At 46.4% G+C, this 72089-nt stretch overlaps 1 protein-coding gene across 1 annotated transcript; it reads right to left on the reverse strand.

Annotated features, from left to right (window-relative positions):
• Positions 1-4425: 4425 nt before the first annotated feature.
• On the reverse strand, positions 4426-43490 carry LOC128299795 (potassium voltage-gated channel subfamily KQT member 4-like). Its single transcript, XM_053035878.1, has 8 exons — positions 42364-43490; positions 32927-33144; positions 19173-19348; positions 18760-19011; positions 18432-18680; positions 8382-8784; positions 5177-5318; positions 4426-5008 (listed from the first exon to the last, which is right to left on the reverse strand). The coding sequence occupies exons 1-8, from the start codon at positions 43488-43490 to the stop codon at positions 4426-4428; spliced, it is 3150 nt and encodes a 1049-aa protein (XP_052891838.1).
• Positions 43491-72089: the final 28599 nt, after the last annotated feature.

Raw genomic sequence — 72089 nt, forward strand, 5'->3', positions numbered from 1 at the left:
GGACCCTTCAGCGTCATTATCAGCATTTATGCAAGAGTGTTTATCTAAAAGTTTTCTTCATTAGGTGTTCAGTTTGTGTGTGTGTGTTCACCATCACACACTCTGAGTTGATATTTATATATATATTTATTTACAGGAGGCGTTTGTTCGAATTGGTCTTTTGTATTTGTGGGACGCGAAAACGAAAGATACTTTTCTTTTTACTACTCTTCTACTATGTGCTGGTCGCAAATGCGAGAGAATTATTGTTTTTAAAAGGATATATACACTATCGCCTTGCCACAGCTGCCCACCCTTGCGGTGGAGTTGTTTAGAGCTTAGTGTTTACTTTACTTTCTATTATCGCTATGGCAGAATGGCTACTAATGCAGTGAAACGCCGTTCATTCGTTATCCGGGGGTACCACTTAACCGGGTGTCGGATTATCCGTGCTGCTCGAAAACGAAAGTAGTGAAGGTAACTTCCGTTGACGGCCAATTAATGCTTGAAGTGATCAGAACTATTACGCACTCTACACGTGAGTTTCTTATTCATTTAATATAATTTTAACGATTTTATATTACTTTAGAAACCAAATTGAAAGAAATCAGAATCTAATCTCTTAGTACAGGCAACGATCATTTGGCCAGCTTTTGAAGTCAGACTGTGAGTTGAATTGCGCTGACCCAAAATGCATTAGTCTATAAAATTGTTATTTAAAAAATATATATATTACTCAAAAATGGCTTGAAGATATTGTTATATTAACTTATGCCTCATATATGGCATATGCCCAGTGACGATTTTTCCTTACATTTATTGTTAAATTTATTTAACTATCCATGCCAATTTATCAAAATGTTCGAATTAATTAACTAAAGACTTTTAATTGCTTAACCGGCTTGTGTCCAGCCCGAATGATGACCGGATAAACGGCATTCCACTGTATTTAGTTTCTCTTCTGCTGCTTTACACTGCACTGAGAAAAACAACCTCACTAAACTACTCGTTTTTCACGTTTTTCTTTAATTCGATCGAGAGAGTTGCGAGAGAGCATTGCTAATATTCATTATCGATTTTGTGTTTCTTTGCGAATACGCACTTTCCCATGGACTGTACAAATGTTGCGCTTGTAATTGTTTTGTTTTGTCTTGTTTTTATGTTGTTGTTTCCTTTATGTGGTGTATGTTTGAGTGTTATGTTGAGTGTACTAAGATACCTCTTATCCGTCCCTTTTTTTGTTTTTCGTCACAATAATCACAGTAAGAACGGTTTAACGGTTTTAATGTACCTTTTTTTTTGTTTGACCCACTATTACTATTACCTTTTTTTTATCTACGCAAAACTTACTTAGGTGCATTATTCGACTTTTGCATTGGTTTAAATCTGTGAGATGCTGTGCAGAATACGCAAGTTGTAATAATAGCTTAAACGTGTTTGTTTTTTTTTTTAAATTATTATGTTTTATATACTTTTATCACTTTCAGTAGTACTCGGGTTTTTTTTTCTCTTTCTTCAATATTTACTGAGTGTTGAGTTGGTTTCTTCTGTTTTTTGTTTTTATCATACAATTATTTGCACAGTTTGCACCTAGCTTATTGCAGCTTACTGTAGAGCGGCTACGAATTGATTTTAACAAACTTCTTAAATCTTTACAATGTGTGTGCTTTTTTCCCTCCCCATTAGATAATCGATAGAACGAGACGAACTGAATGCAAACATTCAAAATGAACTAAAACCGAGACACCAACGCCGTACGGCTATTATGCGATCAGTTTGTTTAAAAGTTATTTACACGATGAAGAGACACATTTCGCTAGTAACTTTAAGTTTTTAAAACCCCTTTTCATGTTTTAGACCAGTTTTGATTATCACGAGTACTAAAACTGTCGGTTTTGTGTTTGTTTACCTTTTTCTTTATCTACTGTATGTGGGTGTAATGTTGCATCCATTTACACCTGTTTGGCATATAAAAAAGTACTACAAAAACAAAAGTATTCCAAGCGGCAAGTGATGGTTCGGGTTGATTAGCGATCTTCAAGATGAAGTTAAGAGGTTCAAAATTATGGTTCAAATGTTTTGCTGTACATATTTACGTTGCTTGATGCTTTTTGTCTGTTTATGTTTCTTTTTTGTCTCTTATGTCTCGGTTCGTGATATCGTATGGTCGTATCTACATCAAACGTTCCATACACCCAAACCATTCAGGGCACGTGCACTCGAAGTTTTGTGCGCATTTTGACGTTAGATTTTCATTGTTTCGCCGGATGTTTTTTTTGCATATGAAGTGTTCAGTTTAGTGTCAGGCATTCAGGTTAAGTCTAGAGTAGTATCGTTGGGCGCGCGTGTGGTCGTGTGATTGTAAGCGAAGCATATTAAATATATCGCGAGATGCGCGCGCGCCGCATGAGTGTTTATGGAAGGAGGATATTTTAAAAGGCACGAAACGGATGTAAAATGTGAGTGAGAAAATAAAAATTACAGCAAGCAAGACATTATTAAGCATCGTTCGCAGCACAGTTGTGCCAAAAAAACAGGTAAATATGAAACAAATCTACAAGAAGAATTAAATTCCTGCCTCACATTTCTACCATGTTGAATGCTGAAGCGTACGCCCAAGGATGACCGCAAGAATATGAAAACTTTTTTGCATATTTCTGTAACAGGTACAAAAACAGATTCCACATTCTAATGGACATCCCTGATCGGAGGTTGTTTTTTGTCTTTGTTGTCGCACCGAATCGGATGGCTTTTAGCTTAATAGAAAACAAAAAAATCACACACATAAATTTTAACGTAATTGTATGCACTTAAAATAACAATCCACTCGTGGTAAGCTGCCGATGTGAAAGCCTTGCAAAATAGAACATTTAAACAAACAAAAAAGAGATCGATAGAGACAAACAAAACAAACAGGAAACAAAACGATGCTGCGGATAGAAACCCCTGCCCGACTTACCACCAAAACTAGTTTCGAGGCATTTGAGTTGCGTTAGTTATTGCTTACTATTCTCGTTTTTCTTCTTCTGCTTCGTTTTTCTTCTTTTGCGGCGTTTGCTTCTGTGTATTTATGCTTAATTTTCACGCGTTTTGTTTGCTACCAACACCTCACTTGCAACAGTGTCACATTTCTTTCCCTTTTCCGGAGTCATTTTTACACACCCATGGGTGCGTGTGTTGGTATACTCCGATGGGATAATTAATGAACAGGCTAACGGCACATATATCGGTACCGGTTCATCATCTAAACAAATGCTACACATGCAAACATTTAAAGAAACAAAAACGGCGCAAAATAAACAGTGCCGAAAACGTTCAGTTCTTAAAGAAAATCGTGGAAAAATAAAGGCAACAGAAGAGAAAATAAAAAAAACACAAATCCATCAAATATGTGATGCATTTTCTCTTTGTCTCTCTCTCTCTCTCTCGCTCTTTCTCTCAAGTAATAAAGGGCTAGTGGTTTCTGGGGTTTCGACCACTACTCACAGCACAGTACCACCATTACACGTTGCCGAGTTGGATACCGCGCTCAAATTTACACAGCTTCCGCCAGCGAAACTCACTATCACAGTCTCATGTCCTCTTAAGATTAGGTTTTTTTTGGTAGGTGGGCGCGACCCACTTGCGGCCCGAAAGAAACAGTTATGCTACAGCGTACGTATGCGTAAGTGTGAGTGTGACATGTATGCGTGTGGGTCGCGTAGATAGGAACGACCCCAGCACGGCCGCTCCTGTACTAAACCGAAACATTTTTAGTACAGCCAATTTTACATCCGTGTTCTTTGCGTCTCTCGCGTTCTTTTCGATGGTTCGTTCTTTGGTTTCTTCTTGTTTCAGTGTCTCACATGAAAGCGCATTCAAGTTTTATGTCTTATATGTTTTAAACTTCACTTTTATAAATATCCTCTCCACTTCCTAGGAGGAGTGTGAGTTTTTCTCCTTTCTTTTAGAGGTTTTTGCGAAAATATATGTGTGTCTGTGTGTGTGTGTGTGTTTTTTTTTCAAAAATGTATAAAACTGTTCGCTTTATTTCGCAGCAGTACGATTGGAAGAGGTGCGTATAGCCATCGGTGCAATATAGTGCAAGGATCAGGATGTCCTTGCTTGCTTTTTTGGGAGGATTTTTTTCCGTTCGTTCACTTTCAGCCAAGCGGTTTTTAGGAGGATCATTTGAAAAGAATCGCCATCAATATTGTGCATTATTTCCGTAAGTAATCGCCTTGGCTAATGTAGCCGTCCCAGCTTCACACACTGTGCCATTGCTGTGGTCCATTAAATTGCCTGCTCCTTATGCGTATTGTTTTGAACACATTTGTTCCCTTTTGTTTTCGTACAGTTCCCAGTACCCTTACTGCGTGCCCGCCACTCTGCCCCCTTCTCATGCTCGCACCCGACCCCAGACTCCAGGAGCTCCAGGAGCGTGAGAGAGCGAGCTTAGATTAAATATTATACATCGTCCTCGAGGCTTTTCATGGCGAGCGAGGGTGAGGAAGCTAGCGACGGGGCAGCCGGCAACTGAAGCGGTGAGATTTGCTGCTGTTGCTGCTGCTGGTGCTGCACGATCGCACCGAGCGTGGCGGGCGAGTGCAGCGGATGGACACCGGCCGGCATCGGCGGTGGCATCGGGTGCGGCTGGTGCAGCGGATGCGCCTGGTACGGTTGCATCGGCGGTAATATCATCTTCTGCTGCATCGTCATCGAGTTGATGGCGTGCGTTAATTGATCCAATTTCTTATCCATCACAGATAGTTGCTGCTCGACGCGGTACAGCCGGGCGCCGACCGTCATCGGTTTGATGTTGCCGACCCGATCAATGCCGGCCAGATAGCTGCCCGGCTTGCCGAGCGTTTGGTCCAGCCGGCGCTGCAGCTCCTTGATGCGCACCATCATGTTCAGGTGGCCCTGCGAGTACTGCTCGATCACGTCCCGCACGTCGTACGGTTTGCGCGCCTGCTGAAACTTACGCCGCGCGACAAAGTATTTGATCTTCCGGATCGCACGTATCGCATTCCGGTGCGCTTCCGTCAGTCTAGCCAGGGACGAGTGGAAAGAGAACGAACGATACATTGCATTAGCTCATTAGCACACACACTCACACGGCTCGGGTCAGTTCGTGCGTGAAAGTGATTCTTTTCTGCCAGCGCTACCGGCGTGTTGATTGTTTCCGTCTTGCATGCGCACGAAGCAAGCTACTTACTGCGTGACACGGGCCGGTTCCGGTTCGTCGTCCGGTTCCGGTTCGGCTTCCACCTCATCGCTCGGTGCTTCCGTGACGGAACTGTTTTGGCTAACGAACACACCCCGGTTCGGATCGTTTCGACGCGTCCGCAGCGGAGTGCCTGAAAGGAAGTAGGGAAATTCGTTTTACTGCTATCGTTTTAATTGCGCGTCACATGAACATTACTGTCAGATAAATTATACTACAGTGAGTAACATAACTATGCGGATATTAAGGGTAGAACATTATGTTACGAGCAGTTATGTTCATTAAAAGCACAAATTTTCTCATTAGAATGAATGTAATCCGCCAAAAAACTACGGTTTCGATAATTAATTGTCATTGATTTAACTTTCAACTTTTATATTACATTTTCATTATTATTTTAAGAACACTAGAAATCGGTTGGGTATTTGGTATCGGCGCCAGTGCCACAAAAAGGACAGACAGACAAAATCCCATTCTAACCGGTTCATTTTAGGTTCGTGGACTTATTATCCAGCTAGATGAAAACTAACTGTTAACTAGTTCTCTAGGCTAAACTGTAATATTCTAGCTTAGATGTTCTATCAAAAAAAACAGAAGACTTGTGTCCATGTAGTTTTGTTCAGGACTGCAACAGATAACTGCAAACCAACTATTTCGTAAAATGTTATCTTGAAATAAAAGCTTCCATTTTCATAATTTTCATTCGAACGGAATGAATACATTTTTGACATCATTTTGACTTACATAAAAAGGCACTTCCACTAGTTTACTACACAGTCACTTTTATTAATAAATTATAATTTGCCCAAATTTACATTATGTATTACTTATTAAACCAAACCACCTGTCCATTTCAACACTGGCTATATGATTTAGTGACTTTGTGAAAACCCCCAAATTGTATGTTCTCTTCTGGCCCTATACAAACACAACGGGAGCAAATACAGGGCAAGCATAGATAAAAACATGTTAGGCTATGAAAATTCCTCACTCTAATAGTTCTAATCACGCTCGTCGTCCGTGTTTGCGTGTCACCGGTACGAATGCAATTTGCGGTCTTGTAAAAAGTGTGCTTGTTTTACAAGCTGCTTTTACGGTGAGAAAAAAAAATGCTCCGTTATTATACGTATGGCTTTTTATATTTACAGTTCTTTGGCATTTTTTGTGATTTTTTTACTTCTTTCTTCTTCGGAGTGTAGTGTTATCATACGGTTGAGTTGCATGATCACGAACGCTAGTGTCAACGAGAGCATCGGCCAGTTGTGGGATGGTTAATAAATGGCTGTTTATTCGAGCATTCGTGCGTATGAGTAATTAGGAAAAAGGATAGTTTTTTTTCGCTCCATTCGCTCCTGAATACAGTGCTATAAGTAGTACCATTTGCAAAGGTAAGTACCATAATTCCTATTCCTATGGGGCATTTTTTATGGGAAAGATGGAAAGTTGAATGTACTCTTGCTTTTTAGTTTTACTATTGCGCAGGAGTTGTATCATTTTTTCGACTCTTTTTTTCCTTTTTTTATTTACGCTCGTTTGTAATACTTACGTGCCCATACGCACGGTCTAATGGAGACGCCCAGTTATTTGTTGTTCCATATACTAATGGAGACGCCCAGTTGTTTGTGAAAAGTGTTTCGTATAGTAATAATAAAACAACCAATCGTTTTTCGATGAAAAGAGTTAACATTGCTAACTAGACACACACACACAACAAAAAACCACCAAGTATCAACCAATTTTTCGCAGCAAGATAGTTCCACGTTTTTCCCCCGTTCGCACAAAAATTCTCTTCACGAACAAAGACATAATTCTGGGTACTGCATTTGTCTTCATTTTCCAATTCGAAAACGATTGTACGAGCAGGACAGAAACGAAACGGTGCCGCTACTAGAAGCACACAGCGTCAGCCACCATTTCCCAATTCGGTGGGACTCGCAATCGAAAATGATTCCCATTTCGGTGTGTACGAAGTTGGTTAGGAACGAAATTGACCAATTAATTAAGTGCTCCCGTGGAAATGGAAGTGGGCTCTGGCATTTTGTCGGCTGCCAGCGGCACAGCGAAAGGCAGGGTTCATCATTCATCGTACGGCTGTTAACACCTTTATTACATATGCTAGCCGAACACGGACGGAACGTTCTAATTTTCTGTTAAGCTCCGATCGTGGAATTTATCGATGATTACTTCCGACACAAAACCTCGCCGAAAGAATGTGCCACAGTGGTATGGCCGATAAATTGTGGGGTTAGCAGAGTAGTGGGAGCGCACGGGGTGGTGGGAAAATATGTTTCCTACCCAACGCATCCATTCCATTTATGCTTGGAGATGCGAAGAGAATTTGGGTCATATTTTGTGCTGTCTGGGTAACAAAAGTGAAAACATTTTACCGACACGATCAAACGGTGAAATGGATGTTTTTGGAACGGGTTGATATCGTTGATATTTATAGGAAATTCTTTTGTTTTGTTTTTTCTCGTGTGTACACCCCCTTCTCGCATGATAGAGGTTTGAATTGTTGTAGCAAGGAATGTTATTGAAAAATATTTTTTAATCAATACATTTCCAGCTAGAATCTAAGGACAGGTTGATGTGATGCAATGTAACCGTTAAAAAAGCGGTCCTGTTATTTATAACCCATTTGTTGATTGTATTGGGGTGAAAATGGTTTGAAAATGTAATCCCACACAGTTAAAACTATTCTAGGGTATTCATGGGAATTATCTTTAAAAGGCAATAAAGGAGAAATAGTTTGGCAAGCAGAAATCAATTCACTGACGCTTAAAGTTACAGTACTGACATTACAAAACTACTTGCAAAAATGACATTTCATGATATATTACAGTGTGTAAAAAAATTATAGGGTTAGGTTTTTTTGTTTAATGGACATGAGCTCAAATGGAAGAGATGAATAATTTTATTTATTTTATATCATTTTGTTAGGTACTGTATTATACACAAAATACAACATTTCATATCAGAACCTTGATAATAGCACGGGTTATCAGTCATTCGTGGTCGCTTAGTTAAAGAATGTTATTTGTAACTTGTTGAAAGAATACTTAAATTTTTAATCTTGTAAAACGTATCGAACATTCAATTCATCTATCTTCTAAGCATTGTCTTTCGCTCTCAAATAAACGGGTGCCCATATAGTTGTGTTACGCACTGTACGACTCAAAATAAAGCCAAAACATACCTGCTGATCGTGGTTCTTCCATGTAGAATACAACGTCACCGTCGGATTCACTTTTCGTCAGATCTCCCGCCGCGCCACCACCGGTAGTCACTCCGCCCGGCGTGTTGGGTGTCCCAAGCTGTCCTCCCTCCTGTGCGCCACCGACGGCCGTTTGAGCAAGTGCCGTCCCCTGGCCACCGCCCGCGCCACCACCACCCCCACTACCACCAGCCGCGGAAGCACAACTCGCACCGGAAGCATTTGCACCGGCCGCCGTCGACGATGCACCAACCGACGCAGGGCCCGCCCCCGGTCCGAGGCCGGCACTGAGCGGTGGTTTCATCTGGGGCGCCTCCATGCGGTTCCGGGATTTGCGCCGTTTCAGCACCGATGCACCGCGTCGCGCCACCTGCACCATTAGGGTCTGAACCCGAATGTTTCGTATAAAGGACAACGAACAACGAACACATTGATACACACCGAGGAGCGCACGCACAACATTCGGTTTTTGGAAGCAAAGCGAGCAGCAGGGGGGGGGGGGGGGATGTGAAGGACGTGCCGGGTGTGTGGAAGGGTAGGTAGGGGTGTAGGGGAGGGGAGGAGAGGATTTTGTAAGAATGGTACGATCTACTACTACTTGGATGTTCGGAATGGGACATTGTGCGTTCAAGCAGATTCATTCCTAGGGTGGAAATGTTATGGTTCTTATGGGTTTTAGTAAGCATTTCAAGGGGGTTTATTTAATGCCTTATCAACTGCAAATCAAATCGCTTTAACTGATCGAACAAATATTTATTTTATAGAGTTAATATAATTCCCTGAAATATACTTATTTTAAGGAACAAAACAGCAATACTCAAATAAGGAAAAGTTTTGTGGCAGCTTTTGATTAATGCAATCGTTTCATCGCTCTTGTCATCGTTTGCTATTTGTCAGCGTTATCAGGTTCTATTCTGCCTAGCAAACCAACTGCTTGTCACAGGAAACAAAATTAACATACGTTCTGACCTTCCACGGAAACAAACTTCTGTACAAACAATTGGATGTGACAGCAGTGGATAGAGAAATATGTGTACTGCTTTGCCAAAGGTCACCTTTTTCGGAAGCATAACAAGCAACCGCCAACCGTTTGTCTTTGGAAATGTTAAGGAAACATTCCAACACTACCAAGAATTGGCAATGGGAATTAATCTTTAATGGTTCCATTTTGCTGCGAGACACGGGAAGGATCTTGGCAGGATAAAAAAAAAGTATATCTATATACACAGAGCACCGTTTGCGTCTTGAGTGTTCCCACATATTGAATTGGATTACAATTGGATTATCTACCCTGGGATGATATACGTCGCACCGCTGCCTTGTTACCTCTGTCCCCCGCGCCCCATGTATCGATTGACTTGTGTGAATGGCACTTGTCTTTTTCGACTTCCGGTTCCGTCAACGACCATCGAAACAAATCAATCAACGGGCCGGTATCGGTAACAATTGATACATCATCACATATCCGATGATAAAGTGCTATCGGTGCGGTGGCAACAGGCAACAACATGGCACGTACGTGAAATGGAAGCATTGTCTTAATCGAGAACGAAAGTTATTAGCTTTTCGACGGTGGCTTTTGCGGGAAAGACATTTGTACTGCGTTATTCTTTTGATTTATCATGTATGGCGTGAAGGTTTCCGGTGCAAAGGCTGTTCTTTTTGGGAGTGTCATGAATTTTTAAACTCTGTAATAAAGGTTTGTATACCACCGAGCGATATATTCACGCTCACGTACATTAGTATTAGGTTCGCGGGTAAGTTATGGTCGTTTTGGAATCTTCCATTTTTATTCAGAGACTCATAACTCTTTAAAGATTCTTTGCGTAATTTAAGCAAATGAATGATTCTCAATCTTTATTATGAAGGCTCTTAAGGTTTTTAATGTTTTATCAGGAAAGCAAGAATACCAGGAAAGCATCTACGGAAGAGGTAGCACCTTGTACAGCAATTTTGGTCGAAAACCGCCGAAAGATATGCAATATTTAAACACTAACTTTCCCGTTGGTCGAGTAAAATTTTGCAGCAATTTTGCTTAAAAACCGCCGAAAGTTATGCAATGTTTAAACACTAACTTTCCCGTTGGTCGTTAAAAATTTCTTCGGAAACTACCAGTTTCCGAATGTATAGTACCAGGAGAGCATGCACGGAAGAGGTAGCTCCTGGTACTGCGCCGTAAGGTATGCAATGTTTACACACTAACTTTGCAACCAACTTTACGCCGTAAAGTATGCAATGTTTATACACTAACTTTCCATACAAACCAGCTGTTTTCAGATTTCGGATACCAGGAGAGCATGTTTTTCAAGAGGTAGCACCTGGTACCAACCGAGCACCCGGATGTTGCACAACACATGTTGCACAACACATGTTGCGCAACATATGTTGCATAGCATCTGACATGCAACATATGTCGCGCAACATATGTTGCGCAACATCTTTCATGCAACATCTTACATGTAACTACCGGGAAGTGCATGATTTGTGCCTGCTCGGCTGGTACCAGGTGTTACCTCTTGAAAAACATGCTCTCCTAGTATTGGAAATGTGAAAACTGCTGGTTTGTATGAAAAGTTAGTTTTTAAACATTGCATACCTTACGGCGCAGTACCAGGAGCTACCTCTTCCGTGCATGCTCTCCTGGTACTTTAAATTCGGAAACTGGTAGTTTTCGAAGAAATTTTTCTCGACCAACGGGAAAGTTAGTGTTTAAACATTGCATACCTTTCGGCGGTTTTTGAGCAAAATTGCTGCAAAATGTGACTCGATCAACGGGAAAGTTAATGTTTAAATATTGCATACCTTTCGGCGGTTTTCGACCAAAATTGCTGTACAAGGTGCTGCCTCTTCCGTGGATGCTTTCCTGATATCGGGAATCTGAAAACAGCTAGTTTTGTATGGAATTTCGTACCAGCCAACGGGAAGTTTGGGCGAGATTAAGCATGCTTTCCGTTTCATCTATCTTCCTTACACTAGCGATCGCTCTCACGGGTTTGATAGTATGCAAAGCAATAGTGATGGGCAAATTTATTCCACCTCTTGAAAAACATGCTCTCCTGGTATCGGAAATCTGAAAACAATTGTGTGCGCGGCAACGGTATAGTGGTTCTTCGCAGTTGTTAAGCTGATTTGGTCATTGGACAAATTTGTCAGCATTTTGTCAACTTTCCCTAGCCTGGCAAAAGACGTAAGTAGTAATCAGTCCTTATTTTGAGTGACTTTTTCAATTAAAATTACCATAAACAGAACAAATCTTAATGAACGTCCATACCTTTAATAAGTACCTTGGTGCAGTACTACCCTTAAATTGTTTTGGCATTGGGGAATGAATAAAACAAATCAATTTTTACAAGCGCCGTGAACAGAACTGACAGAACGAATGTGTCGAACGAGCTACCACAGCAAACGCAACACAACTAGTTGCATGACCGTGCAATGGAAGATATTTGCCCGCTGTTGGATGGTGAAATTTCCACGAAAGCAACATGGTTTTGCACAAACTTTTCTCTTCTTGGAAGCTGAAGCTAGCATTCCAAACGTCCATCCAACCACGGACGGACCAAGTTTCGTAGCGAAATCTCACCCTCAATCGGAACATTAAAGTAAAAAGAAACCTGGGAACGGTACACCCCGCTTGCGGTGTGGAGTGAGAATGGAAAGCCAAGGGATGAAACAACAACCCTACACGCAACAAGTGTCCACTGGTGGCAGAGACAGAAAACACTTTCCCAAAGGGGGGTCCGAACGTCTGAAGTCTTCATACGAAAGAGGGGATGGAAATGTAACGTCAGGGTGGGGAAAACATTCCACGCTAAATAGAGTATTGTAAACGAACAAGCAACACTATTTTCTCTTACTGCATTACATTCTGTGTAGCATGGCAACACCATTGTCTAGTGCGTTGTGTCCTGGCTGGAACACGTTAAGCAACTAGGCCTGAGAAAACTTTCCATGATGTTCCATCGGCTGATACCGGTATGTTGGGGCGAAAAGAAAGAATTAGATGATGTGGATTGATTGTATTGTACAAAACGCATCAGGAGGGAATGAATGAAAGATAGGAAAACTTCCTTTCATGTCTGCTTTTCCACACTTTGCTCCACAACACCTGAGTTTTCCCTTTGTCTGGTCACAATCCTGCCACACACGCTACGGGCGCAAGACGAAAAAGGGCTGTAATAATTCGTCGGCCGGAAAACGGGGGCTAATGTGTCTGTGCGGTGGGGAGCTTTGGGAGGGGGGGGGGGTGAAAAAACTTTTCCCACACCGTTTCATCGTCACCCCCGGCTACCCCCGATCCGTAACGGGCCTGCTCCAGCACCGTCGGCTGCAGGAAAAGTGAGGAGTTTTTTCTTTCAATTTTCCTACCCCACGATCGTCCCCTGCTGTGTATGCTGAACATCCGAACGAATTTGTCTGCCCGTGGTTGTTGTCAGCCGTCGCCGCGGGATTCTCCGGCGGGTGGGAAAATGTGTTTACGCTTTGGGGGACGCCCTATCCCGGGAAAACTCACCCTGCACGCAAACCCACAACCATTCCAGCATTGAATCCTTCTCAATATCACACCGGAAGTTTTCCATCATCATCATCATCATCGCCATCGCCATCACCACCAAAAGGAAAAGAACATCATAAGCCATTTTCGATGCCGCGCGGTTGTTTTGTGTGTTTCCCACCGTTTCCCAGCGGCTTCTTCAGCGCCAGCACGATGTTTTCCTTTGAGTTTTCCTTTTGCGTTTGCTTTTGGCGGAAAAGTAGATGGGAGACAGAGTAGGAGGGGTTGAGTTTCCCAGGTTTTCCCGCGTTTTACTGTACATTTTCCTGCTTTTCAAATTATCAGTTCGGTTCGCTTCGGGCGACCGAAAATGAAGTCAAGATTTTGATTCTTTCGCACAGCCAGGTGTGCGCCCAACCCAAGCCCAGTGCGGCACATTTCAAAGGCAATAAGCATAGAAGCACGAGAATGGCACCAGCGCGAAAAAGGGTAACCAAATTTTGAGCCGCTCACAAATGTGATGAAAACGGCAAACATGTTCCACCGACATGTTCATCACCTGTGGGTGGGTTTTGTTCATTTCCGGAACGATCGGTGGATCTGTTGCTTTCCCGCACGGTGTGAACCGGTTTTCGCTATTGCCTATTTTGCCGTGGACCCTTTTATGAGCTCTATAATATGTGCCAGTTTGTGCGCCTTTCAAGATGGTGTGTTTATGTGCAAATTGAAGTGTAAGGGTAGCGTGAAAACCTCACACCGTGCGTGATTATCATTCGATCAACCCATTCAGATTCAGGGACGCGATTGAAGACGAAACCCATTTTGCAAACCACAAATGTGTTTAAGGGGCTCTGGCAGTGGTGTACAGTGGGTGGAAAAAATATTGGTCTAGGTAAATATTTCCCTCAAGAGACGTAACAGATGTATCATCTTTATCACTCACTGTAATCACCGCAATCTACATGGGCGATATTTGAGGATGTAGTAGTCATGGTCGCATTTTAGCCTCCTTAGGATAAGATACATAAAGCATAAGACAGTAGATTAACGATCTCCTTGGATCAAGAAGGGCAATACAATCTTAGCAACGGGATAGTCACTCTCGATGAGTTGATCGTCTGTCATCGGCATGACGTGGTCAGCAAACTACAAGTGGTCAGATTGTAAGAAAACGAATCAGTTCTACGAATACTACCCAATCATTAATTTTTGGTTCATTTTTCCATAAGAATTCAGCCTAAAAAGTAGCAATACGGCCTGGCCGTTCCAGAGTAAATAAATAAAAAATAAAATAAAAAAAATTCAGCCTCAAAAGTGATACAGATGAATACTTATGTGAAAATTTAAAGATTTATGAGTTTTTCTATTGATGTTCTTCACATTCCCTCAACAATTTGTCAATTCGCTTTGAATAAGAGATGAATATGAATGCTTCCTCTCTGAATCAAATAAGCAACTAGACGAAAACTTATTTTACTCACTGTAAATATGGAAAAGTCTGCTAATACTATTGAATGTATTGCTTTGAATCATTTCACAAGAGTTGCTTCGTTTTCCAGAACATATACAAGGAAATTGGTGTAATTCTTCAATACCACGAATGAAAGACATCTCGTCTCTAGAAGTATGTGATGAAAGAACGGATCAGCATCACATACACCGAGAGTAACTTTCATTGAGGATGATGGGTCTTTGCCATACCATGTCCCATGCTCTAGCTCTTTATTCTTCCAACATCGTCGCCTAATCAAACATAAACATACTGCTGCAAAATGCAGAAGGAACGAAAGGTAACGCAAATCGCAGATGATGATTTGATCCAGTGCTTTTTACGATGCCGCCTCACTGGCGGCATCCATTCAACCGAGACTAGCAACAAGATTATCATCCACTCAGCTACCCTTCTGATCTGATCGTGATGAATGAAACCGAACATGAGTGTTGGCATGTTATCCATGTTGAGGCTACCGGTTGAAATGAGCTTGCGATGGGTAAAAGTAGTGCTCGGCGAGAGCATAAAACACAGCTTCACCTTACCATCAGATTACAGCCGTTTTAAGCTGAGTTTGTACGGTCTAATTTTCATCAAACATTGTTTGTGCCCTGGAAACCGGGGTCGGAAAGATACTACAATGCATTTCGATGGGTACGAAACTACAGAAATAGAGTGAATATTCGTATGTATGTCCCGTAGTTTGGTTGATTCTGTATAAATCCTAACCCCTACAGAGCATTCGTGCAGCCGTTTCCGGGAAACCCGGCGCGGCAGAAATGGGTTGCGATTGTGCTTGAGCGCATAGTTTCGAAATGGCGGGCATTCGCTCGAGGGGAAATACCAAAACCGGGAAATGAATTCGCCCGAAAGCTTGAATAAATCATCAGATTTATATGTGCTTGCCGAGCGAATTGATGCATATTTCGTAGTGATTGTGAAGAGCAACGATGTTCGTCGAAATGGCACAAATTTATGATAAAATGGAGGAAACTATCGTGGATTTGCGTGGATGGTTGTACTGTTTTCAATTGACTGTATAATGCTGCATCCTGAAATGGCGATGAATTATTTCATTCAGTTATTTTTAAACACATCTCAAATGTATTAAGATACCCATCTCGAACGCGATCCCGAATTTACCTCGAAGGATCAATTGGTATGGTAAAAGTAAACATCAATAGGATGCATCAACTTCAATCAAATTAGATTAACGAATTAGAAAAAAAAAAACAACAACCACCGATCGACTTCAGGGAAGTTCACAGAGTTAAGCCCGTGAAAACAAAAGATGCTCAATACCCCGGTAATGTGTGTGAGTGCAAACGCCCGCAAGGTATCGCGTTTCCAAAATGGCTTCATCTAATCATGCTTTCACCATCGAAGCACTTTCGCAAAAGTAAAATCAATCGGTAAAGGAATCGAATGAATAAGAAAACACCAAAATCAATCCATTTTCTTGTTTCGCTTTTGCATCTCTTACTCGCGCTTCGCTTTTTCTTTTCTCATCGATGAAAATATTTTTAAACGAAATCGAAACGCGAACACGCGCAGCAGAGGAAGAAGATTTTCCTTTTCTGCAAACAATGAAACAACCATTATTCTAATTCAATCCTCCAGCACTGAAACCCTCGAGGGACGTGCGCGTAAAACAAAGAAAAATAAGAGCTTTGCAAGTGGAAGGCAGCAACGAAACAAAGGGAAATGCATTCTGCGATGGAAAACCAACCCCCGCTGGCAAAAGGGGTGGAAATCAACATCAACGGATCGGGAAAAGAAGGGGGAGGGCAATTTATGTGTTTCAAACTCGCGTATGCTTTTGTTCCACACTGCACCGTCTATCTCGTTCGCCCATTTGACTGATCCGCATCCCGCTAATGGTATTGCCAGTCGCCGGAACACCGGAAAACCGTTTGCCATGTTTATATCGAATATTGTGATTTGAATAATTCATCACTGCAAGCAAGCGGTGGAATATACTGCGCGAAAATGGAAGGCAACATAGAAAGCGGACAACGAAAACAGAAAACACAACACGATCCCTTTTTACTCGGCACCCGCTCGCAACAGGCGCTGCCAAAAAGCCGAAACAGCGATGGCTTTTCGGCTGCGTAACTGTAAACAAACCCCAGATGTTGGCTGCGTACCCACGGTTGCTGCGTATTTCTTTTTCCCCGCGGCTGTCAGTAGGCGGTGGAACAAAAAAGCGCATGGCAAAAGCGTGGCAATAAAAGCACAGCATCGAAACCACTTCGCAAAGCTGTCAAAATTTAAATTTGATCACAAAACTGTTTTGTTTTCGTTGTGTGCTGCTTGTCTTGTTTTTTTTTTTGTTTCCATTTGGTTTGCCTCTTGCTTTGCCAATTTGCTGCTGATGAAGTGCGCTGTGGGGTGGGGTTGAAGGATGGATCCATCCGTTTGTTTGATTGAGAGTTTGTGTTTGATTGATTGATTGGTTTATGTGTTGCCTTCTGCTTTGCGATTCGCAATGGCAGCCCATTTAACGATACAACCTTTTTTTTTTTTTCTTTTGGACTGCAAAAAGGACATCTGTAACGGAAGGTACCGCATCAAGTCCGAGACGGCAGAATAAGCGGGATTGCAATGGTAAAACAATACAGCTCGCGGTTCGAGCGTCACTTTTCCAGCAACGGAACGCGTCTCTCTCTCACACACTCATTTGCGTAGAATGGATCTTTGATCAGCGTTCTGACTGCGGCAGTCGTGTAATCAGATACGTCAAATGGCGTAACAGCGCTTAGAACGATGGGCGGCGCCACGGACGGGTAATTTATTTGTTCGCGTGGGCGAACGAGGAAAGATTGATTCGAGCAGCGTGGGAATACTCCGTGGCGAAAGCACGAGCCGTGTGCAGTACGATGCACAAGAATGACGCCCCAGGCATTCACCGTTACCGAGCAATGCAAAATAATTGGGTTGCGTTACACGAATCGGCATTGTTAGTCGCAGAAAATAAGCGACTGTACGGCGTCTTGGATTATGTGTACGCTGTGCCAATGGACACCCACTTGAGAGCGCATTAAACGTCAGTAGTGTTAACAGTCTTGTTGTTAAGGGCTTAAACGAATGCAGCTTTAAAGTCGCAAGCATTCGGTTTGCCTTTAATTTAGAATATGTTCAGTTGATTTTATAGCAAAGCATTTGATTAATGGTTAGCGCTCCCCGCAGAGGAACAGGATACAGGGTTTTACAGGCTTTCAGACTACGGCACGGCACGGCAAAAGCAGCCAAAGCACAACTTTCATCCGACAATGTGCACTCAACTACATCCGACTAATTAAACGCAATCAGTACCAACATCGAACACTAACACGAAACATTCAACATACGGAACAACGGGCAAGCATTTGGGGTACATTCCTGTACTACGAAGCCATACAGTGATGGTTGTGCTAGCGATAGAACGAAACACTTATCACATTTACTAGGGATGGTTTTTTTTTAAATCGGGGATAGAAAGGATTTTTTAACGAGTTTTTTTTTTGCTTACAACCAAGATACCTATTGTGAGTGCTCTGATTACTTTTGTGATGTAAGGATCCTTATACGTCACATTAAAAAATTGTGCCCACTAATAAGGTTTGCTGTTGATATTTTAAATGATAAATTAGTAAAATGAATTGCTACCGAAGTAACGATACTTAATCTTGTTCTCCACTCAATAAGAGTGTAAAATAACAATAATGGGTAAAAACTGAACAAAATATCAAAGTTTGAAAAGAAGTCGCAATAAAAGTTAAAAGTAGTTTAATATTTAAAAAAGGAAAAATATATTGAAATAAATTATTAAAACAAACAAGTTAAGTGAAGAATTAATTAATTGACTTGAACAAGAAAATTATAAATTTGAAGTAATTATCAGAAAAAGAATTAAAAAAGGGAACTGAAACACTCCATCACAAAAAAAACCAAACCATGATTGCAGAAATTCAGGCAACGCAAAACCACACAGAACCACCCTAAAGGTATGCAATCGTATATGCAAAAGATGCCAGGAAAGTACCACCAAAACATACAAACGTACACCGCTAAACATCGCACTCACTTTGCCCAACTGCGAGGGAAGGGCTGTGCTGCTGTTGCCGTTGTTGTTGCCGTTGTCGGTCGACTTGACGTAGATCTGCCAGGTGGCGTCACTGTGGAAGCTCTTGTCGGCGGCATAACAGCGCCAGAGGCACTGGATCAGCATGGCGGCGGCCGGTATCTGGCGGTTGAAGTGCTTTTGGCGCTGCTTCTGTTGTACTTTTAAGGCGAATCCGGACCCCAGAATACCCTGCGCAGGAAGAGAGAGAGAGAAAGTGTGTGTTGCGAGGCGAGCGGGCATCGTTGGGTGATCGTTGCGCGTTACTTACGGCCGGCAGTGCGAAGAACGAGATTGCGAACACACTAAAGCAGGAGGCTACGATCTTGCCCATCCAGGTCTGCGGTACCGTGTCACCGTACCCGATCGTCGTGACGGTGATGACGCCCCACCAGAGCGCATCGGCATAGCTGGCAAAGTCCGCCTTGCCGTCCGGTCCGAGCACATCCTTCTCGGCGAGATACACGAAGTACGAGCTGAAGATAAGCCCTAGGAAACCGATGTACAGTGTGGTAATCAGCTCCTGCGGGCAAAGGATTTGTGGAATGTTAGTTCTCTCCGGCTGGGGAGATACATCCGTAATATGCATAACCTCACTCTAGCCCGGCATACAGAATGCGGTACTCCGAATGGTAAGATTTATTTGGATTTCTTGCGTGCGTCTCCTGCGCTCTGTCTGCTTACCTGTCGATGGATAAACACGACCGAACCGAGCAGTCTCCAGGTGCCGCCCTGCCGGTCCACGTGCAGCATGCGAAGAATCTGTAGGAAGCGGATGCCTCGGATGGCACTCGTTGCAAACACCTGACCATTTGAGCCGACGGACAGCACAACCATAGACGCTACGACTACAATAAGATCTGCAAGAAGAACAGCAAAAAAAAGCCCCAATATACCTCCAATGAGTAATGTGTTATTGTGTTAGTGGCCGTAACTGCCAATTCTTGGAGGAATCTAGAAAGAGTGTGTGTGTGTTGTTAAATATGATGAGAAAAAGTTGCCATCAATTCAAACAATTTTTTCGATGTTGATGTAAATCCCTGAAGATATTACCAGCACACTATGGGAACGAACGAACATCACCTAATCGCATAACCGAACTCCGCATCTGATAGATAAAGTTTTGATGAGTTAGAACAAAACCATTCGTCCCAAAAACTAGAAACATTTGGGAACTTTTTATTTTGGGGGGTTTTTGGGTGAAAAGTTACATTCTACACAGTGATGACTTCATGCCTGTTTGGAGCGTCGTCCAAATGTCTCCCGTTTCACGCTAGTAAAAATCCTCCTCTCACTGGTTTTTCCGTACGCATTTACATAAACCTTTGCGAAACTTTCATTGCTCACATCCTGGTGTGCCCGAACCCACAACCCGACTAGCACTTCGAAAGGTGCAAGGTTCTTCCCATCCAGTTCCCGACTCCGATTTCCCCGCGAGAACCGCTCGACAGATGGCGACAGAGGCATCATCTTCGGTAGACACTGACAAATGGATGCTTTCAATTTCCTAGCCAACGGTTGGATGAAGAACACCGCAAGGACAAAGCACCCACCGGAAGCTCACTTCCCGGTGTAGCGCACTGTTTCCCAGCTCCACACGACATCTTCCATCAATTGTACATCTTGCTCAACAATGGACTCGTGCCATCCAGGGATGACAAATGAAGTCGTTCGTAACCGGGAAGCAGTAGCCGTTTGCGTGCGGCGATGAGCTTCACTGTGAACTTTGTTGCTATGAAGGAAAATGAATTTGTTCTATAAATTTGCTGACGCGCCCGTGGTTTCATTTGTTAAATTTATTTAATAACGAAAACGGACATAACGTGTCAATCATTGCACTGATGACGCACATTTGTTTCCGGGGGGTTCCAACCGAGCTTGTTGTAGTGAAATGTTGCAGCAAATTGATCTTATCTTGCTTAAAAAACCCGATCTTTAGTCGAATGGCGTTTAAAACAAATGGAACAAATAAAAGGGGGCTGCGTGGCAGATGACTATTTCTCGCTCAAAACGGCTCGCTCAGAAGAACTCTGCTCGATCTTATCGGGAACCATTACAACGAATATGATGCGTCATCAAAAATGTTATGGCCAAAGTATTCCAAACCCGAAGGGCGTGGGCTGCAGAAGCCGTTGCAGTAAATTTGTCCACCCGCGATAACAGCTTGTGCAGGGTGCAATCGAACGGCATTAGGTGTCCGATCTAAACCCAATCCCCCAACGACGATGCCGTGGGGAAAATGTAATCATCATAAAATTGGTCCCCGGTTTTCCGTTGCGTCCAGGCACCAGTCTCAGACTTTGGCAACAGCTCGGTAAGCGATTTCAATTATCCGCTTTCCAGTGTAATGGTCCCGTGCCCGTGCTGCCCATGCTGGGGACAAGTTTTTGAAAATTGTTTTAAATTAATCGACAAAACCGGGGCTGTGCTACGTGCCCCGGAACGGGTGGGACACTCATTCGACCCGCGCAGTACGGGTGGGTGGAAAATGAAAAATGGTAAACCACCATCCACTGGCCACTAATCGATGACAATTCTTGGGAAAGATTTCTGACTGTGTTCAGACAAACTTTCAACCGCACAATGGCCGCTGGAAGATTTTGGTTTTGGTTTGGTGTGGGGTAAACCATCCTTCGGGGAATAGATTCTGCAAAAATGAAACCAAAATGGTGTCCAGCATTGTCACGATTGCCGAGCAGACTGATAATGTGGGACTGATGTGGGCTTAAATTAGAGTCACGCAAATTTCCACCAAACGGGGGAAAATTGCGTTTTTTTTCTTCCCTTCTCGGGATGGATAACACGCACGGCATCATCATCACCATAAAATGGTGCTATTTCATCCGTTTTTTTTTTGCTTTGTGCGCGTGTGTGCCACCCGTTGTTGGTCGGTTTTTTTGTGAATGCGTATTTCATGTTTTTGATTGCACGCAGCTTGCCCGGTGCTGGTCACCTATTTGACAAGTCATATTTTGGTCTAGCTTCCCTCCCGGCCTGACTCGTCTCCGTAGCGTCCTATTTTTGCGTCGCTTCCATTTATTTTCGTTTAATTCTCCCTTTGACAGGCGAACATTGCTTATCGGTCGTACGGTTTGCACGTTTTGGCCGCAAATTAGCTTCCGGCATCCGGCATCCGGGGCCCCGGACTGACGGATCGGGTCGCATGGAGCGCAACCTACGGGGAAGGAAAATCGTAATGAATAAATAAAACTAGGCAGTAAATGGCGACAATTTTACGAAATGTCATCATCGGCACACCTGGAAATGTGTCACGGCGGTAGCACGGTTTGCCACGCATTTCGCTTTTGATTGTGTTCACCCGAAACAAAGGCAAACGCGTAAAATATCAAACTCCAAGCGAGGATGGAGACGCCTGGTTGCCCGTGATATGGAACTGGCTGCGTACGTTGTCGGTGCCTAAATCACTTAAAACTCCGCCGATAAAAACCATCCTTGACCTATTTTTAATTTCTTACGATGCTACACACCTGCCATCGCTATAAAAGCGGTACGACATAGTACGGGGAGAAAGCACTACCGCTTCCGCAAAACCCCTCGTGGCATGGAGTTAAACACACCCAACCATCAACAGCTTATCTGTGGTTTTATTTTATTTGCACTTCCGTAACAAACCATTCCGTGAAGGTAAATTGGCCGTATCTGTTCATTCGCCATGCCCACCTTTATCGTTCGGTCAACAGCCGGAACCACCCCGGAGGCGAAAATAGAAATGAAGCTGATTGACAAATATTTACTCTTTAATTGTGTCGCTCGCCTGAAACGGGGCAGATGGTTTGCTATAAAGTTAACCTTTCCGGTAAGATAATGGTGGTGGTTTGCGGACAAAAATTGGACTACGGCCGAGTGATCGTTCCTTGCACCCGGCAAACATCATTACCGGGAGGGTCTTCAGTCTTCAGTGTCTGATTGGCCGCTCACCAATGTTGATGGTGACAACTGCTGCTGTAAAGTAAATATTAGCCTATCAACGCCAACGTTACGTTTGTTCGGGATGAACCTACCCAGCCAGGTACCCTCTAAGGTAGCAGCTAGTTTTATGCCTGCAAATATTCTTCTATTCAATTTTAGTAACCTTACTCTCCCTGTTAATCCTGCACAGAACCTAAGTTTCCAAACGAAAAGGATACAATAAATAAGGCTTGAAGGTTTTTATTATTTATTTTTGGAGTCTATAATACCTTCAACAGCTTGTTTGTTTGTAATGCGTTTTTAAGTTTTGAGAGTTGAGGGTAAATGAGAACGGTTCGGTAGTAGGTTAGCCACCATCAATTTGATTTTTGCCTCTTTTGTTTTTAATTTTAATTTCATTTAATTAAACTCTGAGCGAACTGCTTTTAAGTTGGTATCCATGATGCATCCACATTCATGATGTCGAAGGAGGTCCCCAACAAAGCTCACAAAATTCATTTTTGTAGCCGGAAAAAGACGAATTAAAAAAATGTTCTCTATTCTCTTCGGGCCCACATTAAACTCTCCTTTAAAAGCTTTGCTCTTAACATCCATATAAAACTTCCTTAAATTCACCCAATTATTTTAACGCTAGTACTGCATCATTCACTATAAACTGTTTTTTAAACAACATTCAATTGCTGCCAAAATATGTGCCATCATCAAACCCCTATTTTATCCTGGAAAAGAACACATCGGATGCATGTATGCAATCCAAAACGCTGATGACGGACTGCAGTGCAATAATTTGGTGCAGTAAAACTTTTATGAAACAACGTGAACAAACGCTCACTAGCCCGGGCGCACTGCATGCACTAGCAGTCGATCATCGGGCGTATCGGGGCGTATATAGTGGCGTCACTTTACGGGGGCCATAATTTTAAAAGTAAACTTCTCAAATGTGTGCACCAAACGCTCGGTTCAAAGCAGCAAACAATCCGCATTCGCTTGATGTTGCTGCACGTTTCAACCGGATGCTGTTTTAACTGCACTCACCATGACATCTCGTGCGGTCGATTGGCGTACTGCACGGTGGTACCGGACAATTTTTCCTTTAATTAGAAAGATGGTGTTTATGGGGAAATGGAGACAAAATATGTCTCTCACGATCAGAGCGGCACACTGTACGAAACTTTAATGTCTTTTTATGGAAGGTTTCACTTAAGAATGGAATGTTGCTGTGTATAAAAATGTGTGTTTTCTTTTACAGTCACTAAAGTAAACCCTTAGAAAGCATCATAAATCCACTCTAATGCAACCAAGCTAGCAAAGAACGGTTGCATGTACGGTATGAAATTTATATGAATGACAAACATAAACTCCTAACCTTCTCATGGTACCTCATGAATTAAATTCGATTGCTTTTTATTCCCATTATTGCACTTTCCCACAATGGAAACCTTTCACAGTACCACGCTACCCTTGAAAACGTTTCAGCTCATGCAACCGGCGCTTAAATTGGTACAATATTAAAGCGTTACGACAAAGAGAAAGCTCTCGAAACCCAAATCAAACTGCCGACTAGAAAAAAAACCGAAACAAATTGCGTCCAGTAAGGAGAACAAAAAAGGAAACAATTGTACGCGAAAAGTAAGAAATTGTAACGCAAAAAAAAAGAAAACACCACCCCCGGAACGTGCCAACAGAATGAAGCGAAAAATAAAGAGAAGAATGAAAACACGAACCGCGACATAACCGAGCAAGTGAAGTGAACAAAGAAGACACAAAAAATCCCCTTTTCGATTGAAACAAAGGCGCGACTAAGAATGGAGATAAAAAAAAAGGAAACTGAAACGGAACAAACGGGCCGGACAAAAATCTCAACCAGCCGAGACTTTTTACGGTTTTGCTTGTTAAAACTCTCAGCTGTTGCTTTGTCTACGGAAGTGGCGGACCGGGACGAGAATGGGGGAGGGTACGGTATGGTGAGGACTGTGTAGACTTTTGGGGCGCATTTTCCCTTTTTACACGCCCCTTGGGATTGTTTTTTTTCTCTTCTGAGCGGCACGACGAATGTCGGCGCGGGCACAGCGCCGCATAAAATTCCCTTTCAATTTGATTCTGATTTCTGGCACGGTGCGCCTTTTTTGAGGTTAGGGCGAGCGGTGGCACTTGTTGCTGGTGAACTCTCGCTTTGAAACCAACTCTCTGTGTTATTAGAAAAAATAACATGTACCCATGCTACCCATCGTGGCTTGTGGGCTAAAGTTTTCAATTAAATTAACACTCACAGAACAGAAAAGTATGCAAAATTGAATGTTTTGTATGTATGTTGCTGTTGATCTAATTTAGAAATGTGCTAAGTACAAATGAAACAATGGTTTAGATAGGACAAACCAAACCGCTCTTTGACAGTAGCTTTCGAAAAGCTTTTACTCAACACATGAGAAAATTTTGTGACTTCATTTGTTATAAGTTAATAATTTTATTTTTATCAAACTATTCGTCGTGAAAAAAAAATATGAAAATCAGCTTGTAAACTGCAAAAAAAACCACTTTACCGTTGCCGCAGCGGCGGATCAAACGGTAGGCGGAGTAGGCGGTCGCCTAGGGCCTCGCCGTGTTGGGGGCCCCAAAAAATTTGTGCTGATTGTGCGATTTTTGGAAATTTAGCCGCAGAGTTAATTTATAGCACAAAATTTAATTAAAGAGATGAAAAATTGATCAAAAATATCTCTTTTGGTTATATAACACATTTTTTTTTCTATGTGATAAATTAAATGCAGAGAATAATATCGACTTTGTGTCCTTAAAGTATAAACGAAATTGCACCAGGATTTCCGAATGTATAGTACCAGGAGAGCATCCAGGGAAGAGGTAGCACCAAGTACAGTAATTTTGCTCGAAAATCGCCGAAAGGTATGCAATGTTTAAACTTTCCATACAAACCAGCTGTTTTCAGATTTCCGATACCAGGAGGGAAGCTAACATGCAAGTTTGCATGCAAGTTTGTTGCATACAAGTTTCTTTGAGCCATCTTGTGCACCATCTTGCGCGCCATCTTGCTCGGCTGATACCAGGTGTCACCTCTTGAAAAACATGCTCATGCTCAACATTTGTATGAAAAGTTAGTGTATGAACATTGCATACCTTACGGCGCAGTACCAGGTGCTACCTCTTCCGTGTATGTTCTCCTGGTACTTTACATTCGGAAACTGCTAGTTTTCAAAGAAATTTTTCTCGACCAACAGAAATGCTAGTGTTTAAACATTGCATCCCTTTCGGCGGTTTTTCGATCAAAACTGCTGTACTTGGTGCTACCTCTTCCCTGGATGCTTTCCTGGTATCGGAAATCTGAAAACAGCTAGTTTTGTATGGATTTTCGTACCAGCCGATGGTAAGTTTGAGCGAGATGAGGGCGAAAAATCGAGGGCGAATAATGATAAAATATATGTTATAATTCATTCAAAAATCAAGCTTATGTATTTTAAATGCAAAATGAAGTATAATTTTCCGATAAAAAATAATATTATTATAATGCCTTATTTAGCAAGCGGTGCAAATTTTTGTCAGCTTTTTGTCAGAAAATAGCTATGTTAATCACATCATTGTTTATGCCCTAAATATGTGGATACAGTAATTAACAAACAAAGCAAGGGTAAGAAATCTCCAACTTGACTATGGGCGAACAATTCTATTACACTCAATACAATTTCTATAATGGAGGTCCAAAAGGAATCTTGCTGTACATCAACAAATACAACGATGATCTCTGAATCACAGTTGGTAATTACTGCCGGTTTTTTTCCTCAGAATCAAAATCAATTAAATGAAGATTATTTCTCTCTTTACCTCAGGAAGACGGTCCATCATAATCCAACACAGCGGTTTTTTACACCAAATTCTTGATCACCGTTCTCAGGCATTTAGACGCTTTCGAAACAGAGCATTAACTATTATGCTCATAAGGAATCAAATGTGTATTTCGCACTAAAATTTGATTCCCTTTCTGGAGTGAATTGTCCTAATGTTTTGTACCTTCATAAAGCGGCAAACTTCCTAATCCAAATCCTATCAATTAAGATATTTTTCAAGTGCCAACAATAACCATTATCATTTAAACTTCCTCTTTTTCATTCGTCGAAACACACTCCTGGGTACGGTAGCTCTTCAATTAATTCTTCACTCAATTTCATCTCAATCGTAACCGTAAGACCCATCCACCAATATTATTCCTTCAAATGCTTTTCCTCGTTTATTTTCCATCTTAACCCGCGCGAGTTGAACGCGCGGGAAGGAAGTCCGAATAATAAATCCGAGAGTACGGGCCCCGCGAATTAGCCGCGAACGAAAACTCACCAGCACCAAAGCGAAACCCTCGATCCCGTGCCAAAAGTCCGTTTTCGAACAATCAAGCGCTACGCTACGACCGTTATCATCCTTGGGCGGATTATGAGAAATGAAAAGAACAGAAAGGTAACATTACCGTTCATATTTTTCGTACCACTTCCCAGGGGGCCAACGAGTGTGCCAGGAGAGCTTTCTTTTTACGGGTTATGTGACCCTTGGGGCAGCGAACGGGGACCATAGGAATGGGGTTGTCGACAACGGTGGGTGGAGTAGAACTTTTCAGCAACTCAAAATTGAAATGCTAATGAGTGCGACGTTCTTCGAAAGAGTCAGAAAGCGCCACACGAAGAAATCGCTCGTCACGGAGAAGGATGACCTCTGGCACTGGGTTTTTTTTATTTTTGGGTACAATTTTGCCACCTTCTTTTTTTTTATTATCGTTAGAACGGCCAGGCCGTATATCTTATAGACTACGCTTAATGTCTAGTAGTTCACAAATAGGGGGTGGGACATTTCCTTCTCTCACCATTGCGATGCACCTTATCCCGGGTGAACTCGGTAGGAATATCGGTTATTTTTGGAGTCCCTCTTGTCCTCCTTTTTCGGTGGTCCTTCTTTACTCCGACATTCAGACAGGCCGTCTGCGGCGTCCTTTAGTCGGAGGTGAGTTTGATGATCGGCATCGTGACCATCTTGCCAGTCTTTGACTCGCCTTTGATTTGCTGTCGTCCGTGTGGGCTGTCGTCTCAGACGTTTTTGGCATACCAGACTGCGTCATGGTAGCGTCTGTCCCAACCTACATAGGTGCGACTGTCCAAGCTTCCCCAATGTATCCTCGACAACAGCAATAGAACATATAACAGTAAGGACAACAGAAACGAGGGACAAACATCTGAAACAAGGACTAAACAAAAGGAAGAACAAATAAGAACAAACGATAGTGCGTACTACCTACAGGATGGGGAAGGGGAGGGATTCATAGGGTGATTCCGATCTCTTTGGCGAAGTCGAACAAAATCCGTGCGTACTCGTAGTCCTTCTGACCCAGAATGTCGCGAATTGGCACAGCAGCGGATCTTCCTGATGCCCGAACGGCTGCTAGAAGACCGGGTCTTGCGGCATCGAATTCACCACATGACCAGAGGATGTGGTCGATGTCATGGAATCCAACACTACAGCTACAAACCTTGGAGTCGGACATACCTATACGTTGAAGGTGCGCATTCATTGCATAATGGTTCGACATAAGTCTAGACATCATACGAATGAACGCACGACCTACCGGGAGCCTGTGAAACCAAGGACGCAGGGATACCTGAGGTGAGATTGAATACAAGAACCTCCCGAGCTCATCGTCATCCCACATGCTCTGCCAGCGAGCCATGCAAAGCTGTTGTGGGGTGCGAAGAAACTCGTGAGGGGGAATCGACCTCTCAAAAAAGTTGCCCTCAGAGGCACCTCGTTTGGCCAAAAGATCTGCCTTTTCATTTCCGGGGATACCGCAATGAGCAGGCAACCAGATAAGCGATATTCTAAACGCTTTGTTGAACAGAGAGCTTAGTATATCCAAGATTTTTCGAATAAAATAATCGGAGCTCTTTATAGCCTCCACTGATTTCAGTGCTTCGACAGCGCTGAGGCTGTCTGTGAATATAAAATACTGATCCGGAGGACTCGCACTTATTAGTAATAGGGCGTAAAAAATAGCAGCCAGCTCAGCTACATAGATTGAGCATGGCTGTCTAAGTTTGTGGAAGATTTCGGTGCATGTGTTAAATACACCAAAACCCGAGCCCACCTCCGAAGAGGATCCATCAGTGAAATACTGGTTCTTATAGGGTTGGCCATACTTATCCACAAAAATGCTGGGAATTGTCCTCCAGCGAAGTTCATTTGGAATGTTCTTCGTTTCCTCCCTCATCGAGGTGTCGATTACTAGAAGGGAATTGTAGGACTCCGGTAAACTGGCGCAGTTAATTGCTCTTGTGGCGCTAGGGTTTGCCTGTAAAGATACAAAATCATGATATACATCCATGATTTTGCATTTAGAACCTGCCTCTTGTAGCGATTTGAAATTATCAATCACTAGAGGGTTAGATACTGTGGAACGTAGTAAAAGGCGAAGCGATAGCTGCAAAAATCGCAGTTTCAGCGGCATCACTCCGGACATCACTTCTAAGGACATTGTATGAGTGGACTTCATACTGCCCAGCGCAATTCTAAGACAACGATATTGAATACGTTCTAGTTTTATGATATGCGACTTGGCTGCCCAATGGAAGCAGATGCATCCGTATTCCAAGACGGATAAGATCGTTGTCTTGTACAGCCGCAGGAGATCTAATGGGTGTGCACCCCACCAGAAGCCTGTGACTGTTCGGAGGAAGTTGATTCTTTTGGCACACTTAATTGCCAGTTGATCTACATGTGACCTCCACACATTTTTACTATCAAACCAAACACCTAGGTATCTAAAAGTTTGGGCAATCGTGATCTTTTTTCCATATAAAAATATGTCAAAATTAGGTTTGTACACGTTGGCAAGCCTATTTTTCGGTGTGTCGTAATGGAACGAAAAAACAAGCATTTCAGTCTTCTCTGGAGAAAACTCGATACCTAGGTTATTTGCCCACACCTGTAAATTGTCAAGCGTGGTTTGCAAAGGGCTTTGGAGACCTACGATGCTGTTGCTAGCGACTGAGACAACACCGTCGTCAGCCAATTGCCTCAAGCTGCAATTTTGCTCCAGGCAAGAATCAATGTCATTGACATAAAAATTGTACAAAATGGGGCTCAAACAGGACCCTTGTGGGAGTCCGAAGAAGCTGATTCGTCTTGTTTGAACCAGACCGTTATCGAAATTCATTGCCTTTTCGGAAAGGAGGTTGCAAAGGTAAGTGTTCAACTTTGGACTTAACCCCGCGTTTTGAAGTTTTTGACCCAGTATATTTATAGATACTGAGTCAAAAGCCCCCTTGATATCCAGAAATACAGAGGCCAACATCTCTTTACGAGTATGTGCCAACTCTATTTCTGTAACCAGAAGCGCTAAGCAATCGTTTGTACCCATACCCTTGCGAAAGCCAAACTGGGTACGGGACAACAGTCCGTTGGATTCCAACCAGTTGTCCAGACGAAAAAGAATCATCCTCTCGAGTAGCTTGCGCAAGCACGATAGCAAAGATATAGGTCTGTATGACCCGTGCTCTGATGCCGGTTTGCCAGGCTTCAAAATTGCGACTACTTTCACCTCTCTCCACTCTTGCGGGACGACATTGAGTTCCAACATCTTGTTGAAGATGCTCAATAATCGTTTCTTCGCCAAGTCTGGCATGTTTTGAAGCAATTTGCTTGTAACATTATCCAGTCCTGGAGAAGAATTTTTGCAAGAAAGTAGAGCTAGGGAGAGCTCGACCATACTGAAGGGCGAGTCCATGATAGGATCACTGCAAGGCGCATGTTGTTCAAATTTTTGCGCAGGAACGAAATCTGGGCATACTCTATCCGCAAATTGATAGAGCCAATCTCCCGAAAATTTCTCGCTCTCGTTGGTGAATTTGCTATTTCGCATCCTTTTACCCATGTTCCACAACGAACGGAGCGAAGTGGAAGGCGGGAGGCTTTCGACGTATTTCCGCCAAAAGCCCCGTTTTTTTGCTTTTAGCAGATTTCTACATGTTCGTTCCAATGCTTTATACTGTTCGTATAGAACATTGGAACCATGGCGTCTATATTGGCCAAATGCCTTCCTCTTCGCTACAAATGCAGCTTGACAGTCTCTGTCCCACCAAGGAGTAGGAGGTTTGCTAAAGGGCCTTGCTTGGTGGGGTCCCCTTGTTTGGGCTGCAAGGGCACACTCGTTTATACATTCTACGAGTTTTTTATATTCCACGAGTGGATCAAAACTGGAGTTTATAGATGGCAGCGAAGCTGACATTAGTTCGCTGTATCTTGCCCAGTTGATATTCCTTGTCAGGTCGCATTTGACAGGAGCATTATCAACCTGACGATTCCTACCAGTGAAGACCATTTCAATCGGTAAGTGATCGCTGCCATTGGGGTCCTGGATAACCTTCCACGAAGTATCCAGAGCAAGCGACACTGAACATAGAGACAGGTCTATTGCACTTTCACGCGCCAAAGGCCCTGAAACCCTAGTAGCTTCACCGGAGTTTAATATTGTCAAGCTATGTTTGTCGCAGAAGTCCCTGATGACTGGAGCACGTAAGTCGTCTTTGGTGCATCCCCAGTCGTGTCCATGGGAGTTAAAATCTCCCAGGATAAAAATGGGCGTTTTTACTGCCGTTGCTATTTTTTCAAGATCCCTTGTGATCTTCTCTATTTCAATCCCGGCTTCCGGAGGGATATAGACAGATGCAAAAGATAATTCAAGATCGCCTAGCTTTGCTTGTATTGCGACACATTCAATAACTTGTAGTGAGGAGAGGGGTATCCGAAAAAAGGGTAAATTTCTCCGGACACCGATCAACACACCACCACCACGACTATCCCTACCTGTAGTAGTTCGATCTTGACGGATGATGTTATATCCGTGGAAGGTTATACTTTTATCAGGGGTAAGCCAGGTTTCAGAGACGGCAAACACATCTGTTTTGTGCTTGCCGACCAGGGTTTTAAAAAGATCTATTTTTCCAAGAAAACTTCTACAATTCCATTGGAGTATGTTAGCCATTGGAACTTTAGTTGTCCAATTGAACTAACGTACTCAGTGCGGGCCATTGCCCAAGCCACTGCTTTAGAGCGCCTTGTATTAAAGGACGCGCCATGGTAATAATACTTTTCAGTGGCTCTGGTATGCCCAGTACTGAAATAAGCGAATCGATCAGTCCTGACAATGGGACCGATTCTTGTAGGGCCTGACGACGAGCCCTCAGCTTTTGCTGTAGCTTGGGTCGGGAGTTGGATGCTGGGGATAGGATGGGACTGAATTGCCACCTTCTTCGGTTCACAAAATTCTCCATTAAGTGCAGTGGAACATATGCTTTGGTTTGAAATCGGTGTAGGCTACTCTATGGATGGTCTAGTTCGTGGCTGTGGCGCTCTTAGACAAACCGCTTCGAAACGTACAACCGGCTAAACACCGGCCGGGGGTAAATCTTCTTGGACCTAGCCTGCTTGGTGCAATCGCTCATGAATAATTCATGAGATTAGTACGCTGCTGGCACCGAAGGAGGCCAGTAGGGGGCCAGAACTCACCACAGAACATCCGACTGTGCCACGGATGGTCACATCTGTCGTACTTACCGTTGTCCTTTGGCCAGCTGAAGGAAGGCGTTCGGTAGCAAAGGTCAAACCACTGGAACGTTCCATCGTTTCGTGTTCACGAAAAGGTGCCACATTCTCATTCTCAAAGCCTCCCCAGCACGAGCACGCTCCGGTTCCGGTTTTGGTCAGTTTTGGGGCGCCTGTCCCCGGTGTGATTGTCGTTGGTAATGGTAATGCAAAAAAGAGAACTCCACCGCCAACGCCTGTGCTGTGTGAGTGATTCCCCACCAACCACGGAACGGTGTGGTTAAATGATGAGCAAACCCATTTATACCTCGGTGTAGCGCCTCGGTGTGCTTCAGTGAGCTGAGCAATTATTTATGCACAACCTGCGGCGTACCCTTAAATTGCCACTCATTTATTAGCCATCGGTGGTGGTGGGTACAGGTGAAGGGACATTAGCACCTGCTCGGGATTTAAGAACCAGCCACTAGGTGAGCTAACAGCCAAATTATTCCATTTACCATCGAATAGAACGTAAAACCCACCGTAAAACACGAACCGGAACGGCGGCTGGAGGCATAAAGAAACGGAAAGATCATGACTGGAATTAACCGGCAAAAAAGCCCCCAAAGGGGTGGAACGAAAGTAAGGGGTGGAAATAAATAAAAGTATCGCCGTACTAAAAACACGCCAGGTACGACGTACGTTTGAACACTTCCACCCTGAAGGTGAAGCTTTTCCGAAGAAATGCAAGTGGCCGCACACGCTGCCGGCGGTTAAATATGTACGAGCTGTATGCATTCCAAATCGAAGTGTCGTGTTTTAATTTAGTTTCTAATAAATTTGAAAGTAGTGACCAGGCGACGGTGGAACATTCGAGCGCCCTGGATAATTGCACTTGCAATGCACCACCGAGTCGCGGGTGCACCACTGCAAGGGGGAAAACTTACCTATAATACAGATAGGTTTGCGGATGAAGCGTAACCGGCCACAGAAGCCCATGTACTTCGAACGGCAACCGGCGGACCAGAGCCGCACCAGGTACTCGACACCGAAGAATACCACCAGACATATCTCCATCCAGAATAAGGTCTCGTTCGCGAACTTACTATACTCGTCTATCGTCGATAATACGCTAAATATCAGACACACTAAAACAAGCAGAAATCTGCAAAAAAAAAGAAAGAAGACGAGGAAGAGAAATTAATATTAATATTACAAGATGGAGAAAATTCGCAATAAATTCGCACCAGTTCTCCACACATTACGATGCACTCTAATCATCATAAAATAAAGCGACTAAATACTTATCCTTTCCGTCCTTTCCGTGGGTTGAGTGTCCTGAAAACTCTGCTAGTGTTCTGGTTTGAATTTGACAGAGGTACACGGTCACGCTCTTCTGACCCCGTAATGGTGGGTCTCCCTTAATGAAGCAATATCATGTAGCAATAATTTTACAATCCAATTTTCAACGTCACCATTCCCAGGGAAAAAGTACGCTTTAAAACATTCAACAATGGTTTGGTGATACTTTTCTTTCCATTTTTCCCTGATAATTCGTTCCCCTGTTCGTTCGCTCGCGACACAGTGACTCCCATCGGTATCGGATTGCTTACGCGCATAGGGCAAAGTGCACGAAATCGAGAAGAATGGTTTTATGATACCTTCCCCCTCCAACCCAGCGAGAGTAAAGCGCAGTTCTTCATCATCTTTATGGCAACGGTTCGCCGTTTCACGATGTCTTGTGGCCGCTGCATCGGAAAGTGCGCACCACAGAACTGTCACAAATCGACGACGTTCTGACGCGCGTAACCCGGCGCGTTTTACGACCGGCTGCCATTTGGTCGCACGCTCAGCAGATTCGCTGCTCTTGCTGCGAAAACGATCGCCCGCGTTTAATGGTGCTTTGTTTGAAATCTTAAAGCGTACGATGGCGTTTGCCGCGGTACGGGCAAGCATATTTTATCTGTTTTCATACTGCTGTTGCTCCTTTTTTCCATAGTTTCCGCCCGTAACCATCCACGATGAACGGTTTGCACGGAAGCGGAATGTATAATGTGCCTGAAAATATAATTTCAATCATATTTCACTCGCTTCATAAACACGTCCTCCGGAGCATATCCGAGACGGTGGCGATCAGCGCTGCTAAATGTCATTGTGGCCCCCCTTTTTCACGGTACTTTGCGCACTTGTTCGCTGTGTTTCCTAGCAATAGTCAGCTGATTTCCCCGAATGATTACAACCTGCCGTCAGTCAGACCTGGTAGCGTGTGGTAGCGCTGATCCTTAAAACGGATTTGTCGTACGTTGTTTTCCCGAAAGCAACAAAGAACAATGGCGAGTGAATAGGAGGACAACTCCTGCAAACAGAAGATTTAAGACGCAGCGGGTACTCTCCAGTGTGAAAACCAATTTTCACGTGAGCACAAGAACAATCCCGCCTAATGCGAGTAGCGCGATAAGGGAAGAACGCTTAACTCCTGCCCGGATATACGGGGCAAATTGTCTTGCTGGCTTTTTCCCTAATCATAAGCTGGCATTTTCTGGCTCGACGTCTGGGGCAAGTGCTTTCCGTGCCAGTTTTTGCTCCCATTTCCCGTACAGGGGGGATGATATACATAAAACCCCCGGTTGCCAGCGTTCGGTGTGGGCCCCCGTTTTACACGGTCGCGTGATACCCGGTTGAAAGTCAAGCATTCAACCCGCTGTCAACTCTCGGTCCACCGGCCGCCAGCTGACGCGGCCGGGTGATGACGCGCCCCTGACAGACCGGCGATACCGTGGAGCAACAGGCACAACAGCAGACTTTTGTTGCTGCCGTCACATCACGCGAAGGCTGACATTTGCTGTCATGAAACTAAAGCCCTGGTACCAAATTTAAGACCAAAGAGATACGGGCAAGTGGCTAGATTGTGTTGTTGAATGCAGAAACCCCATCGGGGTGGTTTGCTTCCAGCGCTTACTGGTATGCCTGCGAAAGAGCGAAAGCTCTTCATGTTTCTGTTCGGGTTGAGCAACTGGAGTTTTATGCAATATAACGTATGCATTAGATATGATGGAGCAACTTTGAGTGGTGATGTTCAAGATAACAAATAAAGATAATTGAAGGAGAAAATATTTTCTTCAGTTTATCGTTAATTAAACCCTGCCGGTCTGCTAGCTAGAAGAAATATTAGTAAATACTGACTGAAACTGAAATTATCCATCGTTTGAGGTTTCTTTTTTGACGATCACATCTCATCGACGAGGAAGAAGGTTGGCAGTCTTTGATGACACTTTGTAACTTTAATAGTCCATCCATTTCATCGATCGCTTGACGTGATGACCGGAGGTGAAATCATGTCCAAACTAACCAAACGGTCATGTCTTGCTCTTCGTAATACTTCTTTTTGTAGGAGGCAGCTGCTGTAATCATATTTTCAATTTCCACAAGTCTCACAAGAAGAAAAGACGATTAACATCGTGCCTTCTGTCAAACATCCAAGAACCGGCTTGGGGAATATTCTAAGGGAATCTTGAACAGCTTACTTCGTTGGTTTTGTAATCAAAGTAGTCCAGTCCAATGCGTATTTTTGCTATACACCATCTAGAAAATCTCGTAATCGCTTAAGATTTCAAAGTGATTATTCGTTGAAAATAAATTATGTCACCAGGAACTTCATTTATAATTTCTGAGTAACATAATAATCAGTGGAGGATCAATCCCCTTGGCGGAGGCCCAGGGCAGAATTTTTAAAGGGGGGCCTATAATTTTGCTACGGCATTATCGGTGTTAGGAAGGTGTACTTCAAACATGATTCAACAACACCAGAAAAGATTCGGAAAGAAAGCTTCCTTGCGTAAACCTCAGAGTTCTGTTGCGTAGCCCTGTAAACGGGTCTAATAAGCTAGTCTCTATATATAAACGTTTGAATGCACTAAAGAGAACCATAACGCCACTACTTGGATCACATTTTCTACGATTTACGTACATTTACGATTCCTGATTAGTCCAACGCATTCTACGATTTTTCGCCCAAGGTACAGTTTTCAATCGGTTTACTTTACGGTAACAATCAGAGAAATTTCTTAGAAACCTGTATCGCTCATGTTGATGTTTTAGGCGATGAACAACACAATTGTTTTCAGATTTGCGAAACCAGGAAAGCATGTTTTTCAAGAGGTGAGACCTGCAGTGTGGAATAAATTTGCCCATCACTATTGCATTGCATACTATCAAACTCGTGAGAGCGATCGCTAGTGTAAGGAAGATAGATGAAACAGAAAGCTTCCTTCATCTCGCTCAAACTTCCCGTCGGCTGGTACGAAATTCCATACAAACCAGCTATTTTCAGATTGCCGACACCAGGAGAGCATCCACGGAAGAGGTAGCACCTTGTACAGCAATTTTGCTCGAAAACCGCCGAAAGGTATGCAATGTTTAAACACTAACTTTCCCGTTCGTCGAGTAAAATTTTGCAGCAAGTTTGCTCAAAAACCGCCGAAAGTTATGCAATGTTTAAACACTAAATTTCCCGTTGGTCGGGAAAAATTTCTTCGAAAACTACCAGTTTCCGAATTTAAAGTACCAGGAGAGCATCCACGGAAGAGGTAGCTCCTGGTACTGCGCCGTAAGGTATGCAATGTTTATACACTAACTTTGCAACCAACTTGCAATGCGCCGTAAGGTATGCAATGTTTATACACTAACCTTGCAACCAACTTGCAATGCAAGTTTGGTGCATGCAAGAAACTTGCAGCAAGATGGCGCACAAGATGGCGCCCAACATCGTACTTGCATGCAACAAACTTGCATGCAAGCTTGTATGCAAACTTGCATGCAAGTTTTTGCAAGCAATTTCTTGCATGCAAACTTGCATGCAAGTTCTTGTATGCAATTTTGCATGCAAGTTTGCATGCAAGTTCTTGTATGCAAGTTCTTGTATGCAAGTTCTTGTATGCAAGTTCTTGTATGCAAGTTCTTGCATGCAAACTTGTTTGCAAACTTGTATGCAAACTTGTATGCAAGAACTTGCATACAAGAACTTGCATGCAAGTTTTCATGCAAGAAATTGCTTGCAAGAACTTGCATGCAAGTTTGCATACAAGCTTGCATGCAAGTTTGTTGCATGCAAGTACGATGTTGGGCGCCATCTTGTGCGCCATCTTGCTGCAAGTTTCTTGCATGCACCAAACTTGCATTGCAAGTTGGTTGCAAGGTTAGTGTATAAACATTGCATACCTTACGGCGCATTGCAAGTTGGTTGCAAAGTTAGTGTATAAACATTGCATACCTTACGGCGCAGTACCAGGAGCTACCTCTTCCGTGGATGCTCTCCTGGTACTTTAAATTCGGAAACTGGTAGTTTTCGAAGAAATTTTTCCCGACCAACGGAAAAGTTAGTGTTTAAAAATTGCATACCTTTCGGCGGTTTTCGACCAAAATTGCTGTACAAGGTGCTACCTCTTCCGTGGATGCTCTCCTGGTCTATACATTCGGAAATCCTGGTGCGATTTCGTTTATACTTTAAAGTCACATAGTCGATATTCTTCTCTGCATTTATTATCACATAGAAACAATTGTTTTCTATAATCGAGGAAGATTTTTTGATCAATTTTTTACCTTTTAAATATTTTTTTTGCTATAAATTAACTCTGCTGTAAAATTTAAAAAAATCGCACAATCGGCACAAATTTTTTGGGGTCCCAACACAGCGAGGCCCTAGGCGACCGCCTACTCCGCCTACCGTTTGATCCGCCGCTGATAATAATGTTTGTTATTCTCAGGCACTGCTTCAATATTTCGATATTTGGTCAATCATTCTGACCAAGAAATACCTGACTTCACGCTTGGTTTTTACCTTTAACTTCTGCTGTAATTGAAGGTCCTGTATGACGTAGGAACTGTATCTAGAGCTTTGTTTAATTTAAAATCTGGAACTGAGCTTCTGTTCCATGCTCTGGCCCTTTCTTCAGAAGTTAGAGGATAACCAGTTAGAGGAAAGGCGTTGATAGTCCTAGAGATTTCCGATCCGGACCTAGGGATCTTTTGGGGTCTGAATCTGAGCTAACTTTTCGTTGGCCTAACCACTCTTCAAAAGTATTAGTAAAAGGCGTAGTATAAGTAGTATCTCATGATATAAAATGACTTCGCTCCTGAGTGAAATCTGCAATGAATAAAAATCATTTAAAATAGTTGCTAGAAGATCAACGAAAATGAGCTTTAGCGAATTATCTGATAACACGATCGAGCTTTGTCTGTGTAGCTCCTAAAGACCAAACACAGTTGAACTTGCCTTCAGAAAAGTCGGATGAATAATCACCAACACAAGTCGCTTTTTCATGCACGCGATGCGAATGTTATGTGAGCTTCCTAATCAATTGCTTGACAAGTGTAATTAAATACACAAAATGCATTTCATTCAAAGGAAATTAAGGTTAAATGAAAAATGTTAACTTTACGTTACGAGAAGCTGCTGACGAAAGGTTGAATGATGTTCTGTCTCGCTGTTGAAACACACACACACACACACACACATTTGCACACCGTTCAGCAATAATTCATCAAGGTGCCAATTCAGACGATTAATTAATCGATCCGTACGCCGTTGACCGATGCCTCACCGAGGCGAAATGTGTGAATTGTCATTTAATTGATAAAAGCAAACGCACTCTCCCGGGCGTGTACGCCCAGTGATTGAAGGTTTATTTAGTGTGCGGGGACAGCACGACGAAAGCGGATTGCAAATGACGTTTTAATTTCGTTTAATATTTTAATTGCTAGATGAAACGTTGCGTCAGCGAAATCGATTGACCTCATTGGTGTGTGTGAAATGTGTGCGTTTTTAAGAGACGTTGTTCTTTTTTGTCAATTTTTTATTTGATTGTAAATGTACAACGCCATTGGGGATATTGAGATTCCAGGAATCCAGGAAAGCTGGATAGCAGCGATCAATTCGGGTTCTTATTTGATAAAAAAACGCATTATACGCTTTTAGGATGAAAAAAGCTTCCTATTAAGTGCTGTGATCCTTTCCGGTTTACTAAAGCTACAAGAAAAAAAGTACACGCAGTGAAAGATTAATATCTCCAATTGCACTAAGCGAACGGGTGCACCCCATCCGCGCGGTGCACTACAGTCGGCTTCAGTCTAAGCTTGCGTTACGAAATACGTCGAATGTTGTCCAACGGAGGATCCACCGGGATGGATGCACATTAATTTTAGATTAATGTAATGGAACGGCTTGCTCCGGATCTCGCGTCGAGTCGCATCAACGGTACGACGAGCTCAGCTCGCGGATCCCGTCCCATCGACGTTTGGATCCGTTACGACAGATAAGAACGCCGGTACCGGGCTTAAAGGAATTTGCAAACGAACTGGTAACGTAACGTAGTTAGCTACCGAACGGCAGAAGAACGGCGATGCCTTTGCGAAGGAGAAGCCAAGAAACGCGGATCGCATCCGGTTTGGATAAAATCTTCTCCTTACGTTGAATGATGTGCCCGCACGTTCAGCGACGCGGGCACACAACAATGTAGCGGCGCTGAGGATTGTGTGTGTGTGTGTGTATGTGTGGAGGTCAAAAATATTTCAACAAATTTAACATACTATATTCTGCCCACAATTCTGCAAAGCGTCTCGAAGCGATTACGTTGTTTCGCGTTGGTTGTAAAAATTGAAACCAGCCTGATAATATTTCAAACAATGCAAAACCTTTTCACTCTGCTGCAAGAATCCCACTGTGGCATTTTCCAATCTGTGCCGCGTGAAACGCGAGCGTTTATCTTTCTTGCCGGCTCCAGGTAAGCGAACATGCCGGGGTTAAAATGCCGGGTGAAATCAAGCGCGAATTTCTCAGAAGATCTCCGATCGATGCGAACTTGAAAAAATTCCTTCACTATCGAATTTAAACCTCTCTTGCTCGTTGGTGCTACTGAAACATTTTCCCTGTCCGTCGCAATCAACTCGCAGCACTCGCCGTTCTTACCCTCTCCCCGGCTAGTGGTAAAAGATTACCGAGAGATTACTGTGCTAAGCACACCGAGGAGTGATTTGTTCAAACCTTGTTCCTATCCTCCCAAATCAATCGATGGATATTTACGACCAGCGAAGGATTGCCTTCGCAACACTGGGTGCTGTTGTGATGGAAGCCGGCCCAAAAGGCACACAGGTTTGGATGTTTGGGAAAGTGGTAATGAATTTCGAAACCGATGAGAAGATTGAGGCCAGCATGCTGGGAAAGTTTTGCATACGGTAAGGTGAGCCAATTGGAAAAACAGAGCTTGGGATAATAATGTGGAGGCTTCTAGAAGCCATGCAACATCATTTCTTCCTCATGTTGTCTAATCTTACAAATTCTGTAACATTTCATTATCCTGCACCACTTAAGAACATGTACAATGCTGTAGACATAGAGACATTAAACATACATAGACATTAAATTCCTGATGAAACATCGCACCGTGAAGGGCTTACGGCGTGATTTACAACCAATTTGTATGCCTAAGACTTATGGCAACATTCAACAGGAAATAAGAGCCTGTTTAATAATTTTTAAACGAATTTAAATGAGTTCTCCAGAATTTCTCAATCTATTAGATAAGATAGCAGACCAATTGTCTAAACATTTTTCGCAGACAAATCGTTTTTCTATCATAAGTTCTCTGCATAAGTTCATATAGCTTCTTAGCGTATATAACGTACTTTTAATTGATAACACTTTAAAGATACCCTTCTCGTGTAAAAAACACTTCTCAAACCCGTGAATATCTTATCATTCACAGCATATCACTCTAATCCTCACCATGTGCACAGTGAGCTGTAAGATCATTATAATTCTCTATGAGAACAATCCTACCACATGCGGTGACTTCCTTCCATGGTTCTGGATGACGTTCGCTCGCTCCTTGCTGCCAAGACAGTTAACTCACTCTCGCCTCAAGACGCCTCTGCCCGAGGTTTGCGTTCATTTCCGAATGCAATTAAAAATGCATCCACTGTCAGTAGCAAACCCCAGTGCCGGGTACCGCACGCAGCATTCTGGGAAAACTTTTCACCGTTTCATAGCAGCTAACAAGCAACTGCCATTAATTAATGCGACATGTATGGGACAGGGTAAACAAAACACGACAACCATCTCAACCCGGTCGCGACAACATCGAACATTGTGTTGTGCTGGGTGCAGAACCCGGCACAAAGTTTGTGGTTATGGTTTTTGCATGACACATGCGGCCATATACTTGAAAGCTTGATTATTTCACAAGATTAGGCGTTGTTCTGCATTTTACCCATCAAACCAACCTTAGCAACAACAAAAATCAAAGCCCCGTTTAGAAATAATACCGTGATTTAAACCCCATCTTCATAAAGAATTCATTCCGATCCTCCTTACCGCAACATTTGGCTTTGTTCGCACACTTTGCAAGGCGACCACAATTATGTTGTTACGTGGTTTATTAATTAAACCACAAGTGTTGTAAATTATGCGCGTCTTAGGCTCACCTTAGACAAGTGAATACGGGGTGGGGATAATTTCAACCGCCCGATATAATTTAATCGCTCATGGGTGAATCTTCACTGGCAATGTACACTTTGTAGCGGAAGGAGCGTCGAACTTTGTTGCACGGATTTATGAGATATGGTGCCGCTACTATGTAGCAAACTTTAGCATGAAGTAGAGCGGAAGGCCTAGGTTTTCCACGGAAGGTAATAAATTATGCTTGTCCTAGTGCAGTGCAGTGAAAATCCATTTTCTTTGGAGGGTGCATGAGGGAACTTTTTAAAAATAAAATATATTGAGTGCAGAAGAGTAAAAGAGTAAAATAATTGAAATATATTATTGCTTTTCGGTTCGGCCCGGTTACATCATGGTAGCGGTCGTCATGCGAACAGACCGCACCAAAATCTCATTCGAACCAATCCCTCATTTCCGTATACTACGAGGTTAAAATAAGTCGATTCGATAAAATAGGGCCGTTCTAAGAAAAAAGACTATCACTTCGTATTGGAACTATCAATAATTGAGCATTCGATTAGAATTACAGTGGAACGCCGATTATCCGTGTGTTCGTTTATCCGTGCTGCTCGGAAATGACAGTTCCAAAGGAGGTGTTTTGACATACATTGTTGACGGAAGAAATGAAAGGTCCGAAAGTATAAGATTAAATGTGATTAAACTCTTAAAACAAAACTAAAGGTTCTTAAAACAACAAACCAAAAAGCAAAAATAACGCATTCAGAATAAACCCTACCGTGACATCCGATTATCTGTTAACTGTCGAGTCTCGAGGAGCACGGATAATCGGCGTTCCACTGCATAAAGCTTCTGTCAATGTATTAGTGTAATAAATCAAATAAATTTAAATAAAACATTTTCCCCTCTATTTTTTTTACTGTACATCATACTTACACTGAGAAGTGATATACAAAACACAGCCAACCGCCAGGATGCTCGAGAAAGACGTAGAACCGCTCCTGCACGGTTTTACCGCGCCGATGATGGAAAACGTATTTGGCCTTAAACGCTTGGTCGATCGGTAGCGCTATCGGGTAGTACGGGTTGGGCACGCCCAAATTTTTCCCCGTACCGCTCATTGCTCCCCCGCCCGCCTCACCCGCACCCCCGACACCCGTACCACCGTGATGATGCAGTCCCATGGAGACGCCCGGTAGCTCGTTCACATCGTCATCCATATCGACATCATCGTCATCATCATCATCATCGACCACGATATTGCCCTGGCTCGCACTAACCCCGTCCAGTATATCGTTCGAGCGCGACCGCGATCGGCTCCGGTTTTTGCGCCGCATCGGTGTCGGTACCCGCTTGTGGTGCGGTTCGAAGGCACGCGCCGGCTTTCCCGGCCGAAAGCGGCGCAGGAATTTAAGGGCACGCGGGGAAGAGGAGGAACAGGAGGTGCCCGGATGGAGCGGTGCCTTATGCGGATCGCCCGCATTCAGCTCAGTCGTTTCGATGGCCGACTCCACATCGTCGACCAGATCATCCTCGGAGCCCTGGAGCGCCCGGTAGCTGATCATCATGCCACCGCCGCCACCGGTCGCGCACGGGCTCGGCGTTTGCGCCTGCGTCGAACTGCCGCCCATCGTTATCCCGTTGCTGCCCGCGCTCGGGCTGGCCGACAGGGCCGACCGGCTACCGGCCAGCAGGTTCGTCGTCTCCTTCACCGGTGACTTGAGCACGCTCAGCACGAGATCGTCGTGGGCGGGACCGCCCGCCTGCCGCAGCTGCTGGTCGTCCACCGCGAACGAACCGAGCCCGCGGGCGATCATGATCGGTGGCAATGCCACGGTGGCACCGCTGAACTGGTGTATATTCCCGTAGGAGTAGTGGCGCTTGCCGAGTTGCTGATGTTGCTGGTGCTGCAGCTGTTGATGCTGTTGCTGCTGCTGCTGTAGTTGCTGCGCTTTCGCTTCCTGCTGCTGCAGCCGTAGATTGCGTGACTGCCGGTAAAGATTCTCCTGCTCGCCTCTGTTCATTGTTATCGTGGTGGTTGCACTCAGCACGACCGACAACATTTGGCGGTATCGTTCTGCGGGAACGCCGGTTGCGGGTTGCTAGCCGCGAATCGGCCCATCGATCGATGCACCCCGATCCGACATGGCTCGCGATCGCTCACGAACGTTCCGGCGACAGCCGCTGGCCACAAACAAACCGCAACCAGTTCAGCCACTGCACACGCGACGCGTCTTGCCGTCGGTAAACCCTGCCCTTCCCTAATGTCTGCACAGCGTGCCTCGTAAGTTCGGTTTCAACTGCTTCTGCTTCCTGTTGCACTACGGTTGCAGCTAATAGCACTGTCAACATTATTCCGAACGGGCTGGAAAATGCACACTATTTACAGGCTCATTTCACACACTCGTCGTACACTTGCTGTGAAGGGTGATAAATGCTACCCCCGAAACCACCCCAACACTGTCACACGTTACGCAAGCCTTTTTCTCCCTAACGATCCACTACGGGAAACCCGATCGATGATGCTTCGAATGATACCGTGGGCGGAAGATTTGTGCTTCGTAAGATTAACCTTACCATATTCCATCGACTACTACGCCGCAACTCGTTCCGTTTTCTTAATTCGCTTTCACTCGCTTCCACGAAAATGCCGTGTGTGCATTCGAGACCCCTTGCAGCACATCTTCTCCGGTGACTCTCGATGTCTCATCGATGTAGGATGTTCCCTTTTCGGTACTTAACTTTTCCTTTTCGCTTTAAGCCGTACTCCGCGTACTTGCTCTCTCGTCTCTCTTGGGAATCAAATTAATGGTTCGTTTTTGCCTTTTTGCCGTCTTGCTTTCCTTCTGCCCGAACCTGCGATCGAGTTGAAGATAATTAGAAAAAGTGTTAATCAACTTAAATTTTCCCACATCCCCACGGCTTGGTATTATTCCGGTTGACACGCTCTGGCACACCATTAAGCCACACTGTCGACATTTTTTTTTTGGTGCTGTCACAAAAATCCTTTTACGATGCCGTGGGAAATTGGAACTTTACCCTTTGGCGTGGTTTTACTAATTCGAAGATTTTTAGCGCTTCGAACGCGAAGAATCGTGTTGAACGAGGGGCGGATGAAGCATTACGAGTATGCTGTTTGACAGTTTCGTTATAATTATGGAACAATCTTGACACTTTCTTTTAATGGAATGGAATATTTAGAAAGAAAGGAAAATAATGTTGTATTTGAATGGGCGAACAGTTTTACAGTGCATACCATGATTGCAAGAAAGGTTGTTTCATTTAAGTGGGGAAGTTATTTTGAAAAAAAAATTAGCTTTACGTGCATTTTTGATTAACTTAGTTATTCTATTCAAATATCAAATATAACAAACCCCTGCTCACAATATAGGTTAGTCACGATACCTCACAATAAGTCCTTAAATGAATTTTTCATTTTATTCTTCTACTTCTACTATTCGAGTAGGAACTATAATCTCCAATATCTGGCTGCACTACGTTCATCCATCCATATTCAGATCCTTACCTAAACTTTTTGTTGCCTCTCGCCTCCATATTGACGAATTTTTCATTTTAAAAGCATATTTATATTTGACGACAAATATTTGTTACAAAAATACCACTTTTAATGAACCGATTCTTCTGGACGGGCTTCTGAGTTCAATTGAATAAAGCCCGATTGAAGTTCCCCCTTTATGAATTGAAGTTTGCTAGGCACTTATTGAGTTAATTAACCTTAAATTAATTAAAAACAGTTTCTGCAGCAGAAACTAAGACAAATCCTTTAGACACTCCACGCATTGACTTATTTAACATCATTTTTGCAACTATTTGAATATTTGGTGAATGTTCAACACACCGCGAAAGATAGTGGATTTCTGTATCACTTCTCATATGTAATATAAGCAGTAATAGTAATATAAGCAGTTCTTTGCATAAAACTGGTTGATAATGTTTTTTTTATACAAAACAATAGAAACATTTAACCAACTCGTGTCTGTCCGAATCTTCATTGATGATTTGCAAACATTCGAACATATATAGCTTTCGGTTAAATTTGCGAATGATTGAGTTGAGAACTTTTTCGCCCGGCACTGTTACGCCGGGTTGATTGATCGTTTGCGCTAAAGAGCCAGTAACGTGAATGGGCGTCCGGAACATTCAGCAACTTTCGGTCAAACGCGGGAGGTGAAATTTTACTGCTCCGTTCAGTGGAGGATCAATCCCCTTGGCGGAGGCCCAGGGCGAAATTTTGGCTAGTACGAAATTCCATACAAATCCAGCTGTTTCCAGATTTCCGATACCAGGAGAGCATGTTTTTCAAGAGGTAACACCTGGAAAGTTAGTGTATAAACATTGCATACCTTACGGCGCATTGCACTGCAAGTTGGTTGCAAAGTTATGGTATAAACATTGCATACCTTACGGCGCAGTACCAGGTGCTACCTCTTCCGTGGATGCTCTCCTGGTACTATACATTCGGAAATCCTTGTACAATTTCGTTTATACTTTAAAATCATTAAGTCGATAATCTTCTCTGCATTTAATTTATCACATCGAAACAAATGTTTTATATAACCAAGGAGGATATTTGTGATAAATTTTTTAACCTTTTTAATGAAATTTTGTGCCATAAATTAACTCTGCTGTTAAATTTCCAAAAATCGCACAATCGACACAAATTTTTTGGGGCCCCGAACACGACGACGCCCTAAGCGACCGCCGCTGGCTCCGTTACATTTCACTCTCAATTAGATCCTCGCCGGACCCGCACTGGTGTGTCCCAGGTGATTTATGTTCGCGCTGGTTGTGAAGATGATGTTGCAGAAGCTGGTGTGGCAAACGTGTAAGCAATGCGTATTGCTTCGATTAGAAGCAACGGCCAGCGCTAGAGACAACCAGCTGCTGGTTGTGCTGGTAACTCCAATCCATAATACATTACCCGTTTCTCGATTCACCACGGCAACGGCAGCACGTGAAGCCGTGAAAAATCGAACGTAAACAGTTGATGGCCGTAAATCATGAAAAATTACCATTATCCGTGATCGCGTGCTTCGCGACTCACTTTACGGCCATCGGGTGGCCCGTGTAACTGGGCGGTATTTCCTCCCGTTTTGTTTTTTTTTTGTTTTCTCCGTCTCGTGCCATTTTCCCCACGGAGGCGTAAAGTGGCGATCAAAACTGTTTACCATTACCCAGCGAGAATTTGTGCCCGAGGAAAACGAAAACAATGCAAGGGAAAGTGAATAGCACACAGATAAATAAGCGCATTTTTGTTTCCTCTTTCTTCTTCGTTCCTTCGCTGGCTCCAGAGTCTGGCTTTAGCCAGAAAAAGGCGAGCAACTTGTTCCCACGTGGAAGCTAATGTTTTGACCCCGGGGCCGCATTGATCGATCGTAGAATGCACCAGCACGGTCACCATTTCCCAACACGCAAGTGGCAAGAGAGTGTGTTGGCGCTATTTTTCAATAGATAGCTTTCACGGGCATGATTTATTCACCGTGTAAGTTTAGCTTCCGGAAAAGTTTCGTGCAGTCGTATCGATTACTTCGCCGTGGTTCTTTCGCTCGTTTTACTTTGTTTAAAAAACCGGGGGCTTTTTGCCCACCTGGAAAAAAAATCGACACCCCAACTCCCGCGGGTGGGAGGTTGGGAAAAGGGCACATTTTTCCATTGCGATACAGCAGCACACCCCGTTGGGCGTCGCTGTAAAAGTATTTAGAATTCTTGCGAGAAGCAATTTTCTTTCACGTTCGTTCCGCTTTCTACTTGGAGTATCTGGAAATATGCGCAATAATTGATGAGCTTGTTGAAACTTTTCTGCATTGCTTTCGCTTTAGTCAAGGGTGGCAGTTTCTGCCGACCCGGCCGGTGATCGAATCCCTGCAAGATCCCACGGGACCCAGAGCGGCCGAAAAGGGTCCGCACACCGCTTGAGCAAGTGGTTTTTTTTTTCTACGCCGTTTTAATTGATTCATGGAATCACGGTCGGGTTTGAGTTTTCCGTTGGTTTTTTTTTTGTATTGTACCCACTATTTATTTTAGGTACAATTAATTTTGTCTAATATTTTAAGCCTTCTTGTTTGAGGAAAACAAAGAACAACCCTGTGCTGGAAGTTATGTTCTTCAGCAGCCCTTCCAAAATCGCCTCAAAAATAGATCATTTTTAATAAGCAAAACAAAAAAAACACTTATTGATGTTCACCCGCCATATTCTCAATTAAGTGACATATTTATAGCCGTCAAGTCACAAAGTGACCCAAATCCTATTATTTCCTACTAATAATGGTGGCCATAAAATAATGATAAATCATAAACGAACGCAGGTAAAGGAACGGTTTCAAAAGTGTTCTTTTTATAAATAAAATAATTATAAAACAAAAGAGCTCGAAACGGGAACAAGGCTACCTGTCAGAAAGAGCAAACGCTCACCCCTTAAGCTTATTATTTTTAGCGGAAAAAAATGGCTGAAAAAAACGAAACAACCCCAGTTTCTGAGCTTAACGCACGTCAATTAACTTCATAGATGGATTCGCCGACCTCGCGCTGTTTTTCCTTCTTTTGTGTATTGTGCAGCACATGCCCTTCCCGGTAATTACTTCGATGCGATTAATATATAACAAACAAAACAGCAACAAACTTCCCAAGCACTTCCCTTTTCCAGCGAAAAAATAACTTTTTTTTCTATCCGTCACAATGTTTCAAGGATTTCACCAAACGAAGCGATACGGGCTCTATTGGGAAGCTTTGTTTGGTTGAGGCTTGTTTTTGTTGTTAATATTCCTTGCAGCTCTATTCTGCCACACAGTGCGGTTGGCTTTGTTTTCAGCATGAGCAGTTTTAAATTAAAAACGCACCTGAACGTGCCCTACAGCAGCGACAGCAGCGCACACTTTTCTATCGCTGTTTGATTTTGTTTGTTTTGTCTGTTTCGTTTGAGGCTTCGCGGAAAGTTTTGCCGTTGGCTGGGGGCTGTTGCAGTTAACCTGCTGCTTTGTTTTGTTTGATGTTAAGCTTGATCGAGAAGCAAAGTATTCGATCCATGGCTATTATGCTGCGGTTGTGTTTATTTTCATGGAGTTATTAAGCAATCATAATATTAGCGTTTGATGTATAGAAAGGGGCGTTCAAAAGGGGCCGATTGTTTGACATCAAAAACATTGTAAGGATTAAGGGGAAGATGTATAGTTAACGTGTTAGAAAAATGTTCAAAATAAAGCAATCATTTTCTGAAAGCTCTCAAAACACAACGTCTCTAGAACATTTGATAAAAAGTTCACAAATATATACAAAACAATTACGAAGTTCCCATATGTTAGAACAATGTTGTTCTAATTTCTTAATCTAAAAGTATGTCTAGTTTGAAACAATAGAATCGATGAACAATTATCGATAGACTGCAGCACACGCTGTCCTCCTAAATTCTACCAAACGAGCCAAACACGGGCATTCTGTTTAGGTGTTTCGCTCCAATGCTCCATAAATTCATGATATAAAACAAACCATTGTCTAGCCGTGACGTGACGGAAGTTAATTGCCGGCATTGCCCGATTGGACGGTTGATGCATAGCAAATGCACATGCACACCGTGCATTTGTCGGTGCTCTATCGCCTTTTAAGCTGCGATCCTGTGCGATCCAAGCACTCGCCGCTAAAAATATTCGATTTTATGAACCACCGGTATCACATGCCGGCCCGATAATTGTGCGGCGAAAGCTTCGAAACGCGGAACGGCACACGGTACCGGACCGGGGAAGGGTTGAAGAATTTGATTTGATAAATCAATTTTTGCACCCAAACACACGATCCGAAAGTGTGTTTGGGTATGGTTGCACGATGAAACTCGATTACCGTGCGCCGTGGAACAGAGAGGAGGGATGCGATAAGATCGTCTGCCTTTTGACGGAGAAAGGATAGAATTTTACAGTTTTAAACGTTTTAAGATATTTTAAGATAGTGGCATGCGCACCGATTTTACTATCCAGCACAACGGTTTTCGCGGTGCATGACCGTGTTGTACCCGATGTATCTTGCATGCATGCATGGGTGTTATTTGTGCCACAAAAACATGAGTTTTCAATTCATTAACTCTATCACGCTGCTTTATTTTTTCGAACACAATCAGAACAAAGGATTGTTGGGGGCTTTTCTTTTCAACCTGATCCTTTCCATACCAAACGAAGCTTGGTTATTACCGCTGTCGTTCTTTTTTAAATCCCCTTAAATACTTTCCCCATTAAATCAGGACATAAAAATGAAACAAAACGAAGTGAAAACGCGTACGACAGAGCTAGCGCACTGGTAAAGGTAGAATAAATTGTATCCAATAAATTATACAACATAGATAATGCTCATAAATTTCAATCTCTTAAGCAAAACATTCCCCCCAGAGACATTCTCGTACTCCGCCTCTCGTGCGCCGTGGATGGGGACATTCACTGTTTCACCGTTTAGTAGGCGACATCTTCATTCACTTTCTTTTTAAAAATAGACTCTCCGCACAGAACGAAACAAATGAAACGGAGGCTTTTGGCCCTCGAAATTTGTCATTTCGGGGTGGGTCGGGGTCGGGTGGGTGTAGAGATTTAACGCAAGCTGTCCCCTTCATCAAGCTTGTAGTCCAAAAAACCCTTCACTAAAAACCTTCCAAAGCTGGGCATTGAGCGGGACGACCTTTCGCTATCTATCTCTCCGGTCACATTATCGCAAAGGAGGGAATGGGACGAGGGCAATGCAGAACCCACCGAAGCACACTAATTTATTATTCAATTTGCTTTCATTATTCATAATCTCGTTCCCGCGCCTTAAAAGCTTTCGTGATCCGGCCGATTTAAAATCCGACGCCAAAGCGCGCTCCCTCCCCTTCCAGGGGTGGATGATTGCCGACGCACTGCCGCGTATCATTGCGTTGCGTTGTCTAGCCCCCCGGATGGGACTGATAGCGATGGTTACGGCCAGACGAACGATGTACGGAATATCTGGAGACATTGAAAGTTGTGAGCCCCTTCGTCCCTTTGCCGAAAGGAACGCATTTGGAGAGAGAGGTGGTGCGAAGTAACCCTGCTCATGATGGGTACTTAAATCGTACAACATCAATAAATCAGGCTTAATCTCGTAGTCGAATATCGCGCGCATAACCACAAACAGTGCCACCCATGCTTACACACACACGCGCGCTGCTCATTAAATCATGCGGGATACGTGTATGGCGTGTGTCCTTAATTATTTTCCATGTCAAAACAGCGAACCGCACACCGCTCACTAATGACAAACAGGAGCACATGTCACAGCCTGACAATTCGTTTCCCGCACGCGGGGGTTTTTGGCCGTATATGTTGCCGCTTTTATACGTCAGACAGATAACAATAGCAGACTTTGTGTGTTTGCTGGCGAAAACCCGACAGCCTGGTCCCGTGGTACAACTCCGGCGGAAGCGCGATGTGACTGTGACTGTGACGAGCGCAAGATCCTGACGGACGTACTTCGCAGCTTATTAGTGGAGGCGTTTGACAGATGGATGGTCTCCACATCTCCCGGCTCGACGGCTCTCAGTACTTGCACCGAACGAATAGTGGTTTGGCGCAATGGAACGCAAAAGTAAAGTCAAACCAAACGATCATGTTGATGGGGTTTCGTCTTGCTTTTGTTTTGTTGGTTTGTTGTTGCTGCGCTTTACTCGCTGCTAGAATTTTCTACAAAACTTGAGCAGATTGAACTTTTTGTGTGCGTTGCGACTTCGTCGACGGTGGTCTCGTGAACGGAATGCTTCATCCGCAACAACCTCACCAGCCTCGAGTGTATTGGTCGTGACACGCACCGTGCTGTTATTGCCGTCCGCCACCCCACATCCGGTTCATATCGCCCCCCCCGATCTCACCATCCGAGAATGATACCACCAACGGATAGCAGCACAGCCATCGCAGTGCGCACTGACATTCTATATGCCCGGCGGGTAACGGGTATCATCGTTCTTTTCTTGGGTCGGTCGGTTTTGCCGGATGGATCTATGCCACCAGCTGAAATAATACCCGGCAAAAGGGGATAACGGCCTTCGGTCGGTCACCGGTGCCAGCATTTTTGCGCACCGGCAACACCACGCGAACGCATTGCGTGGATTCTTGTTTGATTGAACCCTTCACTGACATTGACTGTTGCCTTGATGGATGGATGGGAGTGGAGAAAGAGGGAGAGAGGGAGAGAGTGATAAAGGCATGTCGTCAAGACAAAGAAATCACAAACAGAGCAAACGGTTTGTCTGCACAGAACATCAAAAACTTTTCCACCCTCAACCACCCCCCCTCACCCCACCCTTAAACATGATAATGGTTGTACTGGATGGGTCACACAATTATGAACACAGTTCTATTACAAAAGGCCTACGGGAAAGTTCGAAATGAAGTTTATTTTTAGAATGCGCGCTACACGATATCTTCACAATCCGCTATAGATCAATTGCAAAATGATGAAAAGTTTTTTTATTTTTTCGGGAAATTCTCTAGCGCGATAGTGAATGTTAATTGAATGAAAATGATTAAATAATTTATTTCGTTCCACTTTTCAAGTCTAACAACCATTAAAGAACATTTTCATTTCGTTGTTTCAACTTCAACTCAACGACAACTTGTCTTTTTTTTTACAATGTAATTACATTTTACGTTTTTTTTTCTTTTTATCTTTTATTATCCATTAATTTAGCGTTACTTTAATCTAAATAATTTGCTTTAAAGTTAATACAAATAATCTTTAAAGATCTTTTAATAAATAATCTTTAACATGCTATGAACGTTTTATACTATCATGCTAGAAATTTACTATTTAAATTGTATTTTTTACATTGCTTTAAGTTTCAACAAGATTCAAAGTTATAAATTGAAACAACCAACTGAAAATGTTCTGTAATGAATGTGAGACTTTAAAAAATGAAACGAAATCAGATATTCGATAAAGTAAGTTTCTAACACAATAAAGATATAGACAACAATACAACTTATGATATTAATTGATGCATTATTTGAAGTTGTCATATTGAATCATTCAATAACGATAAATATATTGAGAGGTTTCATCAAGAGACATAAAACACAAATTTTTAAACTGAAATTCTTCCATATCTCCACTGATCAACATCTCAGATGTTGGATGGACAGGAATTCAAAGACTGTTCAAGTTTTGGTATACGAATCCTAATAGTTGTCGGTTTGAAATTATTAGAACCCTTACCTGAATAATGAGTTTTAAGGAAATTTGCGAAATTCAACATCATGCCACACTTCTCAATTCTGTTTGCTATTGCTAATTATAATATTGCTATTATTTTCATTTATTTTTCCATTATGACGGCCGAGGGCCTTTAGATCGTATTATTGCTATTAATTGAATAAATTTTGGCAAAACTAAATACAACCAGTATTATTCCAATCTCAGAGTGAATTATTCCTTTTATTTATCTTCAATTAGTTTTGCAGGACGATATCTTATCGTCTGAATAGGGTTTCGAGCTACAGAGAAATAGTATATGTTTTGAATTTTATTTCTATAATTTCTATTAAATTTCTTGTGATGTAATACAGCATTCAATAATTGTGTAGATTCCTCGAAAATTAGATATCGTATAAAAACATTGCTTTTCAGCAAGATATTGCAGTGTTTCCTCAGGCATTTGGCTACTAACTTCTGCTTCATTTGGACAATTCACATCTTGAGCCAATGGGAAACAGCTAGAACAGCGGCGGATCAAACGCTAGGCGGAGTAGGCGGGCCTCGCCTAGGGCCTCGCAGTATTGGGGGCCCCAAACAACTTGTGCCGATTGTGCGATTTTTGGAAATTGAACAGCAGAGTTAATTTATAGCATAAAATCTAATCAAAAAGGTAGAAAATTGGTTATCCTTGGTTAGATAATTTTTTTTATTTGATTAGCTATATCGGCCCGGTTACACGGCTACGCAAGAGAAGTATGCAGTGTATTTAAACTCCTTCTTCTTTATCGGCACGACATTTTCAGGATGTTTAAGCCTACCATTTCTAGTTTTTTTTACTTTATTTACCCGTAGGATAGTCAGTGCTGCGTACGGAGGTTTGGTGGTCCAAATGAATGATTTTTCCGTGGTCCTGTCTTGTACAGACCGACTGCGCTACCAATACACCATCTGGCCGCCCCGTGAACCCTTATATGCCCTTTTACTTCAACCTATTCATGTATTCTATTTCTTGAACGGGATTTTTTCATCTGTTCGTAAATGATCCTACCGTTAGATGCTAGAATTGAAACCATGCTTATTTTCACTTCCGCAATATTCGCAAGCTATTGCCATTGCGATACTCGTGGTGTGGTATCTCTCACTGATTGAACCGTGCAAATGTCCTGCCTGCGTATTTCGGAACAGTACTGTGGTGGATTATTGTGTTTAGTATTTCGATTGTCACAAGTTCTGCAAGTTTGCAAGCCGGTAATGATGTTATAATCGACACAATCTGTCAGTATACTACGACATAGCTAGCATTGTCATAGAATATGAATAAAATCATATTGCAATCATTAGAACTTTCTTTTCCGTTCGATATTTGATACTTCATGGTTCTTGGAATACCATTTCTGTCTTTCTTGATTATTACTTATTCGAAGCTGGATTGTTGGTTCAGCTTATGTCCACCCATCCCAAACTGTCCAAACACTTGATCATATCCCCGTGTAGAATACTGTTCAAACTACATTGTTGTAATCTCGGTAACATTTGCATCGTTGTTAGACTGAAATTGTTTTAATATTTCCAATTCTAAATCCATTCGGTTTAAGATCATCACTGCGAAATCGTTGATCTAAATTAAAAAAGAACACGAAAAAAGATACTTGAAGAAATCAATGCACACAATTGTTTTCAGATTTCCGATACCAGGAGAGCATGGTTTCCCAGAGGTGACATCTGCAGCTTGGGACAAATTTGCCCATCACAATTGCTGTTGCATACTATCAAACACGTGAGAACGATCGCTAATAAGTAATATCAATAAAACGGAAAGCATCCTTCATCTCGCTCAAACTTTCCGTCGGTTGGTACGAAATTCCATACAAAACCAGCTGTTTTCCGATTTCCGATACCAGGAAAGCATCCACGGAAGAGGTAGCACCTTGTACAGCAATTTTGGTCGAAAACCGCCGAAAGGTATGCAATATTTAAACATTAACTTTCCCGTTGGTCGAGTCAAATATTGCAGCAATTTTGCTCGAAAACCGCCGAAAAGTATGCAATGTTTAAACACTAACTTTCCCGTTGGTCGTGAAAAATTTCTTCTAAAACTACCAGTTTTCGAATGTATAGTACCAGGAGAGCATGTACGGAAGAGGTAGCTCCTGGTACTGCGCCGTAAGGTATGCAATGTTTATACACTAACTTTGCAACCAATTTTCCGCCGTAAGGTATGCAATGTTTATACACTAACTTTGCAACCAATTTTCCGCCGTAAGGTATGCAATGTTTAAACACTAACTTTTCATACAAAGCAGCTGTTTTCAGATTTCCGATACCAGGAGAGCATGTTGCTCAAGAGGTAACATCTTTCATCCCCCTCCCCCCCTTCCCCTCAAAAATGGCGTCCAAGATGGCGGCCAAGATGGCGGCCAAGATGGCGGACAAGATGGCGGACAAGATGACGGACAAGATGGCGGCCAAGATGGCGGACAAGATGGCGGACAAGATGGCGGACAAGATGGCGGACAAGATGGCGGACAAGATGGCGGATAAGATGGCGGACAAGATGGCGGACAAGATGGCGGACACAAGATGGCAGACAAGATGGCGGCCAAGATGGCGGACAAGATGGCGGACACAAGATGGCGGACAAGATGGCGGACAAGATGGCGGCCAAGATGGCGGCCAAGATGGCGGACAAGATGGCGGACACAAGATGGCGGACAAGATGGCGGACAAGATGGCGGACAAGATGGCGGACAAGATGGTGGACAAGATGGTGGACAAGATGGCGGACAAGATGGCGGCCAAGATGGCGGACACAAGATGGCGGCCAAGATGGCGGACACAAGATGGCGGCCAAGATGGCGGACAAGATGGCGGACAAGATGGCGGACAAGATGGCGGCCAAGATGGCGGACAAAAGATGGCGGCCAAGATGGCGGACAAAAGATGGCGGACAAGATGGCGGACAAGATGGCGGACACAAGATGGCGGACAAGATGGCGGACAAGATGGCGGACAAGATGGCGGACAAGATGGCGGACAAGATGGCGGACAAGATGGCGGAAAATATGGTGGCCAAGATGGCGGACAAGATCGCGAACAAGATGGCGGACAAGATGGCGGACAAGATGGCGGCCAAGATGGCGGACAAGATGGCGGACACAAGATGGCGGACAAGATGGCGGACAAGATGGCGGCCAAGATGGCGGACAAGATGGCGGACACAAGATGGCGGACAAGATGGCGGACAAGATGGCGGACAAGATGGCGGCCAAGATGGCGGACAAGATGGCGGAAAAGATGGCGGCCAAGATGGCGGCCAAGATGGCGGACAAGATGGCGGCCAAGATGGCGGACAAGATGGCGGACAAGATGGCGGACACAAGATGGCAGACAAGATGGCGGACAAGATGGCGGACACAAGATGGCGGACACAAGATGGCGGCCAAGATGGCGGACAAGATGGCGGACAAGATGGCGGACAAGATGGCGGACAAGATGGCGGACAAGATGGCGGACAAGATGGTGGACAAGATGGCGGAAAATATGGTGGCCAAGATGGCGGACAAGATGGCGGACAAGATGGCGGACACAAGATGGCGGACAAGATGGCGGACAAGATGGCGGAAAAGATGGCGGACACAAGATGGCGGCCAAGATGGCGGACAAGATGGCGGACAAGATGGCGGACAAGATGGCGGACAAGATGGCGGACACAAGATGGCGGACAAGATGGCGGACACAAGATGGCGGACAAGATGGCGGACACAAGATGGCGGACAAGATGGCGGAAAATATGGTGGCCAAGATGGCGGACAAGATGGCGGACAAGATGGCGGACACAAGATGGCGGACAAGATGGCGGACAAGATGGCGGAAAAGATGGCGGACACAAGATGGCGGCCAAGATGGCGGACAAAAGATGGCGGACAAGATGGCGGACACAAGATGGCGGACAAGATGGCGGACAAGATGGCGGACAAGATGGCGGACACAAGATGGCGGACAAGATGGCGGACAAGATGGTGGACAAGATGGCGGAAAATATGGTGGCCAAGATGGCGGACAAGATGGCGGACAAGATGGCGGACACAAGATGGCGGACAAGATGGCGGACAAGATGGCGGAAAAGATGGCGGACACAAGATGGCGGCCAAGATGGCGGACAAGATGGCGGACACAAGATGGCGGACAAGATGGCGGACACAAGATGGCGGACAAGATGGCGGACAAGATGGCGGACAAGAAGGCGGACAAGATGGCGGAAAATATGGTGGCCAAGAAGCTGACAAGATGGCGGACAAGATGGCGGACAAGATGGCGGACAAGATGGCGGCCAAGATGGCGGACACAAGATGGCGGCCAAGATGGCGGACACAAGATGGCGGCCAAGATGGCGGACAAGATGGCGGACAAGATGGCGGCCAAGATGGCGGACAAAAGATGGCGGCCAAGATGGCGGACAAAAGATGGCGGACAAGATGGCGGACAAGATGGCGGACAAGATGGCGGACAAGATGGCGGACAAGATGGTGGACAAGATGGCGGAAAATATGGTGGCCAAGATGGCGGACAAGATGGCGGACAAGATGGCGGACACAAGATGGCGGACAAGATGGCGGACAAGATGGCGGAAAAGATGGCGGACACAAGATGGCGGCCAAGATGGCGGACAAGATGGCGGACAAGATGGCGGACAAGATGGCGGACAAGATGGCGGACACAAGATGGCGGACAAGATGGCGGACACAAGATGGCGGACAAGATGGCGGACACAAGATGGCGGACAAGATGGCGGAAAATATGGTGGCCAAGATGGCGGACAAGATGGCGGACAAGATGGCGGACACAAGATGGCGGACAAGATGGCGGACAAGATGGCGGAAAAGATGGCGGACACAAGATGGCGGCCAAGATGGCGGACAAAAGATGGCGGACAAGATGGCGGACACAAGATGGCGGACAAGATGGCGGACAAGATGGCGGACAAGATGGCGGACACAAGATGGCGGACAAGATGGCGGACAAGATGGTGGACAAGATGGCGGAAAATATGGTGGCCAAGATGGCGGACAAGATGGCGGACAAGATGGCGGACACAAGATGGCGGACAAGATGGCGGACAAGATGGCGGAAAAGATGGCGGACACAAGATGGCGGCCAAGATGGCGGACAAGATGGCGGACAAGATGGCGGACAAGATGGCGGACAAGATGGCGGACACAAGATGGCGGACAAGATGGCGGACACAAGATGGCGGACAAGATGGCGGACAAGATGGCGGACAAGATGGCGGACAAGATGGCGGACAAGAAGGCGGACAAGATGGCGGAAAATATGGTGGCTAAGATGGCGGACAAGATGGCGGACAAGATGGCGGACAAGATGGCGGACAAGATGGCGGCCAAGATGGCGGACACAAGATGGCGGACAAGATGGCGGACAAGATGGCGGAAACAAGATGGCGGACAAGATGGCGGACAAGATGGCGGACAAGATGGCGGACAAGATGGCGGACAAGATGGCGGACAAGATGGCGGAAAATATGGTGGCCAAGATGGCGGACAAGATCGCGAACAAGATGGCGGACAAGATGGCGGACAAGATGGCGGCCAAGATGGCGGACAAGATGGCGGACACAAGATGGCGGACAAGATGGCGGACAAGATGGCGGCCAAGATGGCGGACAAGATGGCGGACACAAGATGGCGGACAAGATGGCGGACAAGATGGCGGCCAAGATGGCGGACAAGATGGCGGACAAGATGGCGGACAAGATGGCGGACAAGATGGCGGAAAATATGGTGGCCAAGATGGCGGACAAGATCGCGAACAAGATGGCGGACAAGATGGCGGACAAGATGGCGGCCAAGATGGCGGACAAGATGGCGGACACAAGATGGCGGACAAGATGGCGGACAAGATGGCGGCCAAGATGGCGGACAAGATGGCGGACACAAGATGGCGGACAAGATGGCGGACAAGATGGCGGACAAGATGGCGGCCAAGATGGCGGACAAGATGGCGGAAAAGATGGCGGCCAAGATGGCGGCCAAGATGGCGGACAAGATGGCGGCCAAGATGGCGGACAAGATGGCGGACAAGATGGCGGACACAAGTTGGCAGACAAGATGGCGGACAAGATGGCGGACAAGATGGCGGACACAAGATGGCGGACACAAGATGGCGGACAAGATGGCGGACAAGATGGCGGACAAGATGGCGGACAAGATGGCGGACAAGATGGCGGACAAGATGGTGGACAAGATGGCGGAAAATATGGTGGCCAAGATGGCGGACAAGATGGCGGACAAGATGGCGGACACAAGATGGCGGACAAGATGGCGGACAAGATGGCGGAAAAGATGGCGGACACAAGATGGCGGCCAAGATGGCGGACAAGATGGCGGACAAGATGGCGGACAAGATGGCGGACAAGATGGCGGACACAAGATGGCGGACAAGATGGCGGACACAAGATGGCGGACACAAGATGGCGGCCAAGATGGCGGACAAGATGGCGGACAAGATGGCGGACAAGATGGCGGACAAGATGGCGGACAAGATGGCGGACAAGATGGTGGACAAGATGGCGGAAAATATGGTGGCCAAGATGGCGGACAAGATGGCGGACAAGATGGCGGACACAAGATGGCGGACAAGATGGCGGACAAGATGGCGGAAAAGATGGCGGACAAGATGGCGGACAAGATGGCGGACACAAGATGGCGGACAAGATGGCGGACACAAGATGGCGGACAAGATGGCGGACACAAGATGGCGGACAAGATGGCGGAAAATATGGTGGCCAAGATGGCGGACAAGATGGCGGACACAAGATGGCGGACAAGATGGCGGACAAGATGGCGGAAAAGATGTCGGACACAAGATGGCGGCCAAGATGGCGGACAAAAGATGGCGGACAAGATGGCGGACACAAGATGGCGGACAAGATGGCGGACAAGATGGCGGACAAGATGGCGGACACAAGATGGCGGACAAGATGGCGGACAAGATGGTGGACAAGATGGCGGAAAATATGGTGGCCAAGATGGCGGACAAGATGGCGGACAAGATGGCGGACACAAGATGGCGGACAAGATGGCGGACAAGATGGCGGAAAAGATGGCGGACACAAGATGGCGGCCAAGATGGCGGACAAGATGGCGGACAAGATGGCGGACAAGATGGCGGACAAGATGGCGGACACAAGATGGCGGACAAGATGGCGGACACAAGATGGCGGACAAGATGGCGGACACAAGATGGCGGACAAGATGGCGGACAAGATGGCGGACAAGAAGGCGGACAAGATGGCGGAAAATATGGTGGCCAAGATGGCGGACAAGATGGCGGACAAGATGGCGGACAAGATGGCGGACAAGATGGCGGCCAAGATGGCGGACACAAGATGGCGGACAAGATGGCGGACAAGATGGCGGACACAAGATGGCGGACAAGATGGCGGACAAGATGGCGGACAAGATGGCGGACAAGATGGCGGACAAGATGGCGGACAAGATGGCGGAAAATATGGTGGCCAAGATGGCGGACAAGATCGCGAACAAGATGGCGGACAAGATGGCGGACAAGATGGCGGCCAAGATGGCGGACAAGATGGCGGACACAAGATGGCGGACAAGATGGCGGACAAGATGGCGGCCAAGATGGCGGACAAGATGGCGGACAAGATGGCGGACAAGATGGCGGACAAGATGGCGGAAAATATGGTGGCCAAGATGGCGGACAAGATCGCGAACAAGATGGCGGACAAGATGGCGGACAAGATGGCGGCCAAGATGGCGGACAAGATGGCGGACACAAGATGGCGGACAAGATGGCAGACAAGATGGCGGCCAAGATGGCGGACAAGATGGCGGACACAAGATGGCGGACAAGATGGCGGACAAGATGGCGGACAAGATGGCGGCCAAGATGGCGGACAAGATGGCGGAAAAGATGGCGGCCAAGATGGCGGCCAAGATGGCGGACAAGATGGCGGCCAAGATGGCGGACAAGATGGCGGACAAGATGGCGGACACAAGATGGCAGACAAGATGGCGGACAAGATGGCGGACAAGATGGCGGACACAAGATGGCGGACACAAGATGGCGGCCAAGATGGCGGACAAGATGGCGGACAAGATGGCGGACAAGATGGCGGACAAGATGGCGGACAAGATGGCGGACAAGATGGTGGACAAGATGGCGGAAAATATGGTGGCCAAGATGGCGGACAAGATGGCGGACAAGATGGCGGACACAAGATGGCGGACAAGATGGCGGACAAGATGGCGGAAAAGATGGCGGACACAAGATGGCGGCCAAGATGGCGGACAAGATGGCGGACAAGATGGCGGACAAGATGGCGGACAAGATGGCGGACACAAGATGGCGGACAAGATGGAGGACACAAGATGGCGGACAAGATGGCGGACACAAGATGGCGGACAAGATGGCGGAAAATATGGTGGCCAAGATGGCGGACAAGATGGCGGACAAGATGGCGGACACAAGATGGCGGACAAGATGGCGGACAAGATGGCGGAAAAGATGGCGGACACAAGATGGCGGCCAAGATGGCGGACAAAAGATGGCGGACAAGATGGCGGACACAAGATGGCGGACAAGATGGCGGACAAGATGGCGGACAAGATGGCGGACACAAGATGGCGGACAAGATGGCGGACAAGATGGTGGACAAGATGGCGGAAAATATGGTGGCCAAGATGGCGGACAAGATGGCGGACAAGATGGCGGACACAAGATGGCGGACAAGATGGCGGACAAGATGGCGGAAAAGATGGCGGACACAAGATGGCGGCCAAGATGGCGGACAAGATGGCGGACAAGATGGCGGACAAGATGGCGGACAAGATGGCGGACACAAGATGGCGGACAAGATGGCGGACACAAGATGGCGGACAAGATGGCGGACACAAGATGGCGGACAAGATGGCGGACAAGATGGCGGACAAGAAGGCGGACAAGATGGCGGAAAATATGGTGGCCAAGATGGCGGACAAGATGGCGGACAAGATGGCGGACAAGATGGCGGACAAGATGGCGGCCAAGATGGCGGACACAAGATGGCGGCCAAGATGGCGGACACAAGATGGCGGCCAAGATGGCGGACAAGATGGCGGACAAGATGGCGGCCAAGATGGCGGACAAAAGATGGCGGCCAAGATGGCGGACAAAAGATGGCGGACAAGATGGCGGACAAGATGGCGGACAAGATGGCGGACAAGATGGCGGACAAGATGGTGGACAAGATGGCGGAAAATATGGTGGCCAAGATGGCGGACAAGATGGCGGACAAGATGGCGGACACAAGATGGCGGACAAGATGGCGGACAAGATGGCGGAAAAGATGGCGGACACAAGATGGCGGCCAAGATGGCGGACAAGATGGCGGACAAGATGGCGGACAAGATGGCGGACAAGATGGCGGACAAGATGGCGGACACAAGATGGCGGACAAGATGGCGGACACAAGATGGCGGACAAGATGGCGGACACAAGATGGCGGACAAGATGGCGGAAAATATGGTGGCCAAGATGGCGGACAAGATGGCGGACAAGATGGCGGACACAAGATGGCGGACAAGATGGCGGACAAGATGGCGGAAAAGATGGCGGACACAAGATGGCGGCCAAGATGGCGGACAAAAGATGGCGGACAAGATGGCGGACACAAGATGGCGGACAAGATGGCGGACAAGATGGCGGACAAGATGGCGGACACAAGATGGCGGACAAGATGGCGGACAAGATGGTGGACAAGATGGCGGAAAATATGGTGGCCAAGATGGCGGACAAGATGGCGGACAAGATGGCGGACACAAGATGGCGGACAAGATGGCGGACAAGATGGCGGAAAAGATGGCGGACACAAGATGGCGGCCAAGATGGCGGACAAAAGATGGCGGACAAGATGGCGGACACAAGATGGCGGACAAGATGGCGGACAAGATGGCGGAAAAGATGGCGGACACAAGATGGCGGCCAAGATGGCGGACAAGATGGTGGACAAGATGGCGGAAAATATGGTGGCCAAGATGGCGGACAAGATGGCGGACAAGATGGCGGACAAGATGGCGGACAAGATGGCGGACAAGATGGTGGACAAGATGGCGGAAAATATGGTGGCCAAGATGGCGGACAAGATGGCGGACAAGATGGCGGACACAAGATGGCGGACAAGATGGCGGACAAGATGGCGGACAAGATGGCGGACACAAGATGGCGGACAAGATGGCGGACAAGATGGCGGACAAGATGGCGGACAAGATGGCGGACAAGATGGCGGACACAAGATGGCGGACAAGATGGCGGACACAAGATGGCGGACAAGATGGCGGACACAAGATGGCGGACAAGATGGCGGACAAGATGGCGGACAAGAAGGCGGACAAGATGGCGGAAAATATGGTGGCCAAGATGGCGGACAAGATGGCGGACAAGATGGCGGACAAGATGGCGGACAAGATGGCGGCCAAGATGGCGGACACAAGATGGCGGCCAAGATGGCGGACACAAGATGGCGGCCAAGATGGCGGACAAGATGGCGGACAAGATGGCGGCCAAGATGGCGGACAAAAGATGGCGGACAAGATGGCGGACAAGATGGCGGACAAGATGGCGGACAAGATGGCGGACAAGATGGTGGACAAGATGGCGGAAAATATGGTGGCCAAGATGGCGGACAAGATGGCGGACACAAGATGGCGGACAAGATGGCGGACAAGATGGCGGACAAGATGGCGGACACAAGATGGCGGACAAGATGGCGGAAAATATGGTGGCCAAGATGGCGGACAAGATGGCGGACAAGATGGCGGACAAGATGGCGGACAAGATGGCGGCCAAGATGGCGGACACAAGATGGCGGCCAAGATGGCGGACACAAGATGGCGGCCAAGATGGTGGACAAGATGGCGGAAAATATGGTGGCCAAGATGGCGGACAAGATGGCGGACAAGATGGCGGACACAAGATGGCGGACAAGATGGCGGACAAGATGGCGGAAAAGATGGCGGACACAAGATGGCGGCCAAGATGGCGGACAAGATGGCGGACAAGATGGCGGACAAGATGGCGGACAAGATGGCGGACACAAGATGGCGGACAAGATGGCGGACACAAGATGGCGGACAAGATGGCGGACACAAGATGGCGGACAAGATGGCGGAAAATATGGTGGCCAAGATGGCGGACAAGATGGCGGACAAGATGGCGGACAAGATGGCGGACAAGATGGCGGACAAGATGGTGGACAAGATGGCGGAAAATATGGTGGCCAAGATGGCGGACAAGATGGCGGACAAGATGGCGGACACAAGATGGCGGACAAGATGGCGGACAAGATGGCGGAAAAGATGGCGGACACAAGATGGCGGCCAAGATGGCGGACAAGATGGCGGACAAGATGGCGGACAAGATGGCGGACAAGATGGCGGACACAAGATGGCGGACAAGATGGCGGACAAGATGGCGGAAAAGATGGCGGACACAAGATGGCGGCCAAGATGGCGGACAAGATGGTGGACAAGATGGCGGAAAATATGGTGGCCAAGATGGCGGACAAGATGGCGGACAAGATGGCGGACAAGATGGCGGACAAGATGGCGGACGAGATGGTGGACAAGATGGCGGAAAATATGGTGGCCAAGATGGCGGACAAGATGGCGGACAAGATGGCGGACACAAGATGGCGGACAAGATGGCGGACAAGATGGCGGACAAGATGGCGGACACAAGATGGCGGACAAGATGGCGGACAAGATGGCGGACAAGATGGCGGACAAGATGGCGGACAAGATGGCGGACACAAGATGGCGGACAAGATGGCGGACACAAGATGGCGGACAAGATGGCGGACACAAGATGGCGGACAAGATGGCGGACAAGATGGCGGACAAGAAGGCGGACAAGATGGCGGAAAATATGGTGGCCAAGATGGCGGACAAGATGGCGGACAAGATGGCGGACAAGATGGCGGCCAAGATGGCGGACACAAGATGGCGGCCAAGATGGCGGACACAAGATGGCGGCCAAGATGGCGGACAAGATGGCGGACAAGATGGCGGCCAAGATGGCGGACAAAAGATGGCGGACAAGATGGCGGACAAGATGGCGGACAAGATGGCGGACAAGATGGCGGACAAGATGGTGGACAAGATGGCGGAAAATCTGGTGGCCAAGATGGCGGACAAGATGGCGGACAAGATGGCGGACACAAGATGGCGGACAAGATGGCGGACAAGATGGCGGACAAGATGGCGGACACAAGATGGCGGACAAGATGGCGGAAAATATGGTGGCCAAGATGGCGGACAAGATGGCGGACAAGATGGCGGACAAGATGGCGGACAAGATGGCGGCCAAGATGGCGGACACAAGATGGCGGCCAAGATGGCGGACACAAGATGGCGGCCAAGATGGTGGACAAGATGGCGGAAAATATGGTGGCCAAGATGGCGGACAAGATGGCGGACAAGATGGCGGACACAAGATGGCGGACAAGATGGCGGACAAGATGGCGGAAAAGATGGCGGACACAAGATGGCGGCCAAGATGGCGGACAAGATGGCGGACAAGATGGCGGACAAGATGGCGGACAAGATGGCGGACACAAGATGGCGGACAAGATGGCGGACACAAGATGGCGGACAAGATGGCGGACACAAGATGGCGGACAAGATGGCGGAAAATATGGTGGCCAAGATGGCGGACAAGATGGCGGACAAGATGGCGGACAAGATGGCGGACAAGATGGCGGACAAGATGGTGGACAAGATGGCGGAAAATATGGTGGCCAAGATGGCGGACAAGATGGCGGACAAGATGGCGGACACAAGATGGCGGACAAGATGGCGGACAAGATGGCGGAAAAGATGGCGGACACAAGATGGCGGCCAAGATGGCGGACAAGATGGCGGACAAGATGGCGGACAAGATGGCGGACAAGATGGCGGACACAAGATGGCGGACAAGATGGCGGACACAAGATGGCGGACAAGATGGCGGACACAAGATGGCGGACAAGATGGCGGAAAATATGGTGGCCAAGATGGCGGACAAGATGGCGGACAAGATGGCGGACACAAGATGGCGGTCAAGATGGCGGACAAGATGGCGGAAAATATGGTGGCCAAGATGGCGGACAAGATGGCGGACAAGATGGCGGACAAGATGGCGGACAAGATGGCGGACAAGATGGTGGACAAGATGGCGGAAAATATGGTGGCCAAGATGGCGGACAAGATGGCGGACAAGATGGCGGACACAAGATGGCGGACAAGATGGCGGACAAGATGGCGGAAAAGATGGCGGACACAAGATGGCGGCCAAGATGGCGGACAAGATGGTGGACAAGATGGCGGAAAATATGGTGGCCAAGATGGCGGACAAGATGGCGGACAAGATGGCGGACAAGATGGCGGACAAGATGGTGGACAAGATGGCGGAAAATATGGTGGCCAAGATGGCGGACAAGATGGCGGACAAGATGGCGGACACAAGATGGCGGACAAGATGGCGGAAAAGATGGCGGACACAAGATGGCGGCCAAGATGGCGGACAAGATGGCGGACAAGATGGCGGACAAGATGGCGGACAAGATGGCGGACACAAGATGGCGGACAAGATGGCGGACACAAGATGGCGGACAAGATGGCGGACACAAGATGGCGGACAAGATGGCGGACAAGATGGCGGACAAGAAGGCGGACAAGATGGCGGAAAATATGGTGGCCAAGATGGCGGACAAGATGGCGGACAAGATGGCGGACAAGATGGCGGACAAGATGGCGGACAAGATGGCGGCCAAGATGGCGGACACAAGATGGCGGCCAAGATGGCGGACACAAGATGGCGGCCAAGATGGCGGACAAGATGGCGGACAAGATGGCGGCCAAGATGGCGGACAAAAGATGGCGGCCAAGATGGCGGACAAAAGATGGCGGACAAGATGGCGGACAAGATGGCGGACAAGATGGCGGACAAGATGGCGGACAAGATGGTGGACAAGATGGCGGAAAATATGGTGGCCAAGATGGCGGACAAGATGGCGGACAAGATGGCGGACACAAGATGGCGGATAAGATGGCGGACACAAGATGGCGGACAAGATGGCGGACAAGATGGCGGACAAGATGGCGGACAAGATGGCGGACAAGATGGCGGAAAATATGGTGGCCAAGATGGCGGACAAGATGGCGGACAAGATGGTGGACAAGATGGCGGAAAATATGGTGGCCAAGATGGCGGACAAGATGGCGGACAAGATGGCGGACACAAGATGGCGGACAAGATGGCGGACAAGATGGCGGAAAAGATGGCGGACACAAGATGGCGGCCAAGATGGCGGACACAAGATGGCGGCCAAGATGGCGGACAAGATGGCGGACAAGATGGCGGCCAAGATGGCGGACAAGAGATGGCGGCCAAGATGGCGGACAAAAGATGGCGGACAAGATGGCGGACAAGATGGCGGACAAGATGGCGGACAAGATGGCGGACAAGATGGTGGACAAGATGGCGGAAAATATGGTGGCCAAGATGGCGGACAAGATGGCGGACAAGATGGCGGACAAGATGGCGGACAAGATGGCGGACACAAGATGGCGGACAAGATGGCGGACAAGATGGCGGACAAGATGGCGGACAAGATGGCGGACAAGATGGCGGAAAATATGGTGGCCAAGATGGCGGACAAGATGGCGGACAAGATGGTGGACAAGATGGCGGAAAATATGGTGGCCAAGATGGCGGACAAGATGGCGGACAAGATGGCGGACACAAGATGGCGGACAAGATGGCGGACAAGATGGCGGAAAAGATGGCGGACACAAGATGGCGGCCAAGATGGCGGACAAGATGGCGGACAAGATGGCGGACAAGATGGCGGACAAGATGGCGGACACAAGATGGCGGATAAGATGGCGGACACAAGATGGCGGACAAGATGGCGGACACAAGATGGCGGACAAGATGGCGGAAAATATGGTGGCCAAGATGGCGGACAAGATGGCGGACAAGATGGCGGACAAGATGGCGGACAAGATGGTGGACAAGATGGCGGAAAATATGGTGGCCAAGATGGCGGACAAGATGGCGGACAAGATGGCGGACACAAGATGGCGGACAAGATGGCGGACAAGATGGCGGAAAAGATGGCGGACACAAGATGGCGGCCAAGATGGCGGACAAGATGGCGGACAAGATGGCGGACAAGATGGCGGACAAGATGGCGGACACAAGATGGCGGACAAGATGGCGGACACAAGATGGCGGACAAGACGGCGGACACAAGATGGCGGACAAGATGGCGGACAAGATGGCGGACAAGAAGGCGGACAAGATGGCGGAAAATATGGTGGCCAAGATGGCGGACAAGATGGCGGACAAGATGGCGGACAAGATGGCGGACAAGATGGCGGCCAAGATGGCGGACACAAGATGGCGGCCAAGATGGCGGACACAAGATGGCGGCCAAGATGGCGGCCAAGATGGCGGACAAGATGGCGGACAAGATGGCGGCCAAGATGGCGGACAAAAGATGGCGGACAAGATGGCGGACAAGATGGCGGACAAGATGGCGGACAAGATGGCGGACAAGATGGTGGACAAGATGGCGGAAAATATGGTGGCCAAGATGGCGGACAAGATGGCGGACAAGATGGCGGACACAAGATGGCGGACAAGATGGCGGACAAGATGGCGGACAAGATGGCGGACACAAGATGGCGGACAAGATGGCGGAAAATATGGTGGCCAAGATGGCGGACAAGATGGCGGACAAGATGGTGGACAAGATGGCGGAAAATATGGTGGCCAAGATGGCGGACAAGATGGCGGACAAGATGGCGGACACAAGATGGCGGACAAGATGGCGGACAAGATGGCGGAAAAGATGGCGGACACAAGATGGCGGCCAAGATGGCGGACAAGATGGCGGACAAGATGGCGGACAAGATGGCGGACAAGATGGCGGACACAAGATGGCGGACAAGATGGCGGACACAAGATGGCGGACAAGATGGCGGACACAAGATGGCGGACAAGATGGCGGAAAATATGGTGGCCAAGATGGCGGACAAGATGGCGGACAAGATGGCGGACAAGATGGCGGACAAGATGGCGGACAAGATGGTGGACAAGATGGCGGAAAATATGGTGGCCAAGATGGCGGACAAGATGGCGGACAAGATGGCGGACACAAGATGGCGGACAAGATGGCGGACAAGATGGCGGAAAAGATGGCGGACACAAGATGGCGGCCAAGATGGCGGACAAGATGGCGGACAAGATGGCGGACAAAAGATGGCGGACAAGATGGCGGACACAAGATGGCGGACAAGATGGCGGACAAGATGGCGGACAAGATGGCGGACACAAGATGGCGGACAAGATGGCGGACAAGATGGCGGACAAGATGGCGGACAAGATGGCGGACACAAGATGGCGGACAAGATGGCGGACACAAGATGGCGGACAAGATGGCGGACACAAGATGGCGGCCAAGATGGCGGACAAAAGATGGCGGACAAGATGGCGGACACAAGATGGCGGACAAGATGGCGGACAAGATGGCGGACAAGATGGCGGACACAAGATGGCGGACAAGATGGCGGACAAGATGGTGGACAAGATGGCGGAAAATATGGTGGCCAAGATGGCGGACAAGATGGCGGACAAGATGGCGGACACAAGATGGCGGACAAGATGGCGGACAAGATGGCGGAAAAGATGGCGGACACAAGATGGCGGCCAAGATGGCGGACAAGATGGCGGACAAGATGGCGGACAAGATGGCGGACAAGATGGCGGACACAAGATGGCGGACAAGATGGCGGACACAAGATGGCGGACAAGATGGCGGACAAGATGGCGGACAAGATGGCGGAAAATATGGTGGCCAAGATGGCGGACAAGATGGCGGACACAAGATGGCGGACAAGATGGCGGAAAATATGGTGGCCAAGATGGCGGACAAGATGGCGGACAAGATGGCGGACAAGATGGCGGACAAGATGGCGGACAAGATGGTGGACAAGATGGCGGAAAATATGGTGGCCAAGATGGCGGACAAGATGGCGGACAAGATGGTGGACAAGATGGCGGAAAATATGGTGGCCAAGATGGCGGACAAGATGGCGGACAAGATGGCGGACACAAGATGGCGGACAAGATGGCGGACAAGATGGCGGAAAAGATGGCGGACACAAGATGGCGGCCAAGATGGCGGACAAGATGGCGGACAAGATGGCGGACAAGATGGCGGACAAGATGGCGGACAAGATGGCGGACAAGATGGCGGACAAGATGGCGGACAAGATGGTGGACAAGATGGCGGAAAATATGGTGGCCAAGATGGCGGACAAGATGGCGGACAAGATGGCGGACACAAGATGGCGGACAAGATGGCGGACAAGATGGCGGACAAGATGGCGGACACAAGATGGCGGACAAGATGGCGGAAAATATGGTGGCCAAGATGGCGGACAAGATGGCGGACAAGTTGGCGGACAAGATGGCGGACAAGATGGCGGACAAGATGGCGGCCAAGATGGCGGACAAAAGATGGCGGCCAAGATGGCGGACAAAAGATGGCGGACAAGATGGCGGACACAAGATGGCGGACAAGATGGCGGACAAGATGGCGGACAAGATGGCGGACAAGATGGCGGACAAGATGGCGGACAAGATGGCGGACAAGATGGCGGACAAGATGGCGGACAAGATGGCGGACAAGATGGCGGACAAGATGGCGGACAAGATGGCGGACAAGATGGCGGAAAATATGGTGGCCAAGATGGCGGACAAGATGGCGGACAAGATGGCGGACAAGATGGCGGACAAGATGGCAGACAAGATGGCGGCCAAGATGGCGGAAACAAGATGGCGGACACAAGATGGCGGACACAAGATGGCGGACAAGATGGCGGAAAAGATGGCGGACAAGATGGCGGCCAAGATGACGGACAAGATGGCGGACAAGATGGCGGACACAAGATGGCGGACAAGATGGCGGACACAAGATGGCGGACAAGATGGCGGACACAAGATGGCGGACAAGATGGCGGACAAGATGGCGGACAAGATGGCGGCCAAGATGGCGGACAAGATGGCGGACACAAGATGGCGGACAAGATGGCGGACACAAGATGGCGGACAAGATGGCGGACAAGATGGCGGACAAGATGGCGGACAAGATGGCGGACAAGATGGCGGACAAGATGGCGGACAAGATGGCGGAAAATAAGGTGGCCAAGATGGCGGACAAGATGGCGGACAAGATGGCGGACACAAGATGGCAGACAAGATGGCGGACAAGATGGCGGACAAGATGGCGGACACAAGATGGCGGACACAAGATGGCGGCCAAGATGGCGGACAAGATGGCGGACAAGATGGCGGACAAGATGGCGGACAAGATGGCGGACAAGATGGCGGACAAGATGGCGGACAAGATGGCGGACAAGATGGCGGACAAGATGGCGGACACAAGATGGCGGACAAGATGGCGGACACAAGATGGCGGACAAGATGGCGGACAAGATGGCGGACAAGATGGCGGACACAAGATGGCGGACAAGATGGCGGACAAGATGGCGGAAAATAAGGTGGCCAAGATGGCGGACAAGATGGCGAACAAGATGGCGGACAAGATGGCGGACACAAGATGGCGGACAAGATGGCGGACAAGATGGCGGAAAAGATGGCGGACACAAGATGGCGGCCAAGATGGCGGACAAGATGGCGGACAAGATGGCGGACAAGATGGCGGACAAGATGGCGGAAAAAATGGCGGACAAGATGGCGGCCAAGATGACGGACAAGATGGCGGACAATATGGCGGACAAGATGGCGGACAAGATGGCGGACACAAGATGGCGGACAAGATGGCGGACACAAGATGGCGGACAAGATGGCGGACAAGATGGCGGACACAAGATGGCGGCCAAGATGGCGGACAAGATGGCGGACACAAGATGGCGGACAAAATGGCGGACACAAGATGGCGGACAAGATGGCGGACAAGATGGCGGACAAGATGGCGGACAAGATGGCGGACAAGATGGCGGACAAGATGGCGGACAAGATGGCGGAAAATAAGGTGGCCAAGATGGCGGACAAGATGGCGGACCAAGATGGCGGACACAAGATGGCAGACAAGATGGCGGACAAGATGGCGGACAAGATGGCGGACAAGATGGCGGACACAAGATGGCGGACACAAGATGGCGGCCAAGATGGCGGACAAGATGGCGGACAAGATGGCGGAAAAGATGGCGGACACAAGATGGCGGCCAAGATGGCGGACAAGATGGCGGACAAGATGGCGAACAAGATGGCGGACACAAGATGGCGGACAAGATGGCGGACAAGATGGCGGACAAGATGGCGGACACAAGATGGCGGACAAGATGGCGGACAAGATGGCGGACAAGATGGTGGAC

This window comes from Anopheles moucheti, chromosome 2, assembly GCF_943734755.1.
Source record: "Anopheles moucheti chromosome 2, idAnoMoucSN_F20_07, whole genome shotgun sequence".
Taxonomy (NCBI): Eukaryota; Metazoa; Arthropoda; class Insecta; order Diptera; family Culicidae; genus Anopheles; species Anopheles moucheti.

Bases quoted from the DNA above. Each gene is read 5' to 3' on its own strand.
- LOC128299795 (XM_053035878.1), bottom strand. From the start codon at position 43,490: ATGTTGTCGGTCGTGCTGAGTGCAACCACCACGATAACAATGAACAGA. The intron at 19,349-32,926 runs GTAAGTTTTCCC...TTCTTCTTGCAG, and splicing joins CAAACCTATCTGTATTATAG to ATCTTATTGTAGTCGTAGCG. The intron at 19,012-19,172 runs GTAAGCAGACAG...CTTTGCCCGCAG, and splicing joins TCGTGTTTATCCATCGACAG to GAGCTGATTACCACACTGTA.